Source organism: Myotis lucifugus, unplaced genomic scaffold (genome assembly GCF_000147115.1).
Source record: "Myotis lucifugus unplaced genomic scaffold, Myoluc2.0 scaffold_60, whole genome shotgun sequence".
NCBI classification, from domain to species: Eukaryota; Metazoa; Chordata; class Mammalia; order Chiroptera; family Vespertilionidae; genus Myotis; species Myotis lucifugus.
The window spans coordinates 543,003-613,183 of record NW_005871108.1 but is presented as its reverse complement, the minus strand read 5'-3'; the positions used below and the strand labels follow the sequence as shown (position 1 = coordinate 613,183).

Here is a 70,181-nt window from a genome sequence, read left to right as displayed (position 1 = left end):
CCTCTGACCCCGAGGGCTTCGCTGCGGGATTGAGACCCGCGTTCCCTGTGGCTGAAACTGTGGAGTCCTCTCTGCCTGCGGTCTGCCTTCCCGGGGCCCCTGCGCACCGCCCGCGCGTGGTTTTCCTGCTAAAACCGTTCACGGGCCAGCCCTCCCCCCAGGCCATTAAAGTGTTGGGAGATGGAGTCAAACCCTCTCTCCCTCTGCAGCCTCGAATTCCCGGCCTGTAGAGCCGGATTCCTCCCTGGCCTGGGAGTATAGACACCCCCCTTTCCAGTTGCTCCCACCCCCGCCCCCCACGTCCCACTTAGTAGGTATGAGGCCGGATCAGTGAGGGGGCCCATGAGGATTCCGCAAAGTTGAGGACGTGGAAGGTCCTTGCTAACAGACTGTAGGTATGAAAGAGGAACTCGGGAAAGTGGTAACTGGAGAACAAATAGAGACCATGGAGGAAAGGGGGGAGCTCTAGAGACGTGAAGGGGACCAAAAGGGTGAGGAGCCCTTGGTTAGCAGAGGTGGGGCCCCGAAGAGCGAGGTACCTGAGATGGAGAGAGTCAGGGGGAAAAGTTGGATGAGGCCAGTGCAGGGACTGAAAGGGAGGAAGAGATGACCGAGCCCAGCAAGGATCAGCACTGTGTGGCCCTGGCCGGTTTGGTTCAGTGGATAGAGCGTCGGCCTGCGGACTGAGAGGTGCCAGGTTCGATTCCGGTCAAGGGCATGTACCTTGGTTGCGGGCACATCCCCAGTAGGGGGTGTGCAGGAGGCAGCTGATCAGTGTTTCTCTCTCATCGATGTTTCTCTATCCCTCTCCCTTCCTCTCTGTAAAAAATCAATAAAATATTAAGGGGAAAAAAGAAGAAAAAAAGAATCAGCACTGTGCTCTTAGCCAGGCGGTGGTGCCAGGGAGTCCGGAGAGGTGGAACCTGAAAGACAGAAGGGAAGCAGAAGGGACACAGGGATGGGGGAGAAAGGTGGGGAACAATCAGAGAGATTAGGGAGAAAGGGCTACTGAAGGTGACGGTTCCATTAATTTCACGGAACAGGTATGGGAAAGGAATAGAATAAAGGGGAGACAGGAGCGAAGGGGAAACACAGGAAAGGACAGTGGAGAGAAACAAAGGAAAGAGAGCGACCTAAAGGATTGAGAAACAGAAGTGGAGGAGGAAGGGAACCCAGTTCTGGGTAAGTGGAAAACTGATGGTTGTGGGTGATTAAGTTGTGATGTGTTGACTTGTGGCTTTATGACCTATTTAATTTAATATTTGCATTTCAGTTATACAGATGCAAACGAGAATTGTAAAGGTCCAGTTTATAAGGCTTGCTCATTTTATAAATGATAAAAAGGTTATTGGTGTCAGCAGATAGCTTTCATTTGCAGCCCTTATTCAGCCAGAGGGGAGAGTCTTGTCTCAGTCAGTCCTGGATCTCTTCCATTTCCTGGGATGGGACTAGCGAAGTGAACTGGGACAAGAATGACCAAGTCTATGCCCACATGGTGCTTTTTCAAGGAATATTAAAAGTGTTGGTCTTTTATTTCTTTTACTCTTTCCTTTCTACTGCTGTTATATTTATTTGATTGTTTTTAAAAAACATATTTAGTCCTAGCCACTTTTTCTCAGTGGTTAGAACATTAGCCTGCTGACTGAAGGGGCTTGGGTTCGATTCCAGTCAAGGGCACGTACCTCGGCTGCAGGCTCCTCACAGGCCAGGGCCCTGTTCGGGTCTTGTGCAGGAGGCAACCAGTCAGTGTGTTTCTGTTACATTGATATTCCTCTCCGTCTTTCCATCTCTCTTCCACTCACTCTAAAAATCAATTGAAAAATATCCTCGGGTGAGGACTAAAAAAAAAAAAAAGAATTAAAAAATAAAAAGCATTTGAAATAAATCTTTGTTGAATTTTCCTTTCTTTTGTAAATTTTCATTTACTTCCGAAATAAGCATTGTGACATCTCATAATCAGCTCTTACCATTCTTTTCTAAATACAAGGTAGCTTAGAAAAACACAATAAACCCTGGAAGACATTATATTTTTAAAAATTTGAATGTTTTCCCTTCTGATTATATTGTATCTGCTTTAGATTATATGCTTTGTATTTTTTCTCTCCTGTATAACATGTGGGAACATCCATTGGTGGATATAAATGATATATTAGGCTATTTCAGTGTACACTTGGTAAGGATGGCTATGTTCTTAACAGTCAGAACCTACTTTTAGTGAGTTAGTCTAATAGTCACAGTTTTTAAAATTCCATTTATATGATTTGTTAAATTAGTGAGCTGTAAGCTTGAAGGATATTCCTTTAAATCCTTTTTCTCCATTCTCTGAAAATGATGAAGGATGGACATGAAACTTTGTTCCAAGAGAGCTCATCTGTTTATGGTGAAGGAATTTGATCAGCCTATTTCCATAGCTAACATTTTTTTTCAAAGTTTTCAGCGCCAAAATCTGTGTGCATCATTTTATATATTTTAAATAATTCTCGGTGAATTCCTGGAACTGGTGCAGAAAATGATTGTGTTTCTTTAATAGACCTGGGGACAGACAATTCTGTGATGGAAGGAGTATTATCAGTGTCTTTTGACAGATCAGGAAATTGAGGTAGAAGAGTGAAAGGCTCAGATGCTGGAAGCAAAAGGCTCAGAGTCAAGTCAAATCTATGAATTTTTGCAGATTATTTACCTCCAGGTGCTTTGGGTTCAGCCTCTGAAGTAGGATAATAAAGGCTCCAGCTCTGCAATTAAGTGTGTGAATTTGTAGAAAGCCCAGCACAAGACCTGTGTAACTGAGGTGCTGTGTGTGCAAGTGATCACTACAAAGTGTTTCTTGTTAGAGCTCTCTGTGCTCCTCAAGAACTCACTGAGACTTGCCTACCCGCGCCCCCTTCAATCCACCTGCCTCCTGCCCCAACCCCTGTTCCCAGGTTCTTTCTTCTGACACAGGCATCCATGATGCTGCTGCCCAGAGCAGGAAGTCCCAGCACCTTTGCCTGGTGTTTGAGGTCTTGGTTTTCTTGTGGCATTTTTCAAAGGTTCACCCACACCCAGTGCAGTCTGACGAAAGTTACTGGAACACCCTGAGCATTTTCACTCTTGGAGGGCTTTGCATAGGGTTCCCTTCTCATACTCTCCTGGCTTATAGACTGTTGGACCCAAATATCTCCCTGGTGGCCCTTCACACTCACAGTTCCCACTGAGCTCACTGTCTTTTTCTCATCTTTCTCATTACCCAGCTTCCCCTTTGTCCACTCAGTCACCGGACAAGACCCAGGGTTCTCTGTACCAACAAGTGCCCCACTCCTGATCTCTATCCCTCTTTCTCCTGGTTTCAGACCCCTGAATTGACCCATTCTCTCCTTTCCATCTCCATCGTTTCAGCTGGTTTAGCTTCTATCTTCTGTCCCTCAGTCTTCTTCGAGCCTCCTCTTTGGTCTCAAGTTTCTACCATCAAGTCTGTCCCAATCTCATGACCTTAAAGGGGTTTTTATTTAGAGTTGACCTACCCCTTCCCTGCTTACAGCCCTCTCATTCCACCTGTCCCTTCAACAGTGTCCAGGGTCCTCAGTTTAATGAGGAACTCACCAAGACAAGTTATTGCCCACGAGCTGCAGGAGGTAGGCAGCCATAAGGCAGTACTGGGTTCCTGGGGCCCCTCTACCTCTTCCTTTACCAGTGCAGGCATCAAGCAGGTACTAGCAGCAGGAGCAGAGGGGCCTGAGGGATTGTAAGGGCTGCATTCCCCCAGACCCTGGTTTTTTTGGGGGGGATTGTAGGGAGGAGGATTCCGAGAGGAGAGAGGTAGGTGGTGATTGAGGAGAAGTGCTAGGACAGGGAAGGAAAGAAAGGCCTGCCTGGTGCTGGTTGTGTAACCTCGGGAATACTCCTGGCGCACTGTGGCTTAGGCTTCACATTGGTAAAATGGGCACAATCATTACCACGTAATGTTGTCATAAGAATTAATGACTTTACAGAAAGAGCTTAGAACAGCCTGGCCCTTAGGATGGTTGCATTTTATTTTGTAATTGGAAAAATGTGTTTATATTGCTTTTCTATCAAATTGTTTATTCCTCTTCTTTCTCTAATATTCTGTGAGAGTTACATGGGTGACAAGAATCTTATCTGTCTAATTCATTGCCTGAACCTATTAGAGCTCATTAAAGAATCTTATAATAGTTTTAATAAATGAAATATTTCAGTGAATGAATACATAATAAAACATGCAGTGTATGAAGCTAAGATGGCCCATTGGAGCCCACAGATCAGGCTCCCTTTGCTCCTTCTACACTCCATCTCCTGCTCTCTCCCACTCCCTGCATCAGCTGCAGGCACAGGGGCCTCCTCATTGTTCCTTAAACACATAGGCAGGTTTCTGTCTGAGGGCCTTTGCCGTGGCTGTTCCCTTGTTCCCAACTTTCAGTGAGTTTTCCATGCTGTTTTAACTTGTCTGCATTGGGCTTCTCTGGACTCAGATGCTTTTCTGTTTATTTATTTGTTTGCTTATTTATTATCTGTCTCCTGATTAAGGTGGCTGCCCACATGTGCAAGACCTTGGTCTTGTTCTGGTCTGTGTCTCTAATGCCAGGCACCAAGGAGATGGTTAATCTTGGATGAGTAAATTTATGTACAAGTGATTGACAAAGCTAAAGATGAACGACATAAAGGAATGGGTATGTGGGAACAAATTGAGAAACATATGTTTAGAGTTAGAGTGAGAGTGACAGTCTTTTTAATTCCTCTCTCAGAACCTGACACATCTTTAGACAAATACAACAAGGACAAAAAGACTGAGTAACACCATGATATAAAGTTGGGAGTGTATGTACACACCCACTTGACTCTGATCCTAGAAAAAAAAATATTTTCTTTTCCTAAGACCATGTTTAGTTACAAAGGTGATTATATACATAACCTCAAAGAAAGCATCAAAGAAATGAAAAGGTTGAGTATTACAGGGCACAGTCTGCCCTCATATTGCATAAAATACTTTCATGTTGATACTGTAGTGCTGGCCCATCCAATATGGCAGCCAGTCTCCTCCTGTGGCTGTTGAGCTTGTGAACTGTAGCCAGTCTCAGTTGAGATGTGCTTTCAGTGGAGGATACATATTGATTCTTCAGAACACAGTAGGGGAAAAGGATGTGCAATACCTGGCATAAGTTTCTTTAAATATTGACTATTTGTTGAAATAGAACTATTTATGGTAAATATATATTCAGTTAAATAAAAGATTGGGTTAATTCACATTTGTGATTTCATAATTAATTGTTTGAAAATTATAAAGTTATCAAAATTAAATCCAACCAGATCAGTATAGAGAACAGATTAGTGGTTGTCCTGGGTTAGGGATAGGAGTTGTTAGAAGGCAGCTCCAATTAAGGATCTGGTTTGTGGTTCTGATTTAAACAAAGCTACATGGTTAATAAAATTTCATAGACACACACACTTAGACACCCACCCCCATAAACTTTTCATGTAAGGCTTCAGTTGGGTCTCAATCATATGTTGAAATCTTATCCACTGCCTTGGGATATTACCCTACTTAAAAAATTACCTTAAAAATAGGGATATTACCTTATTTAAAGATTACCTTAAAAAGATAATCCACTTGCCCTGGCTGGTTTGGCTCAGTGGATAGAGCATGGGCCTGAGGACTGAAGGGTTCCGGATTCCATTCCGGTCAAGAGTACATCCCCAGGTTGCTTTCTTGATCCCCAGTAGGGGGCATGCAGGAGGCAGCCTTTCTCCCTCTCCTTTCCTCTTTGAAATCAATAAAACAAAATATAATCAACTTAAAATAAGGGCATTAATAGTGGGCCCTCCTCTAATATGCCTGTTTTCCTTCTTAACAGAGGAAATCTGGACTCAGAGATATGCATAGAGAGATAAGGTAGCAATTTTTTATTCCTGAGAACAATGTTAATAAAATAATAATGTGGGCCTATTGACCTGTTTATCTGCTATTAAAAGCATAAATTTCCCCATGAAGATTTACTAGATGTACCGGTTAATAATGCGGATTTTTTTCAATAGATGGGGTTACACATATGTTGTTATATATGTGATTTGATATGTATGCTATTTTGTTGTATTGACAACAAGCTTAAAAACTTCATATGTCAAATTTTTTGAAGGTGTTAACATCATAGATATTTTTACACTTAAAAATGTCAAATTTCGTGCCAAAAAAAAGAGCATTTGTGGGAAGTTTTAATTCATTATTTTGAAGAAAAGTGCTGCTGAATACTTCGAGAAGCTTATGGTGAACATGCTCCATGTCAAGATACTTGTGAACGCTGGTTTAAACGCTGCTTTAAAAGTGATGATTTCGATGTGAAAGACAAAGAACGCCCAGGTCAACCGGAAAAGTTTGAAGATGAACAATTACAAGCATTATTGGATGAAGATGCATGTCAAACTCAAAAACAACTTGCAGAAAGATTAAACGTTGCCCAGCAAACAATTTCCGATCATTTACAAGCAATGGGAAAGATTTTAAAGGAAGGAAAATGGGTGCCACATCAACTGAATGAAAGACAAATGGAAAACTGAAAAGTCATCAGTAAAATGTTGCTTCAACAGCATGAAAGAAAGTCTTTTTTGCATCGAATTGTGACTGGTGATGAAAAATGGATTTATTTTGAGAATCCCAAATGCACAAAATCATGGGTTGATCCAGGTCAACCATCAACATCCACTGCAAGGCCAAATCGCTTTGGAAAGAAGACAATGCTCTGGGTTTGGTGGGATCAGGAAGGTGTGGTGTATTATGAGTTTCTAAAACCAGGTGAAACCATTAATACTGATCGCTACTGACAACGAATAATCAATTTGAACCACTCTTTGATCGTGAAATGACCAGAATGTGCCAGAAGACAGGGCAAAGTCATTTTGCTTCATGATAACGCAACATCACACACTTCAAAACCAGTGAAAGACACGTTAAAAGATCTTGCCTGGGAAGTATTAACCCACCCACTGTATTCACCAGACTTTGCTCCTTCAGATTACCACTTGTTCCAATAGATGGCACACGCACTTTCTGAGCAGCACTTCAGAACATATGAAGAAGTGGAAAATTGGGTCTCTGAATGGTTTGCCTCAAAACAAGAAAAGTTCTATTGGGACGGTATCCACAAATTACCTGAAAATGGGGCAATGTGTAGCTAGTGATGGACATTACTTTGAATGAAGCACTTTTGATGTTTCTCTTGAAATTATGGTGTTTTCTTTGTTTACAAAATCCGCTATTATTAATAGGTACACCTAGTAGGGCTTGCTCTAAGGTTTTATTATAGTGAATCTGCTATGTTTCAGGAATTTGTTTTCTATTTTTTTTCATAATAATTGTTTGTTAAACTCTATCAAAGTTGGGAGTCATTTGTATTAATTTAATCATATTTTCCTCAAATTTCATAATATGACTATTAAGTTTATAGATTTTAAACTTAGGTGTCATAGTAAGTACTTTTAATATATAACCCTATATAAATCCAGCTTCAGAATTCTCACAATACAGTCAAACTCACAGGAACAAAGATTAGAGGAATGATAAACATTGCCAGAGGCAAAGGAGAGTGGAAATGGGAGTTGCTATTCAGGGATACAGATTTTGATTTATCAATGATAAATAAGTTTCAGAAATCCACGGTATAACATTTTGCCTGCTGTTAACATTATTGTCTTGTGCACTTAAAATTTTATTGATTCTGGTTAGTGTTTCTCAGTGGTGGAGCGTCAACCTATGAGCCAGGATGTCGCTGTGTGATTCATGGTCAGAGCACATGCCCAAGTTGTGGGCTCAATCCCCAGTAGGGGGTGTGCAGGAGGCAGCGGATCAATGATTCTCTCTCATCACTAATGTTTCTATCTCTCTCCACTCTAAAATCAATTAAAATATATTTTCATAAATTTTATTGGAAGATCTCATGTTAAGTATTCTTACTATAATAAAACACTAATAAGAGCAATGATTAAAATGTGTTTGGGGTTCAGTTAGAGAAAGTGAACATGAATGTGGTATAAGGAATCTCATATCTTGCTGGTTTGGCTCAGTTGGATAGAGTGTCAGCCTGTGGACTGAAGAGCACATGCCCAGGTTGTGGGCTCAATCCCCAATAGGGGGTGTGCAGGAGGCAGCTGATCAATGATTCTCTCTCATCACTAATGTTTCTATCTCTCTCCACTCTAAAATCAATTAAAATATATTTTCAAAAATTTTATTGAAAGATCTCATGTTGTGTTCTTACTATAAAAAACATTAATAAGAAACAATGATTAAAATGTGTTTAGGGCCGAAACCGGTTTGGCTCAGTGGATAGAGCGTCGGCCTGCGGACTGAAGGGTCCCGGGTTCGATTCCGGTCAAGGGCATGTACCTGGGTTGCGGGCACATCCCCAGTGGGAGATGTGCAGGAGGCAGCTGATCGATGTTTCTCTCTCATCGATGTTTCTAACTCTCTATCTCTCTCCCTTCCTCTCTGTAAAAAATTAATAAAATACAATGATTAAAATGTGTTTGGGGTTCAGTTAGAGAAAGTGAACATGAATGTGATATAAGGAATCTCATGTCTTGACAGGCTTCTAGAGTATGCTCCTTTAGTTCATTTGCAAATGCAGCTGTGATGGAAGCACTTTTCTGCCCCTTGTCCCTTAGGGATTGAGGCTCCATTCACCTATGGACGGGATGAGGCCTGTTATACCATGTGTCCCATGGGAGGGGTGTGGGCAAAGAACTGGGGACTGAGGGTCATTTTGGTGAATTCTGAGGACAGGATTTTCACAGAATCCTGTTGCCACCAAGTTTTTTTCCCCTCCCCTGTTTGCATCTGTACAGTAGCTACAGACCTAGCTAAACCCATTCCAGGACAACCCCATCTCTAGGGTTCCTCCCTAGGAGCCTGCCCTCTAGAAGTTCCTACCCCAATCCTTCACACTACTCATAGGTCTCAGATATGTTGGGTCTAGTATCTCTAACCCAGTGCTACCTAAAGCAGGTCACCTGCACCAGGGCACTAGGTAAAGATGCTATTTCATGGGCTTCACTGCCGACCTACAGAATCATAACTTTTTAGAGGGACCTGGATCCCCAATGGTTCTGTATGCACATTAAAGCTGTAGAAGAAATGCTTAGCTAGATGGTCCCCTTCCATTAGACCATTTGATGAATTGTAAGAAGTAACATTATTGTGCCCTCCCCCACAGAGTTGAACAACTGGTCTGGGTTGTTGGTTTAGTGTGGTGCTCCAGGAGATTCAAAAGGGAGGCTAGTATTTATCAGAAGTGCTTTCTGCCCCAGTGCATTTGTGAGAGTTGAGAGCTGGCTTTGGTCCAGGGGAGGTAACAGGGTTCTCTTTTGAGTTTTGAGGAACAGAAGTGCAGCCCACATTCTCATTGCTGGGTTGGAAATTGTGCATGTCTGTGGGATAGGAGAGCACAGGATTATAAGAGAGAAAAACTTACACTTTGGTCTTAATGTAGGATCTCACTTTTTCTTAATCTCTCCTGTGACAAAGGGCAGGGGAGTGTGACATTTTTCAGCATTTCAAGTCCTGCCTGTGAGTGTGGTGGAAGCACGGCATATGCTCAAGATGCAGGTGTGATTGGTCAACATAAAGTCACCTGAGAAAACAACCCAGAGCAGGAGGAGGAAGAGGACAATATGGCCGCTTCTCAGGTAAACGCTCTGTCTTGGCTCAGTTCTGTGTCTGCTTTTCCTTCTCAAGTTTATGGATGTAGGTGGTGCAGACCTTTGCTTCTCTATTTCTGATGATCCTGCAACAGGAATTTGTTTTCAACTGCTTACTTTTTTTTCTTGTGATTGTCCAAGTTCCCTCTTTAAAATGTGACTGTCACTTGGGGTTTTTTGGGTTCCCCAAGTTAGAAATCAAGAAGAACCTCCAGAGAAATTTCTTGGGAAATTTTCTTAGGCTTATGCTCGATCATAAGGGAGACAACACAGAAGAAAGGAAGGTCCTCTGAGCTGCTGAGGGGCAGGCGCAGCTTGGCGGCCCTAACAAGCTTGGGACACATAGGAGGGTGGTTTGAAAAAGGCCTGCTGGTGGAGATTTCCATTTGAGGGTGCAGTTACTTCCTTTTCCAACGGGGTTGTCTGGTTGTTAGCGCCTGCGCTGTGGGGGAGAGATGGCAGTGTAGTTCACTAGAGCCACCCCAGGAAGTTCATGTAGCAGTCAAGCCTTCATCAACTGCTCATGTGGGTCAACAGTTTCAACATCTGCAAGGAAGCAGGCCTTTAGGAGGCAGATAAAGTCAGCTACCCCTGCATTTTTGTCCACAGCTTTCTGTCCATTGTGTCCATCCAGGTCCCCTATACGAAATGAAATCTCACCATAAATTAATGGCCATTGTGTGGGAGGAAGATACTTTCTTCTACTTTCAAGGTTCTCTCAGCTGGCCTAATCGGACAGACGTGATATGTATGGGAGCTGCACACACTTGACAGTGTCAGAGACCCCACATGCAAGAGAGGCTCAGAGATTGAAAGGGAAAATTGGTATGAGACATTCTGAACCTGGGATGAGCTACTGCACCTTGGGACTTCAGAATATCGTTGCCAGGAGATCACATGTTCAGGAAATACTAGTTTGCCTACCACCTAGATCAAGCATGTCAAACTCAAAGGCTAACACGTGCAAAATAAACAAGGTTTAAGTTTATGTGGGCCGGAAAAAACCCCAAAAGCTTCAAATGTCATAGAAATGTAGGTTTATTAAGATAAAGACATGCTGAATACAAAGGCCTAAATAAATGAGTAATTGTTAATGAGTATTTGTTGTGGGCCGCATGTATCCCGTGGCCCGCAAGTTTGACATGCTTGACCTAGGTAGTTCAAATGTCATTTTTGGTTTAACACAGATCATGGGCCAAGCTCATCATTTAAATTCTTCTAGGTAGTTCAGGGGGAGAGCAGAAGGTTCTCTAGGTCTTGGTGCCTTCAGTTCAACATAATGCATGTACCGTTGAAGCACATCTTAGGGTGCCTTGTTCTGAAACCCCAACTTCAACTCTTCAGAACATTTTCTTTGTGACAGATCAACATGGGAAGGCATTGATATCCGAGTTCCCTATTGAGATGGTGTTTGCAGAAGGGACATGCAGGTTTTAGATTTCGTATGGCTGCAGCATCTGCTCTGCAGAACAGGATGGAGACAAAGCACCTTTAACCATAGTGGCTGGGATTAGATCAGAATGTGCTGAAAAAGAAAACTCGTTAGCAGAGACTTGCTCTCTACATTGGCACGGAAGCCTTACTCTTTAAATGTACTGTGAGATTTACAGATGTGGAGGTATATGTGGAGTGAATTTTGTATAAAACTGGTGTTAGTGATGATGTGTTCCTCTGTGTCCTTCAGTTACCTGATGTCACTTCCTCTGCACCTGATTTTCACTTGGTGTGGGTGTTCTCTGCCCAGTTTCTGAACCATAGAGTTAATTTTAAAAAATCTTTAATAAGGGTTTCAAAAAAAATTTGTGAGATGTGCATAAACGATCACATTTCATCTGGAAACTTCCATTGCTTTTCAGTTTCTCTTTATGTTCAGGTTGCTTTGAGAAATAAATGCTTCTTCTTGTTGTTCACTGGAGATCCTAGATTTGCAAGTGGAGGGTTATCAGGCAGGCCTCAGACCTGTACATTTTTGTTCTATTCCACTGACATGTCACAGACACACTCTTCTTTATCACTACTTTGTATTTTCAAAAATGTTTACAAGCATCATAGTAATGGATGTTCAAGTGTGTTAAATTTATAAAATACAGATCAGCACCAAACATAACACATCAAACAATAGGCTAAGAACCAATAGCGCTAATATTTTATATTATGGTGTGTTTACCTCCCTTTTGTGTTTATAAAGTACCAAGATGATGATTCACAAAGAGATTTGTGAGATTAACACATTGACATTAATGTTTATTTTATTTCAGGGTAATTTTATTGACATGAAAATATTATTTTATGTCGTATTTTTTGTGTACATAGTTTCCATTTCTATGTCTGCCTTTTTGCAAAAAAATGTTATTATTTGAGCTTTTTCTTCTTACCTTCTTGTTTCTATTCTTTTTACAATATATATATATATTTTTATTGGTTTCAGAGAGGAAGGGAGAGGGAGAGAGAGATAGAAACACCAGTGATGAGAGCGAATCATTGATCGGCTGCCTCCTGCACGCTCCCTACTGGGGATCAAGCCTGCAACTTGGCTGTGTGCCCTTGACCAGAATCGAACCTGGGAACCTTTAGTACACAGGCTGACACTCTATCCACTGAGCGAAACCAGCCAGGGCATTGTTTCGGTTCTTTACAATCACAACAGCTGTGAACATTCATGAGGGTTGTGTCTATGTATTGGTCTGTATTCTTTTTGACAGATTCCAGATAAAGTTTGGAATAACACCCAGGCTCTACCATTTTCTGGATGTTTTACAAAATATTCTCATAAAAAAGGATGAATAGCCCTGGCTCAGTTGGTTGAGCGTTGACCCATGCACTGAGAGGTCACTGATTCAATTCCCAGTGATGGCACATGCCGGGTTGAGAGCTCAATCCTTGGTAGGGGGCGTGCAGGAGTTAGCTTATTGATGTTTCTCTCACCAACGTTTCTGTCTGTCTCTCTCCTTACCCCTTTTTCTCTTTCTAAAGTCAACAAATACATTTAATAAAAGGGAACAATAATGTTACTCTTTGATTACTTTTGAGATTTATCAGTTAATATATAAAACACTGTTAAAACAGTTGTGGTTGCTAGGCTTACTAATCTGTGAGACCTGTAAATTCCTTAAAACTGTTCAAAGTCTTGTATATGAATTTTTTTCCTGTGTTTTCTTCTGTGCTGTCTAAAGGTTTGGCACATGTACCAGCACATTGGCATCCGTAGTTATAAGTGAGCTGGTTAAACATATGGAAATTCAGGCCCCACCCAGAACTCATTAAAAATTTTAAAAGTGCTACACTGCTCACTCAGAATGACTTCTCCAGCTAAGAAATATGTACACTTGATCCTGTGTGATTCAAACAAAGCACTAAAAATGGATATGCCTGTGTTGGTGTCTTTGTTTTTAAAGTTCCTCTTCCAGAAAAGTAAAGCTTCTACAGTGGTTTTGTGGATCATATGCCATCCTTTCTCAAAATACATTAGAGAATATTAGTGTCAAAGTGATGCCATTGGATAGCTCAGGATACTTTCCTAGATCAAAACCAGCTCTATTAAAGAAACACACACACACACACACACACACACACCAAACCAATTCCATTAACTCTGTTTTCATTTTGGGTGACCTTATGACCTCTGCCCATGGTCAATAGAGTAATGCTTTTCCCCCCTTTTAATTTCAGGGACAGTTGACCTTCAGTGATGTGGCCATAGAATTCTCTCAGGAGGAGTGGGCGTGCCTGGACCCAGCTCAGCAGAAACTGTACATGGATGTGATGTTGCAGAACTACAGGAACCTGGTATTCCTGGGTGAGGATCACTTTCAAGATTTTGTACTCCACCCATAGGGTTTTGTTTTCTTCATTAGTACAGTGTCTGCTTAGAGCCTCCGCTTTTTATGATAGAATTTCAGACAGACCCGTGTTCTTAAGGAAAGAAATTGGGGTGCAGAACAGAAAGGCTTTCCTGTTTTACTGGTGCAGAACAGAAAGGCTTCCTGATGTATTTGGTAGTGGAACTCAGGATCAAAAAATTTAAATGTTGTCTCTAGTATAGTAAAGGTGCTGTCAGAAAATACTATTATGGGAAATAATTTTCTAGAATATTCTGATATTCTACAGTGTCCTATTTTCTCATGTGAGCACAGTACTAGATTGTAAATTGGAGAATCTCCATTGAACTCATGTTCCCTTTTCTAATAAACAGGTGTGTCTAAGCCAGACCTGGTCACCTTTTTGGAGCACATGAAGGGGCCCTGGGAGTTGAAGAGGAAAAAGACAGTATCCAGCCAGCCAGGTAGGTGGGAATCAAGGAAGCGGATGACCCAAGTGAGAGGCCAAGGTTATGGAGGAAGTCAGATATTATAATATGTTTTGGAAAGATCTGCTGCAATAGAAATGATTTTGGAGAGGGTCAGGTTTATTTCTGTTTCTGTCTTCAAGGGACAGATTCTCTTCAACACTTACTCTCTGGCATCATGTAAGGGTTCCCTTGTGCTCCTATGATCTTCCTTTGCATTTACAGTGAGAGCCAAAGACCTGCCCTAACAGTGTGAGGGTGGCATGACCTGGCTACTCTTGCATTTCTTGGTGAACCTGGGGAAGTCTGTGCACGTTGCTGAGGAATTTTACGTTAAACTATTTTTAAAGTTCTGTTTTCTGCCTCTGAGTAATTTGGGAGGGAATTGGTTGAGATAGTGGAATTTGGTTCCCACATCCCAGGAACACTGTGGATCAGTGTCCAAGTTGTCTTATTCTTCCTTTTGCTTGATCAAGTCTGTTTCTGATGTTTCTATTGTATATTTCAATTCAGGTACTAACTATATTCTTCAGCTCCCAATATCTGTTTGGTTCTTTTTTTATACTTTTCGTCTGTTTGTATTTTTATTTTTGTCATGCATAGTTTTGATGGTAATATATTTTTTAATTTTTTTCGCTATATTTTCCAATTGAGCCTTTTTAAGATGTGTTTTTTTTCACAGCTTTGTTAGGTAATTAACAGATGTTCATTAACTTAGGGCCAATTTATGGAGATTTATGTTGTTCCTCTGGTTGGATTGTTTTTCTGTTTCTTCCTAAACCTTGTGATCTTTTGTTACTATTCCAGGTCATTAGAAACAGCTGTCATCCCATTCTTTATGAACTTGCTTTGTACAGGAGAAAACAGATAACAATCAGCTGTGATAGATTGTTCATTGCCTGTCAAACCTATTCTGGAAAGTGTAATCAGTGTGTGTGTGTGTGTATAACTCATTTTTTAATATTTCAATTGTAGTTGCCAATATATTATATTCATTTCAGGTGTACACCCCAGTAATTAGACATTACATAGTTTCCATGCTGGGGCTACTTAGCAAGAGGTCTGGGGTACACTGGGGCCAGATCCTGCTTGTTTGAGAAATTGTTGTAAAGACTAAAGCATAAGGCAATTCAGGCTGTTTGTATGGAAAAGCCACTGGAAACAGCTTTGGTGGTCCCAGACGTTGATGGGGTGGATCTCAGGAAATCTTCAGGGTGGGTTGAAAAGTGTGAGCCAGGTTGATGGAGATGTAGCTATGGCTCTTGTGGGTGAAGGGCTCAGAAAAGGAGCAAAGGCTTGTACCAAGACTTATGTCTGGGAGAAAGCTCTTCTGTAGCTGTTGTCTTTATGCCAGAGACTTGAGTTCCAACCTGTATGTCCCTGGTGCCATTCGAGCTGCTACCACAGTGCTGGAGCTCACAGGGCATGAATATGAGTAAGTCAGAGCATGAATCTTTAAGAGGAACTGCCTAGGACTCCATCAGCTCTCTGTTTCACTGAGGCACAATCCCTGCTAGTTTTTACAGCCAGAGTAATGGGGACATCTCTTCTTGGCATTGGAACCCTGGGCTGGCAGGCCTTTTGTGGGTCTGGGACCTTTCACTCCTCACATGTGACTTCTGCAGCTGATAAATTGCTGGTGATTTTTGTTTTTTAAAAATATATTTTTATTTATTTCAGAGAGGAAGGGAGAAGGAGAGAGAGATAGAAACTTATAGCTGGTGATTTTAATCCAGCACATGGGCCCAGTCCATTCCGTGGCATTGCACCTCCTACCAGTCTGGATAAGCCTTCTTCTTTATATCCTTACGTGTAGAACTTCATTCAGCTAGGTTTCAGGCAGTTTTGAATGATGGTTTTCCTGTAGTTTAGTTGTATTTTTTTGTGTGGTTGTGGGAGGTTGCCAATGCCATAATTACTTACACCACCATCTTGACCAGAAGCCTGTGTGGATTTTGTGTAACTTCCCAGTTTAAAACATATTTTGCTTTTATTTAGAGCTCATGATATCTTCCCATTCCTGATGTCCTTCTTCACCATTGCAGTCTTTCTGGTGTTTGAACAATTACTAACTTTTTTACTTAGTAGTCCACCACAATGTATGCTCAGTATATTTCATTTCTATAGAAATCTGTTTTATTCAAAAACGAAAAAAAATCCCTCAGGCATTTACAAAAAATCCAGACAAACAGAAACCCAGTACACTCATTTTTTCTCTTCTGGGAGAAACTGAGAATTGGCAGTTATCCCAGAGATATTTTGTAGTGTGTCAGAAAGCGGGAACAGGTATTGTGGGTAAGTGTAGGTAACTTTTCCCCCTCTTTGTTATGATATTTTTATTTTATGCTTGCGGGTGGATATTGTGGTCTTTGAAGTGGCTTCTGAAGTACTTTAGGAGATAATTGGGTCAGTAATTGCTGGTAAGTTAGCATCTCCATGGAGGAAGAAAGTTTTTGTGCTTCCTATTCTTCAATCTCACTGACGTCTTCTTGCAGGTATTAATTTTGTACATTAAAATATAAAGAATATTTATCTGAGTGTATTTTATAATTAAATTTTTTAAATTAAATCTTTATTGTTCAGATTATTACAGGTGTTCCTCTTTTTCCCCCCATAACTCCCCTCCACCCAGTTCCCACCCCACCCTCGGCCCTCATTCTCCACCCACTGTCCTCATCCATAGGTGTATGATTTTTGTCCAGTCTCTACCCGCATCCCCCACACCCCTTTCCCCCCTAAGAATAGTCAGTCCATTCCCTTTCTATGTCCTTGATTCTATTATAATCACCAGTTCATTCTGTTCATCAGATTATTTATTCACTTGATTGTTAGATTCACTTGTTTAAAGATGTGTATTTGTTGTTCATATTTTGTATCTTTACCTTTTTCTTCTTCTTCCTCTTCTTAAAGGATACCTTTCAGCATTTCATATAATACTGGTTTGGTGGTGATGAACACCTTTAGCTTTTCCTTATCTGTGAAGCTCTTTATCTGACCTTCAATTCTGAATGATAGCTTTGCTGGATAAAGTAATCTTGGTTGTAGGTTCTTGGTATTCATCACTTTGAATATTTCTTGCCACTCCATTCTGGCCTGCAAAGTTTCTGTTGAGAAATCAGCTGACAGTCGTATGGGTACTCCCTTGTAGGTAACTGACTGTCTTTTTCTTGCTGCTTTTAAGGTTCTCTCTTTGTCTTTTGCTCTTGGCATTTTAATTATGATGTGTCTTGGTGTGGTCCTCTTTGGATTCCTTTTGTTTGGGGTTCTCTGCGGTCCTGGACTTGTAAGTCTATTTCTTTCACCAGGTAGGGGACATTTTCTGTCATTTTTTCTTCAAATAGGTTTTCAATATCTTGCTCTCTCTCTTCTTCTGGCACCCCTATAATTCGGATGTTGGTACGCTTGAAGCTGTCCCAGAGGCTCCTTACACTATTTTTGTTTTTTTGGATTCTTTTTTCATTTTGCTTTTCTGGTTGGGTGTTTTTTGCTTCTTTGTATTTCAAATCTTTGACTTGATTATTGCAATCCTCTGGTCTGCTGCTGGGAGACTGTATAATATTCTTTATTTCAGTCATTGTATGCTTAATTTCTAGTTGGCCCTTTATCACAACATCGAGGGTCTCACTAGATTTCTTGAGGGTCTCATTGAGTTTATCGGCGGTTTCTAGAAAATTCTTGAAAAACCTTAAAAGTGTGGTTTTGAACTCTATATCCAGTAGTTTGCTTTCCTCCATTTCTGTCATTTGTGTCCTGTTTCTTTGTTTCGGCATTTTTTATGCTTCGCTGTGTTGATAGAGTGGCTTTCTGTGCTAAGTGTCCTTTAGGGCCCGGTGGCTCAGCCTCCCCAATTACCTGAGGTAGACATCCTTGGTGCACCGCCTTGTGGGCTTTGTGCACAGTCTTGTTGTAGTTAAGCCTTGATTGTTGTAGGTAACACTGGGAGGATTTGACCTCCAGGCCAATTGGCTGTGAGAATCAGCTGTATCTACGGTGGGAGAACTTCTGTGCTGAAGACACCCTTATGGGGCAAGACTTGCTTCAGTGGGGCTTTGGTGCTCACTGAGTTTGCCCCCTGAGTATGTCCCTTATGGATCTGAGTTGTAATTGGATGGTCCCACTCTGACCACTGGGTACACTTACTCTTGGATCTAAGGAGGTGCTAATCTAGTCTCTGCCTGAGGCTACCCAGCAGAAGCCAGCTGTGAAGCAATGCAAGTTGCCCTGGGGCCTTGGGGGCAGCTGCAGTTTGTTAAGTAATTTTCAGATTACAAAGGGCTGGGCCTTTCATATGTAAAAGCCTCCGTGCTCGGCTTGGGCGGGGCCCCAGGGGATCAACAGGGAGGGTGGAGAGAGCAGTATGGCTGCTCTCAGTCCTGCCCTCAGAGGCCCCAGCAATCCCTGTGAGTGCCTCCGAGAGAAAGCTGCCCTCGAGTTCCGACCTATGCCAGACAGTCCCATTTCTCCTGTATGAGTCTGGGTCCCCAGAGACTCGCCCGGAACTGGAGCTCAGAGCCTGAAACTCCCTCCCGATTGAAAAAGACAATCGCGTCCTCAGCCGCCAGCCCTCTCCGCATGCACCTCCGCACTTTTGTATTTTACTTCCGCACCGCACCTCCTCTGAGTCTCGGTATGCTTTTCTCTTTCCTTCTAGTTGTAGAATTTTCCACTCAGCCAGCCTTCCTGTGGTACTGGATGATGTCCGTTCCGTCTTTTAGTTGTATTTTTGAAGTGGTTGTGCGAGGCAGCAATCTCCGGTGTTTACCTATGCCGCCATCTTGGTTTCTCTATATAATTAATTTTTTATATTTCAGCTATGTCTTCTCAGGTTATCCAGGATTTGTTGCCAAAGTCAGGTGTAGAAGTGTCATTCCAGAAAATGCTACAGGTAAGATATCACTGATGTGGCATTGAGAATTTACACTGAATGAAAGTTTTGTAATATGCAGGGGAATATGAAAAGAAAAAAACTTGTTAGTCATGATGGATGTGGCCAAAGTGGGACAATTACCCTTAATAAAATCCTTGTTGCCTAAAGAGATTAAGGATTTAAACATTTTGGAAATTTCTACTTGATGTCAGTTTCATTGGCAGAACAACGTGTTTCTGAACATAAAGACTAAAGAAATGTTTTTAAAAGTACATATCCTCTGCTCTGGCTGCTGTGTCTCAGTTGGTTACAGTGTCACCCTATATTCTGAAATGTTGTGTGTTCTATTCTGGTCAGGACACATGTAGGTTTAGGGTTCAGTCGCTGGTCCAGGTACAGGCAGGAGGCAATCGATCAATGTTTCTCTTTCACATCGATTTTTCTTTCTTTCTCTCTAAAAATCAATAAACATGTCCTCATATGAGAATTAAAATAAATAGATGAATACATATTCTCTGAAGTAAAATTTGTAATAACTGTAATAACAGAGAAGTCACCTAGTCCATTATGCAAATAATTTTTGAATTATTTAATGTAGCATTTGATTAAACAAATATTTCTAAAAATGAGATATTTCAAAAATGAAGATACAAGTTATAAATGAATTTGTAAATCCCTTAAGCAATTTTGCATTATTCTTTCATGTGGAAATATTTATTTTTCCAGAGTCTTTAATTTCCAAACATGTGCAAGGATATATATATAGCTATCATGGTATCAGAATAGGTAATTGGAAAAAACTGTACATGTGCAATGACACTAGAGCCCTAACTAAAACCTTTTCACTCTTAAATCATTATCAGAGTACATATAATGAAGAGAGAAGTCACCAATGCAATGAATCTCAGAAAAACATTAACCAAAGGTTAAATTCTCATAACCGTCAGAGAACTCAGCTTTCACAGAACAATGATAAATGTCCGAAAGTCTTTAAAAAAAGCTCAAATACTTTTATACCTCAGAGTATTCATACTGTAGAGAAGACAGAAAGACTTAGTGAATGTGCCAGGTCTTTCAACCAATCATCAAATCTTACTGAACATAAAAATACCCATATTGAGGAGGAGTCTTTCCAGTGTAATCACTATATGAAAGTGTTTAGTCAGTCCTCTAAGTTAAATATACATAAGGAAATCCATACTGCAGAGAAGCCTTTCAAATGCAAAGAATGTGATAAAGCCTTTAAGTGGCATGCACATATTGTTTTACATCAGAGAATTCATAGTGGAGAGAAGCCTTATAAATGTAGAGAATGTCACAAAGCCTTCAACTCTTATTCAAGCCTTATTCGACATCAGAGAATTCATCATGGAGAGAAACCTTATAAATGTAAAGAATGTGGGAAAGCCTTTAACAGGTGTTCAAGCCTTACAAAACATCAGAGAATTCATTCTGAAGAGAAGTCTTATAAATGCAGAGAATGTGGCAAAACCTTTAGCCAGTGTTCAACTCTTACCCATCATCAGAGAATTCATACTGGAGAGAAGCCTTATGAATGTAGAGATTGTGGGAAAACCTTTAACCAGAGTTCAAATCTTACAAAACATCAGAGAATTCATTCTGGAGAGAAGCCTTATAAATGTAGAGAATGTGGCAAAGCCTTTACCTCAAGCTCAAATCTTATTCAACATAAGAAAATTCATTCTGGAGAGAAGCCTTATAAATGTAAGGAATGTGGCAAAGCCTTTACCCAGGGCTCACATCTTACTCAACATCAGACAATGCATACTGGAGTGAAGCCTTATAAATGTAGAGAATGTGGGAAAGCCTTTAGGTGGTGTTCAACCCTTACCCATCATCAGAGAATTCATACAGAAATGAAGCCTTATAAATGTAGAGAATGTGGGAAAGCCTTTAAAAGTTATTCAGGCTTTACTAGACATAAAAGAATTTATATTGGAGGGAAGACTTGTAAATGTAAAGAATGTGGCAAAGCCTTTAAGAAGTGTTCATGCCTTATGAAACATCATACAATTCATACTGGAGAAAAACCTAATCAATGTAGAGAATGTGGCAAAGTCTATAGCCGGTATTCAACACTTACCCATCATCAGCTCATGCATACAGGAGAGAAGCCTTATAAATGTAGAGAATGTGGCAAAGCTTTTATCCAGAGCTCACGTCTTACTCGACATCAGATCATTCATTCTGGAGAGAAGCCTTATAAATGTAGAGACTGTGGCAAAGCTTTTATCGAGAGGTCACATCTTACTCGACATCAGATCATTCATTCTGGAGAGAAGCCTTATAAATGTAGAGAATGTGGCAAAGCTTTTATCCAGAGTGCACATCTTACTCGACATCAGATCACTCATTCTGGAGAGAAGCCTTATAAATGTAGAGAATGTGGCAAAACTTTTATCCAGAGCTCACATCTTACTCGACATCAGATAATTCATTCTGGAGAGAAGCCTTATAAATGTAGAGAATGTGGCAAAGCTTTTAGTCAGTGTTCAAACCTTACCGATCATCAGAGAATTCATACTGGAGAGAAGCCTTATAAATGTAGAGACTGTGGTAAAGCCTTTATGCGGAACTCAAATCTTACTCAACATCAAAGGATTCATTCTGGAGAGAAGCCTTATTCATGTAGAGAATGTGGTAAAGCCTTTACCCAGGGCTCACAGCTTACTAAACATCAGAAAATTCATTCTGGAGAGAAGCCCTATAAATGTAGAGACTGTGGCAAAGCCTTTACCCAGGGGTCACTTCTTACTCAACATCAGAATATTCATTCTGGAGAGAAGCCTTATAAATGTAGAGAATGTGGCAAAGCCTTTAGCTGGTATTCAGCCCTTTCTAAACATCAGAGAATTCATATAGAACAGAAACCCTGATAAATGTAGAGAATGTGGCAAAGCCTATAAATTATGTTCAAACCTTTCTAGCCATTGGAGGAGTCATACTAGAGAGAAGGCTTACGAACATCAAGAATGTGGCAAGGCCCATATACATTGATTAGACCTTACCAAATATATGAGAATGCATTCCTGAGAGAAGCTTTACAAATGTGAAGAGTGACAAAGCCTGGCAGTGTGGCTTAGTGGTTGAGCATGGACCTACGAACCAAGGAGGTCATGGTTAAATTCCTGGTCAGGGTACATGCTCGGGTTCAGGCTCTATCCCTATTAGGGGGCATGCAGGAGGTAGCCAATCAGTGATCCTCATCATTGATGTTTCTATCTCCCTTCTTCTCCTCTGTCCCTAACATCAATAGGAACATATTTTTAAATAAAGTGTGACAATGCCTTTAACCTCGGTATAGCTTTACTCAATACTAAGGAATTCATAGTGAATAGAAGCAACATAAATATAAATATGGGAAAACCTCCAACCATTGCCCAAACCTCACTAAATATTAAAGAATATGTACCAAAGAGAAGCCTTACAAGTGTAGAGCTTGTGATAATGCCTTTACCCAGTGTTGAAACCTTAGTCAATATCACGTAATTTATTGAAAGAATAAAAATATAAACAATGTGGCAAAACTTTTAATCATTGCTCAAGCCTCAATGTACTTTAGAGATTTCCTAGTGCAGAGAAGCCATGCAAATGTAAAAAGTTCAGCAAAGACTGTTTTTAGCATTTACATCTTAACTGCCATATGAGTGTTCATACTGGAGAAAAACTTAAAATGTTAAAGAATATGCAAACTCTTTACCTGGACTTAAAGCCTTTCTGAATATCAGAGAATGCATACTGGAGAGAAATTCTACCTTTGTGAAAAATGATGAAAAGCCTTTTCCCCAAATCGTATTTCAGAAAATCCCACAGAATTTGTACTTGAAAGTGACTTTAATCAAAATTAAATGTAAAATATCAGAGAATTCATAGTAGAAAGTATTAAGTCAATAACAGTTTTCAAATATGATTTTAAATCAGAATACTTATTTTAGTGAATCCATTAAGGAAAGCTACATGACTTTTTAGTATGAATCTAAATACCAAGGGGATGAATTTTAGGACAAATCCACTGCATCCTTTTTTATTACAATAGTTATTTGTGACTTTTTGAAAGAAAAGTATTACTGTGGTTTATATCTAAATTCATTTCATCATTCTTTGAATGCTTATAATGTGTATTTTGAGCAGTGGCAATACAGTGTGTTTGCGATGCTTTCCCCCCCCCCCCCCCAGTGCTTTGTTTAGAGTATGTGTGCACTTAATATGTTCATTTATAAAGTTACACACTCGAATACTATTCCATATTCTTTTGGATTGTTTTAGGACATATTCTTTTATGTAGCAAAGACTTTGAACTTCTCTACTGTAAGTATTAAGAAAATTTAGATTATATACATATTTGTATAATAAATGAAATTTATTTCACAGGCATTTTCACATTTTTTTTTATTACTGGGGCAAAAGTTCATTGTATCTTGGTCGCAGTACTGAGCTATGATGTGACTGCCTTAACATAGTGCTCAGGTTCGTGAGAGATGTATGAATGTTGTGAAAATCTAGGATTTACATTTTATGATAATTTCAGGGGTATTTTGTATTCTTTCTCTGTGCAAACCTGGGCCTGACAGTTGGGAAACAGCCATGATTATTAGAAGTGTTCACTAATCACCACCTGGGATTATTGAAAACGGCTGAACAAATGTGAAAGACAGAAGAGAGGGTGAAAAAGACACAAAGATACACCAGGAAAAGGATGCTTTGGGTAGTTCTGGTGTGAGGAGGCATCTGAGGGAAACATTAGCCTGATGAGTGTGTTGGACCCACTGATTGTGCCTGTACAACATGAAAACCAAGAAGCTGCAGGCCCAGAGTATGGGCCCTAAAAATAAAATATCAGTAAAAGTCATGTTCTTAGTCACTTGCCTTCTCCTTTCTTTTTACTTCTATTTACATTTTTATTAGTTTAATAAAGGACTGTCTATTTCTTCCTTAAACTAGTTTATATTACAAAGAAGTATAAATGGCTTCACGTGTTTAATTAACTTATCCAAATGAATTTTAGAACATAGCTGGATTTTATTTGTCTGCTTTTTGGACCTGCCTGTGCCTTTAATATCAGTCTGATATGGCTTGGTCTTGTGTCCCTGGAGGTCTGTGAAGAGGCTTGCTGTTATGTCCTGAAAAGTAAAAAAAAATAAAAATAAAGAAAAATAAATTAGGGTCTGATTTTAGTATCAGGGCCAGGTTTCAATTACATTAGGGTTTGTTCCAGCTTCCCCTCACGCTAGCAAGCATGTCCCAAACTTTGAAGCAAATGCTGATTTTGCTGTCTTTAAAGAGATTCTTGGATCCAGATGCCAGCCTACAAGTGGGGAACTTTTACTGAGAAAAGTCTGAGAACGTGTTCAGGCAGCCAGGCCCCTGGAAAAGCTTTCAATGTAATTACTTCACCGTAATGGAAAACGCAGAGGGTGAAAGTTCCTCAATGAGCAAAGGAAGAAAAGGGTCTGTATCACACACAGTCTTGTTCCAGACCCTGTGTACGCTTATAAACTTCTCTCTCTAAAGTCCCACAATTCTTTGGGGTAGCATGATTCCCATTTTACAGAGGAGGAAATTGGCTCAGAGAGTGTTAGTGAGTTGCCCAAGGTCCATAGCTGGTATATGTTTTCTGTTATCTGAACCCATGTCTCTCTGTCTACAAGACCTCAGAGGGGAACTTCTCTGCTTTGACTTCTCTACAGAACTTTGAATACATCCCTACTCATTGTCTGATGGTTTACAAGATTGTGTGGTCTTCAGTGGGTCCTGTGGTCCAGAGATTCCTACACTTAAGGCATTGTAGGTCAACAACTTTTTTTTTTAATATATATTTTATTGATTTTTTACAGAGAGGAAGGGAGAGGGATAGAGAGTTAGAAACATCGATGAGAGAGATCGATCAGCTGCCTCCTACACGCCCCCCAGTGGGGATGTGCTCGCAACCAAGGCACATGCCCTTGACCGGAATCGAACCTGGGACCCCTAAGTCCGCAGGCTGACGCTCTATCCACTGAGCCAAACCGGTACGGCTAAAAAATAATTGTATACTTTATTTTTCTAAGGAAAAATAATTTCAAATAAACTTCCAGATACTGTAAATGTCATTTTACCCAAGAAAGGATATTTTAATTCCAGGAAAATACAAAGAAAAAAATTCATTCTTTCATTCGTTTAAGATATATTAATTGACTCTCTATGTTGAAAAAGCACTTAAAATCTCTAGAAATAGTCCTAAAAGGGGAAACCATGTATTTAAGAAAATCCTATATAATAAAAGGGTAATATGCAAATTGACCCTAATGGTGGAAAAACTGGTTGCTATGATGTGCACTGACCACCAGGGGGAAGACGCTCAATGCAGGAGCTGCCCCCTGGTGGTCAGTGTGCTTCCACAGGGGGAGTGCCACTCAGCCAGAAGCTGGCTCTTGGCTGGCCAGCACAGTGGTGGTGGCAGCGATGGTGGCGGGAGCCTCTCCCGCCTCCACGGCAGTGCTAAGGATGTCTGAGGTGGCCTAAGCCATTAGTTGGACATCCCCCGAGGGCTCCTGGGCTGTCAGAGGGATGTATGACTGCCAGTTTAGGCCCATTCCCCCAGGGAGCGGGCCTAAGCCAGCAGGTGGACATCCCCCGAGGAGTCCCAGACTGTGAGAGGGCACAGGCTGGGCTGAAGAACCCCTCCCTGGGCCTCTAGTATAAGTAAAAAACTAGGGAAGAAAAATATGAATCTGTGGTGCTTGAATCGAGATCCTTTTGCCTCAGCCCCTTCCAACTCAACAAGATCAACTGCACCCCAGACTCATAGAGCCAGAACACAGGGCTGCCTCTTGCCCCAACTCCCAGTGGAAATAATTGAGGAATTCTCAACTTACTTGAAATTGCTGATCCTCAGCTTCATAATATCCTTAAACAGCAACTAAAAAGATTTTTGAAAAGACATATCCATTATCGAGTCAATGCCAAAATCAACATGGCTATCTCACTGCATTAACTTGCACAACTTATAGTATTGCTTTCTCTTCCTCTGGCTCTTAGGTTGATGGTTATCACTAAAGGTCTGATTGCACTTAATGTCACAGTGCATTCTATACCCTCAATTCCCAGAAGCCCATTTCCTCCTCCTTATCACATTCAAGTCATGTGTATGGGATAACAGAGCAGCTGTAATTTGGGATTCTGTGTGTCTTTTTTTATTTATTATTGATTTCAGAGAGGAAGGGAGAGGGAGAGAGAGAGAGAAACATCAATGCTGAGATTAATTGGATCAGCTGCCTCTTGCACTCCCCCTACTGGGGATCGAGCCTACAACCTAGGCATGTGCCATTGACCAGAATTGAACCCGGGACCCTTCAGTCCGCAGGCCGATGCTCTATCCACTGAGCCAAACCAGCTAGGGCCCGCGTGTGTTTCTGAGAGGAGCATGTATGAAGACTCAGCTCTGGTGGCATCAAGAACTGTGAGAAGGAACAGCAGGAGGAGCCTGTGGGGAGCAGATCTAGTTTGGGGAGAGGCGTTTGAAGCAGAGTCTGTGAAAGTTTCTAGTCAACTTTTTTCTTAGGCTGAGTCTCTTATAGAAGGAAGGAGACTGCAGAGATTGAGGGTGGCATGTAGCAGGAGAAGAAGGAATGAGCTGTGGGAAGCGTGTTCATGTTTAACTATCTGCTCATCATTCAGGAAATGTTTACTGTATGTCTCCAATGTCCTGGACTGTCCTCCTCTTGACATTCCTGTCATGAGAGAACATGTAGCACCTGGCATAGGACTCTGCCTCCTCAGCCTTTCTCCCCAGGTCCTGATCCTCCTTCCTCATCCCTTCCACTCTGTCACACAGGATCAGAGCAGCCGATTCAGGAGTTCTCAATAATACACTAAACTGTGGATTCTCTTTGCTGCAAGGAGCATCAGCAATCAAATAATCTGGTGATTGTCTCCAAGGGAACTACCCACTTAGCTGTCCCTCAATCAGTTCCCTCTGCCCAGTTCCTCCACAGAAACTCTAAAGCATTGTGGATATCCTTTAAAATCCTTTATACAGTCCACCTCTTACAGGACCCCACATAATTCCTAGGAGGTAGGAATCTCTTAGAGGGATCCTTAAAACTCCTGAGGTTATTGATGGAGGTGTGTCACCTTCTTCTAACTCTTCTTGGACCCTGACCTTGTGGGATGGCCTCTCTTGTTAACCTTGCCCCTTTTGGGACAGGCATTAGCCTTCCTTCCCTGCCCAACAACTTACTGTCAGGCTCTCCACTTCCTGTGGACATAGATGGCAGAGACACCAATCACCAGCAGCACCTTGAGGCCTAGGAGGACAGCTACGAGGAATTGAGTAGATAGTACTGGGCCTGCAAATCCAGGGACAGGAGGAACCATTAGAGCAGTGGTCTCAACCTCCCTAATGCTGCGACCCTTTAATACAGTTCCTCATGTTGTGGTGACCCCCAACCATAAAATTATTTTCGTTGCTACTTCATAACTCTAATTTTGCTACTGTTATGAATTGTAATGTAAATATCTGATATGCAGGATGTATTTAGGTGACCTCTGTGAAAGGGTCGTTCGACCCCCAAAGGGGTCGCGACCCATGGGTTGAGAACTGCTGCATTAGAGGAAACCATTCCCAGGGTCCTCCACTTTATCTGATGCTACTTGTGCCCATCAATACTCTGAAATAGCTTTTGAATGCTTATCTGGTCTCAGGCTCAAGGCAGAAATCAGAGTAATGGGGTTCATCCTCAATCAAAGTCTACTTAGCTTGCCAGGGTTGTCTTCCTCGAGGGAAGGGATGGATGGAATATGTATTCCAAAGAACAGGTAAGTTCAGCACCTGATGAACGGACTTGGTCTTCACACCCAACGGGGCAGGTAGTATTATCCTCATTCTGATGAGAAAGCTGAGGCTCAGGGAATTTATGGAGAGTCACAGATTAATGGGATTCAAACCTAGAAAAAATACATCACTGTTGTCCCATAGGATGACCCTAAGACCTTGTCTTTTGAATGAGGACAAGTCCAACTTCTCAGTGTTACAGGAACAAATGTCAACAGAGCATTTGAGTAGAGTGAAGACAGATTTCAGTGAGAGTTGTGGTGCTGCTCTGCTTGGCACCATGGACAGGGCTGGGTCACCCCATGTTCTCAGGAATTGAGGGGGAGCTCATGACACCTGCTTTCTGGAAAACACCCTGTGATTCAAGGAAAGGGGTCACATGCTTGGGAGGAGCTCAAAAAACATTCAGCCCACCTTGACCCCAGGGTCAATGTCAGCTGAATCTTTCAATTGAACACAGAAAGTTGGACCTGGGAAAGGACACTTTTGTATTCTTTGCAGATTTACAGTATTTGTTTAAATAAAAAATTAAATGATTTACTATAATGAAAATAATCCTTAAGGTAGGACTGAAGATCTCACCATTTTTCATCATATGATGGAGAATGGCAGTTCTCAGCTGAGATGCTTACTGGGACTTACCCTCAGTTGAAGAGAGCTTAATTGCAAAGTTTGCATCCCTTCCCAGAGGGCACCCTGTGTCAAAAGACTGGCTGGACTGGGAGCATAGAGACACAGCATAGCCTGGCTGGTGTGGCTCAGTGGTTGAGGGTCAACCTATGAACCAGGAGGTCATGGTTCGATTCCCAGTTAGGACACATCCTGGGTTGCGGGCTTAATCCACAGTGTGGGGCATACAGGAGGTAGCCAATCAATGATTCTCTCTCATCATTGATGTTTCTATCTCTCCTTCTCCCTCTCTGAAATCAATAAGAATATGTATATATTTGCCCTGACTGGTTTGGCTCAGTGGATAGAGTGTCGGCCTGCGGACTGAAGGGTCCCAGGTTCGATTCCCAGTCAAGGGCCTTGGTTTTGGCCACATCTCCAGTAGGGGGTGAGCTGGAGGCAGCTGATCGATGTTTCTCTCTCATCAATGTTTCTAACTCTATCCCTCTCCCTTCCTCTCTGTAAAAAATCAATAAAATATATTTTAAAAAAAGAATATGTACATATTTATAAAATAAAATAAAGACAGCCTTCTTCCCTCCATTTGCATAATTCTCAGAAACTGTTATCTGTCCAGTTCTCTGTAGAGTGGCCCAGTTTGGTGCCTGCCTTGTAGTTCAACAGCTCCCTCTGCCAGTCCTGCTCCTTCACTGCCTCAGGCATGTGGGTCCTGACAGCTGCCCACAATAAGCTTCCCACATTCTTATAGCTATTTAGAGTCTGCTCCCCAGGGAAACGGACCTATGGAGTTTGACTGGGAGTCTCCTGGAGAGCAAACTAAAATGCAATTTAGAAATTAGATCACTCATCAGCTGGATGGTCAAAAGGTCCTAGTACTGGCTGGACTTGGAGTAGAAGTCGGCCCTGCTGGCTCTATTGGAGCAATTGTTTAAATGTTCACTGTTGGTGTACTGGGATGCTGTAACCAAAGGAGGGGATACCTGGGCATCAGGCATTTGAAAATGAGTTGGGAAATGGTAATTATAAGGACTATGGTATTGTATGGTTCCTGCTGGGGCATCAGTCCTTTGGAGAAAGACAATGAAAAGCTAAGACTGATTAATTACAAGCTAACGGTTAAGTGTGCGCCACAAGAGATTTTGCTAGCATTGCAGATTTTTTCCCTTCTGGAGTCAGATGGTTAAAAAAGCTGTGATTTGGACCAAGGACACAATTCTCAGAGCAGCAGAGCTACAGAGGAGGTTGAATTCTCCACATCAATGGGCCTGCTCAGCAAGGGTAGGACCCTGATGTGGAGATAGGGGACCCTGGGACTTATGGGCCAAAGAACTCAACAATCTTCAGTCCCCTTCTGGCTGCTGAGACAATGGTAGCAGCACAGCTACTTGTCTCCAAATATGGCCTTTCAGAGCCAAATACAAAATACAAAATGCGAAGTAAACCCTACACAGAACTGGCTCTCAGTATTACTTGAAGAGAAAATGTGAAAACGTCAACATAACTGTGAGTCACTTCAAAATTCTATTTTCTATGGATAGATTTCTAGATTATCCTATATAATAAAAGGCTAATATGAAAATTGTCCCCTTGGGTGGGAGTTCGACCCAACCAGGAGTTCAACCAGGGGGTGGGGCCAGCTGGCCAACAGCACTCGGCCCCTCCCCCAGCCAGCCCCACCCCCACTTGGCCCCCCCCACCCTGATCAGGGGTGGGGATGGCCAGCAAACCTCCGGCATTTCACTCCCCCCACCCCCCCAGCCAGCCCGCCCAATTGGCCCTGATTGGGGCGGGCTGGCCAGACCTCAACCATGCACGAATTAGTGCATCTAGCCTCTAGTGCATGAATTAGTACTTATAACATTAAAATTAAAGATAAAATTTAAATAGAGCTGGATCAGTTGGAGTGCAGGCCTCTCCCTGGACTTTACCTTTGTCCTTGTCCTTCTGGTGAGCAGAGGCCATCAGGGTGAGGTTTGTGGAGACAGCTGGCTGCCCATCGTGCTCCACCTGGCAGGTGAGCATCACATCCTCCCTGTGGGCAGACAGATCCACGAGGATCCAGCTCCTCCAGCTGAAGGTCCCATCCTGGTTCTCTACGAGGGTCAAGGCCGTTTCTGTTCGGGACGTGTTTCCGTTCTCCAGCCAGGTCATCTGTAGGCGCTGAGGGTAGAAGTTCTTCACCAGGCAGGTGATGATGTTCTCCTGGGTCTCTGACACAGTGTGTTGGGTAACCTCCAAGGTGGGCGGAACTGAAATAGCAAAGGGCAGAAGCTCTGACCTCATGGAATAGACAGATCACAGAGGGGGCTCCAGAACTTAGCTCCCCCACTGCCCAGAGGGCGGGCTTAGAAACTGAGGGTTCTTTCATTTGAATGAAAGCACTGAGCACCTCCCCACCCGAATCCCCACCCCTTGTCTCTGGGGAGGGGTAGAGATGGTGTCCTGCTTTTTGCCCTGTTTTTGTGGTTTTCATCTTACTGGTAACTGCCATTAGGGTCTATGATTGAAATCAATCACCACAGCCCCAGGCATGCAGTTAGAACATACTAACTTCAGCAAAATAAATGAAATTACCAAGCACATAAAAGCTTGCTTATCGTAGGCGCTCAGTAAGTGGAGTTGCTATTGGTAAAGCAGATAAAACGATCAAGCACATGGCTTGGCATGTTGTAGATTTTTCACCTGCCAGCTGCCATTAGACAGGGTGAGTGATGGGCAAATCCAGGTGCCTGGTGAAGGGAAGGATTGTCAGGAATTAAATTCCAGGCCTGGAGCAAATTAGGGGGAGAAGCAGTCTGGGAGGACAGGGGCCAGGTGTGGCTTGGGCTGGGTGTGAGGGGCTCTACCTCGGATGGCCTCAGACACGTTGGCAGTCCCACGAAGAGGAGGGTCCCCCTCTAGGGTGTCGTGGGCCACCTGGCAGATGACCTGGGAGCGAACATCCCCCGGGGCCAGCAGCACCCTGGCTGTGCTGGAGACGTTGTAGGGAGGGCTGTCTCCGTCTGGGTCCACAGTGGTCTGGGAGGCTGGGAGCTCATTCCCATCCTTGAACCATTTCAGGATGATGTTTCTAGGGGAGAAGCCGTGGGACTGGCAGGTGAAGCTCACTGTCTGCCCAGGCGGCGACCTGCCTGTGGGGCCCGATACCACAGGGCGAGAGGGTTTGGCTGTAAAAGGAACATAATGAACAATGAACATGACTGTGACTCTCACCACTAACCACAAGCATGTGGCACTGTCAAACCTTCTATATACTGTGTGTTATCCTTCTATTAATGCTGGGGTTGTCATTGTCCTCATCTTACAGAGAAGAACACTCATGTCCCCAGAGGTGACTCTGAGTGAGGGGCAGGGCAGACAAGCAATTCCAGGCCTGCGTTCAAAGTCAACTTTTTTCCCTCCAGATGATTTCCCACAGTCTGGGCCCAGGGACAGAGTTCCTGGTCAGTCTCATTTTTGTGCACTGGCTGTTCATAGCTGGTCCCCAATCCTTACAGACCCATGAATGGGGTGATGATTATCATCTTCATCAAGTGGGGAAACTGAGGACTTGGGGGAGATAGAGACTTGCCCAGAGCACACAGCTGTGGGGTGACAATACCGTGGCTCAGTGAGGGTCTGTCCTCTCAACAGGTTCACCTGGAAACATTCTGTAAAAGCAGATTGGATTATATCATCAATATTTGATTAATCAGTGATTTTTCTTAGTATTATGTTATTCTACACAATTTCTGCCAGTGAGGAGCTGAGGTCCAGCCAAGTTAAGTGGTTCACGACACTGACATAATCCCTTGATTTGGGGGTGCAACTTTGTGCTGGGTGATTCAGACAGAGCACCTCAAATCCTTTCCTCTCTCCTAAAAGGAGTCCATGGTCATCACCATTTTAGAGATGAGAAAACTAAACTGAGAGAATGAAGGGACTGTCCCCTTGGCCACTACTGTCCCCAGAGGCATTTCCTGTGGCCTCCCAGGTATTCACGTCCATCAGCAGAGCCAGTGCCCACCTTCAGGAGCCTGACCCTGACCACCGCCTGCTCCAGGGAGGAGTGCCCTCCAGTGCCCAGGCCGGGGGCCCTGCAGCAATAAATGGGAGAAAGGGCTCCTGACAGTGAGTCTAGACGATGAGCTCCTGCTCACTGGGGGTGCAGGGCCCTCTAGGAAATGGCCCCTCCTCTCCCTCAGTCTGCAGAGACGGGGATGCTGCCCACGGCGGTGCTGGGGCTCAGCGACCCCTCTCTGCTCTGTCCAGGCCACTGTGCCAGGCGGCTCCTGCGGCTGCTCAGTGAGGAAAACACCACAAAGCAGGGAAAGGCCTCCTGGATGCCTCCACAGGCAGAGCCATGTCCTGTAGGAATAGTTATCATGGGACATTTGAGGGTCTGTCTCATCTCAGTTGGAAAGCTAGACCTGCCTCCCCTGAGGACCCTTTTAAAATTTTTTTTTCTGAGCAACATAAAAATGCATGAATCTAAGAAAAGGGTTGGAGCTTTCTCCACACTTTGACAAGCACAGTGTAAGACTGTGGCGAGCAGGGCTGTGAGTTATGCTGCTTGAGGTTTAAATCTTACTTTCTCTTCCTGGTCAGTTCAGGTTTCCTCTCTGAGCATCAGTGTCCTCATAGCTGTAGGAGTAATGCCACCATGAAGACATGAACCCTGACCTCTCCCAGTGCTGCTTGTTCAGCGGGCATTACCTGGGCTAGTAGCTCAGGGAAGGGGCAGGAGCTCTCTACCAGGAGGCAGCAGATCTGAATGGTGATGGAGCCACTGACACCTGTGATGGCCTAGGTAAGGACACACTATTGGGAACTGTTAAAGCCACCCTCCCTACCTGTGTCCAGGAGCTGTGGGGTGACTCCATTGCCACCATGTCTAGGAGGGAATTTGGCAAGACCCACACAAATTAAAATGCACACACCCTGTGACCTAGCAATGCCTCTTCCTGTGAGCACCTCCCTGTTGAGTAGGATGACACATGGACAAGGGTATCCCCAGTGTCACTGTGTGAATAGCCCAAGGCTGGGAACAATTCACATCCATCAACAGAAGACAGTGAATGAACAATGCTGTCTCCACTGGCTGGAGGGAGGCAGCTGTTGAAGGAGGGGCAGCTCTAGGTGCTGATGTGGATGCTCCATTAGAGCAATGTGGCTAAAGGCAGGGAGAGGTTCCCAATCACCTTGGTCCACCAAGTCTGAGTGTGAGGGGCATGTGAAGCTTTGGGTACTATTGAACATAAGAGGTGCTGGCTCCCTGTTCAGTGGTGTGCTGGAATGAGCTTTATTCAGTGCCTGCATTCACCAGGCTTTTGATGGATAGAGTGTCTATCCTTTTTTTTAGAGTGTCTGTCTTTGAAGCAGGAAAAAGACGCGAAAATCAGATGGGGTTCTGGAACAATTTCCTCACTCACTGGCCATGTGACTTTGGACAGAGTCCCTTCACCTTTTGACCTCAGGCACCCCTCTGTGCATGGGGAGTCATGCCCGATGGTATGAAGGTCCCTGCGTGCTCACAGTCCAGGATTCAGGATCCTGGGCCTCTGGAAAACACCCTCAATGAGAACTGTGTTGCCTCAATGGGACAACCCCTAAGGCATCCACATGGGGAGCCTCTTCCATGGGTGAGGGACATTCTGAGACGACCCAACTCTGCTTGGAGGCTTCATCACAGTGACAGGGATTCTGGAATAAAGGGGGTTTCCAGACGGACCCACAGTGAGCGCCCACTTCTGGGCATCTCCTCCCAGCGGGGCTGCCAGAGTGAACAGTGAGTCTGGGTCTCTCAGCATTTCCTTCTCCTGTGATGTTTCTGAGGCTGAGATAAAGCAGCATCTTCTCCACTCCCTGCCCTCAGTGAGTTTCTCCCACTGGAGGGAAGAGAATGAAGCTTCGAGGGGAAGAGCCGTTGCCTGCTTTGTTCTGCAGCTGCCTCAGCACCCAGCGCAGAGCCTGGCTCACAGTAGGTGCCCAGTGGGTGTCACTAAGGAGGAGCCTCAGCCACATTGAGGGGAGCACTCCCTGGAGGTGGGTGAGGTCTGGCCTTGTGATGGGCAAGTCACTCAGCCCTTCAGTTCCTCATCCCTGCAACCAAGGGGCTGACAGGATTGAAAGGCCAGGGTTGGGGAGCCAGACAAACGGGGGTTCCAGACTTTTCCCACCACTGACCAGCCGTGGTGGCTGAGCAAATAGCATGACATCTCCAGGCCTCAGCTTCCCTGATCTGCAGACGGAGTGAAATCAGACCATGAATCAGAGCAGGACTATAAGCACCCACCTCCGCACCTGACTCTTAGTTGTTGCTTAAAGATGGAAGTCGTTCTCACTCACTTGTCAAGCATGAGGGACAAAGGATCCCCCTGTACTCACCACTCACGGTGAGCTGAGTGCCTGCTCCAGACTTGAACTCCATGTCATCACCAACTCCTCTCCGGAACTTCACACAGTAGTAGGTCCCTGTGTCTGCTGGGGTGATGTTACTGATGCGGATAGAAAAGTCCATGTTGTGTCTCCTGGTGGTGTCTGCAACACTTGTTACTCGGGGGAAGTGGCCTCCTTTGAAACTGTAGATCAACTCCCGGCCTGGCCCTGTCCCTCTGAACCACTGTGTGGGCCCCACCGGGGTCAGGGAGGTCACAGTGCAGCTCAGAGTGGCCGGCTCTCCAGCTGCGACAGACACTGACTTCTGAGGCTGAATCACCTGCAGCTCCTCACCTGCCCCTCCTGGAGGGAAACACAGAGCAGTTATTTATTCAGCATATGGGAGCCTGTGGGCTCGGTCAGTATTTATCAACAACAGCTTTCATCGACCGAGTGCACACCCTGAGTGGGCCTTGAGCCCAGCAGTTTGCATGTGTCATACATGTAACCCTCACAACCAACCTGTAATGTGAGAGCCTATAACAAATGAGGAAACTGTGGCACAGAGAGGTAGCAGAGAGTGGGTGTATGTTTTCCCCCCACCATGTGGTTCTGCTCGGTGCCAGCATTGGAGGGGGTGCACTGGGCCTTTTCCTGCAAAGGTTGGCTGCCCAACTGAGCTGACTGGCCGCTGGCGGTATCATCTAGCCAGCCCGAGGAGTTCATCTTTGCCAGGGACGCTAAGGCAGCAATGGCTGGTCGTCTGATGATGAGGAAGTTAGTTGCAGAGAAACCAAATATCCCTTGGAATAATATTCATTTGCAAAGCACTGCATAAGGAAAACTATCTCTTGCAAAAGACTCACCGAATCCTTACCCAGTTTCATCCTTAACGTCTCTCATTAAAGTGGCTGTGCGGTAGTTGCTGCTGAACCTGAGCTACAAGTTGGAATTGAACCAGGTCCTGCTTCAACTTCAGAATGCCTTCTGAGTATGAAAGAAAAGTTTACCAACAAAGAATGGGAAGTAACCAGAAGCTTTAAGGATGAATGGACTCGCCTGCATATGTTCTATGGGCATCGGACCCTGAAAGAAAGCTTCATAGAAGCCATAGTTGCTGGACTAGGGTTTGAATCACAATGGCTTGAATGTGATATGTCCCCATTAAATTTGGAAATGGCCAGGTTTATAAAGAAACATGTTTGTTTCTGGATGGAGAAGACGGAAAAGAATGGGCGTTCGAGGAGAGCCAAACAGATGAGCACTATTTGTGGCAGTAGCTCCTGGGAAACCCGATGCATCTAGACATCAGATGCTTCATCTCAAGATGATCCTACACCCCCAGAGGCAGGTCCTGTCCTTCCCTACAGGACTTAGTGTCACCTGCTGTTCCTATGAGCCCTGCACAGCCTTCATGTTGGGACTGTTTTTCTTCCCAGAAGAAGTTCTGATGGGAAATGCTACAAAGTCATGAAAGGTAAGAAAGGGAAATGAAACTAATATTCTGTGCTCACTAAAAAATAAAATGCCTATTACTATCCAATTTCATTTCATAAAACAGCTTGAAAAAGAAAAACACAAGTTTCCCTAGTAAGAGAGCGTACTCCCAGTTCAAGAAAGCTCAGTAAAATGCATGTTTACCTTTCTTCCTCACCAGAATCACATTGAATTGACAGAGAAATAGAAAAGGGTGGCAGAATCTTAGCTGATCCAGGCATTGCTCATTTTATTTCCATTTGCTTTATTGCGCTTCACTTTATTTCTGCTTTCACAGGTGTTGGCGGTTTTACAAATGGAAAACAAGAAGACCCTTCCCCACCAGGGAAAGCAGTGGGTGGAGGATGGGAGGGCATTGATTCGCCAGGGAATCTGTATGCATTGTGCATAACCATGTATACAGGCAATAGAGTGGTGAGGGCCTGGGAGGGGTGGGCATGGGGTGAAGGAGGTCATTGGGGAAAAACACACATACACACTCACACACACAAAGGGGACATCTGTAATACTTTCAACAATAAAGGTAATTCTTTTTAAAAGACCTTCCACCAGCAAAAAGATTATGACTCATCACAGAAGACTGGAACTGAGCCCGCAATATCTCTGAGGCAGGACTTACATTCTTGTTGTAGAAAAAATCCACAGAAAATGAAAAGATGCCATAAGGAGGCATTAACTTGTTGTCTTTCAGACACAACTACATCAGAGATAACGATTTCTAAAACATTTTCCTTGGAAAATGAATGCACTTTTTAATAAAATGGGAACATACCATTCTGTAATTCTTTTCTCTGAGCTGCACAGCCGGTGTTAATGAATAATTTGTGGCATAACTTTCACTGGCTCTAAAGTGCTCTGTTGCGTGGCTAATGTCAGGATGCTTGGAGCAGAGGTAAGTGTGCAAACAGCTGAGGGAGGTAACCAAGGGCATTAATGGTCTCACCCAGCACCCAGCTCAGAGGTGTCATTGAGGACACGTTCTCACCTCAGCCTCAGTTTGTTTTGCCTCAGGCCTGTCTCAGGGTCAGGAAGCTGCTGCTGTAACTGTCAGCTTCCCATCTTCCCAGAATTGCATCCAAGAGTCAGGACAGGCCATTTCTCCTCTCACATCTCAGATTTGTCAGGGAGGAGTGCATTTCTCGCAGCCAGGGCCAATCGCTGCCCAGCCCAGGGGAGGAGCCCGCAGCCAGGGCCATTCGTTGCCCAGCCCAGGGTAAAGCCCGCAGACAGAGCCATTCGCTGCCCAGCCCAGGGGAAGAGCCTTTTATTCCTCCCCCGAAACCCCCCACCCCATCTTCCCAGCGCTCTCGGGCCAGTTGGGCAGAGGCTTACCAGGTCCTTTCTCCTGCGGGCTCCCTGGCTGATCGCCTGCAACCCACGCAGCGCCCTGGTGCTGGGGCGCCTGGAGGGCTGGGGAACCCCGCGCTGTCACAGCGGGTCGTGGCGAGGCACACTCGCGTGCACACGCTGTCTGCCTCCGCGCACAGTCATGGGCACTGAGTGTGTTGATCTCACACACCGGCCCGCGAGTGTTTTTCCGGAGACGGACCTAGAAGCAGTTGGCTTCAGGGGACCCCATGTTAGTAATTTACAGGGAAAATGAGGAATTTTTCATAGAAATCCCGCTTGCTCTGCCCTTGTTAAGGAGGGGCTGGCAGTGGCCTTTGTCCTCTGGTCATGCAGGGCTCTCTTGTCCTATCCGGGCCACAAAGATCTTTCTGGATGCCCCCTAACCCTCCCTTTTTTCTTTAAAGATGGAAGGTCGGTTAATACCTTAGAGAGTCAGATGTGAGTGGCTTAAAGGGCAAACAAGAGAATTCTATAAGTACGCATTTCAAATTAAACATGTGAGGTGCCTTATTTGCAATTCTGTTGAATATTGTATATTTTTATCTGACATGGATGATTTCCAGGGGAGGCGAATTTTGGTTAGCTTACCGACTGACTCTGCCTCCTGACTTTGAAATATATCAAACTCTCCCACTAGTCGTTCAAAGACTATCTTCCCTACTAGGTTCTTGGGTTCAAAGGCATTTTAAGAATTACCTCCTATTCAGCATTTAAGACTCCAAGTATTATCTGTTTTGTTGCCTTTGGTAACCAGGTGCAGGCGATGGTACCACGCAGAAAACACTCAGATCCATGACTTCATGCGCTCAGGTAAAGCCCTGTCCTTGGCCTTGTGTGCAGCCCTGGGTGACACACCCATGTTTCCCTGGATGCCCTGAAACTTCAGGGTCAAAAAGAAATCCAGGGGCAGGGAGGGAAAATTCTACCCCAAGGAGTGCTCACCTGGGAGGCCCAGCAGTAGAGACAGCAGCAGGCAAGGAGGAGGGCAGGGCCAGGAGGCAGGGATGGGCATCCTGGAGGCCTGAGTGGCCTGCTGTGTCCAAGTGTGTGCCCGGAGGACCCGGACTCTCTGCTCTGTGAGAGGAGTGAGGCCCCAGCTGTGTGGTATAAGAGGAAGCGCCTAGGAAGGGGTGCAAGGCTGTGACACAGTAGCCAGCCTCTATATTCTAAATAGTTCCTGCCTCTATATTCTAAATAGTTCCTGATTGTGAAATAATCAGTCAGGGAAGCAACCACAGGGTGAGCAGTTACTCAACTTAGTTTTCAGAGGGACTTGGACATGCCTCCAGGGAGTAGTCCTCCCCCCACCCCCATTCCTGGGGCCTCTGCTTTCCTTTGGCCCCTCAGCCCATCTGAGGTCTTCATGGTGATGCCCCCTTGGGGGGCCCAGGACAAGAAGGGTGTGTGGTGTGGACTGTGTGCCAAACTCCCAAGCCCAGGATCCTACTCAGCTGGAGGATGGAAGAGGGTTCACCAGAGCCTGGTCAGCGTTGGGATGGAACCAGGTCCTAAATGACCTTCTATTCCAACCACTTACTGATGGGACTGGTAAAACTCTATGCAAAAGCACAGTGTGGTGTGTGCCTCCTTGCAACAAAAGACATAATTTCCTCACATCTTTCCGGAAAGCACATGTATTATATGACCACATTTATACATCCAGGCATGTATCTCAGAGAAATGCAATTTATGTCCACTCCAAATGCTGTGAGCAAAATAAATCCTACTTTAGAATTTTCTCTTTTAGCAACTTTCAAATATACAACTCAGTATTGCTAACTGTAGTCACCATGTTGGATATTATATCCTCAAAAAGTATTTATCTTATAACTAGAAGCTTGTTCATTTGACCACCTTGACCTATTCCCCACCGAATGTGCAGCCTCTCACATCCACCAATCTTTTCTCTGTGTCTATTAGTTTCCCCCCACCCCCCAGGTTCCACAAATAACTGAAATCATACAGTATTTCTTTCTCTGCCTGATTTATCACATTGCATCATGTGCTGAAATTCCATTTATGTTGTTGCAAATGGCAGCATTTCCTTGTTTCTCTGGGTGAATAATATTCCATTACGTATATACATTTTCTTATGCATTCACCCACTGATGGACACTTACATTACTTGCTTGGCTTGTATATTGTAAATAATGGGGCGATGAACATGGGGTTGCAGATTCCTCTTCATGGTAGTGATTTCATTTTCTTTGGATGTAGACCTGGGGGTGGAAGGGCTGGGTCATATGAAGGTTCTATTAATTTTTTGAGGCCCCTTTATACTGTTTTCCATGGTGGCTGCACCAAACCTCTAATTGAATGAATCTCATGTCTTTTTTTTTTAGTTTCTGGACCCTCTTTTCTGCTTCATCTAATCTGCTGTTGAACCCTTCTATTGAATTCTCCAGTTCAGTGATAGATTTCTGTTTGGTACATTCTCATATTTTTAAAAAACATATATTTTATTATTGATAGCATTACAGATAGCTCCCAATTCCCCTCCTTTACCCCCCTCCCCACCTCCACCCCCCCAGCGCTTACCCACCCACCCCAGGTCTTTATTACCCTACTGCCTGTGTCCATGGGCCATGCATGTAAGTATATAAGATCTTTAGTTCTCACATTTTGTATCTCTTTGTTGAAATTCTCGCATTGTGCAGCCTTGTTCTCTTAGAGAGGTGAGCATCGTTATGAGCATTTATAAAACTACCAGGTAAATATTAAGGTGTATTTCGGGAGTTTTATTTAATTCTTTGGGGTGGTGTTTGGTTCACGTTCCTCCATGTCCTCATGGTCCTTGACTCTCCGTGTTGGTTTCTGTGTGTGAGATAAAAGAGCGCCTCTTCCCATCTTGGTGGCCTGCTCTGTTGCAGAAGACGAGCCTTGTCATTCAGCCCTGTTCTAGCACTTGGCTGTCTCTCCAAACTTCGTGATTATCCAAACTGCCTTCTTTGTTCTCTGTTGCTCCGAATACCTGAGGCGCCATTTCAGTGTCCGGAGGGGAGGAATTCAGTCTGCACCTAGTTGCAGGCTGATGGGAAGCTGGATCCTCAGGCAGCAGCGGTTAAGTATGAATGTAGACCTCTATCAGGAAAGGCTGGGAGGTGGGAGCTAAGGCTCTTGGGAAGAGCCAGGGAAGAACTGGCTTTTTGTTTTCTACGATCCCGTGGGCCCCACTAACACAAGCCCCACTGGCCGCCAGAGCCAGGAGCTCAAGGGGAGCGTCCCCTGAGCAGCAGCCGCAAGTCAGGGCTCTCACCCTGTGCACAAGCTGCTCTCAGGGAGGCACCAGCCACCTGGGGCCACAGAGGGAGCATGTGGACCTGACGCCCTCTCAGCTCCCTGGCTCTGGAGAGGATGGTGGGCCCCTGACGTGTGTTAGATGAGAAGCTGACCCTCAGCTGCAGCCTTTATGAGAAGCAAATAGGCCTCTTTCAGGGAAAGACTGGGCGCTGGGCATTTCTCTCTGCTGCCTCCTGGTGAGACCTGGGGGTTAGCGACAGGGAATCCTCACAGGCCACTGAGAACTGCTGCTTTTCTGTCATCCTTGGACCTTGTGGACTCAAGTCCTGTTGGCTCTCAGACATACTTTATTTGGAGGCTCATCCCACACGGGGAAGTTTAAAATTGGGGGTGCTCAATGTTGGGTCTGAATCCCACTCCTCAAGGAGAAGCTGGGAGTTGTGCGTCACCCCCGATTGTATGTCACTGTGCCAGGTGTGGGGTTTATGGAGAGATTGTGTCAGGTAACAGCCTGAGGTTGTCTCATCTTTTTTATTTGCTTAAGATGTGATTTTGGTGTGTGTGTCCAAGGTCTGGGAGTTGCTCAGCTAGTTTCTGGGTTTCTTTCTCAGGGATTGTGCATTTAGTAGCTGCAGTTTCAGTAATTCTGTGGGCAAAGGTGAGGTCAGGTGTCTCCTAAGTCAGTATATTGAACCAGATTGGTTTTGCTTTAAAGAAAAAGGACCTTATTTTTCTCAGGTCATGATGTAGCAACACAGTCAATGAGTTCGATGCCCAGCTCACAGAGAAGCCTAGTATGAGGCAAGAGCGTTTCATAGAGAAAAGATGTATTCGTCCAGCTGCCAAACCAGGAGACAGAGACAGGACTCAGATCCATCTCCTCCCATGCCCTAGACTACAGACTCAGAGCAAATTTAATGAGAGGGAGAAATTTGCATATGTGTTCATTATAATCAGGGGTTTTGATTGGACCATGTTGAAACTAAGTCACCTAAGGGAAGGAATGGGAAAGGTGATAGAAGGTATGAAGGCGTTCCTAGAGGGTGGGGTCAGATTGGTTGAGATCTAGGTCCCCAGCGAAGTGAAAATTCCTGAGCCCCCTGCATCTGCACACAGTTTCTGGCAAAGGGCAAATGTTGGTTTCGGCCATCCATCGGGGTTGGTGGAGTCATTAATTGGCTTTCTGCACCTTTGCATGGCTCTGGGACCAGTCTGACCCGGTGGTCCATAGGCACTGTGGGGGGTCTTGCTGTTCTCTTCTGAAAACAACAACAACAACTGTTAGGTGTGGTTTAGTATTAGGGATTGGTTTTCATTACATTAGGGTTTGTTCCAGTTTCTGCCCATGCTAGCAAGCGTGTGCCCAACTCTGAAGCAAATGTGGATCTTGCTTCTTCCAATAGATTAGTGGATGCAGGTGCCAGACTAAAAGTCGGGTAACTTTCCCCAGAAAAGTCTGAGAACGTGTTCAGGCAGCCAGGCCCCTGGAAAAGCTTTCGGTGTGATTACTTCACCGAGCTGGAAAACACGGAGGGTGAAAGTTCGTCAATGAGCAAAGGAAGAAAGCGTCTGTATCACACACAGTCTTGTTCCAGACCCTGTGTGCGCTCATAGACTGCTCTCTCCTCTCTAGCCCCACAATTCTTTGGGGTAGCATGATTCCCATTTTACAGGGGAGGAATTTGGCTCAGAGAGTGTTAGTGAGTTGCTCAAACTCACGTAGCTGGTATGTGTTTTCCAGTATCTGAACCCACGTTTTTATGCCTATAAGACCTCAGAGGGAACTTCTCCACTGCGATTTGTCTAAAGGACTTTGAGCACATCTCACTCAGTGTCTGGTCTTAATGAGTTGTCTCGTCCAGAGATTCTACACTTAGTCATTCCAGGTAAAAACTTTTTTGTAAAGCAATTATATACTATATTTATCAAGAAAAATAATTTTCAGCCCTGGCCAGTATTTCTCAGTGGTTAGAGTGTCGGCCTGAGCACCGAAGGGTCTTGGGTTCTATTTCTGGTCAAATACATGTACCTGGACTTCAGATTTAATCCCTGGCCCTGAGTGGGGCTTGAGGCAACCAATTGGTGTGTCTCTCTCACATTGATCTCTTTCTCTCTCTCTCCCTCTCTTTCTATTCTTCCCTCCTTTTTTTTCTTTCACTCTCTCTAAAAAAAATCAATGGAAAAAAATATCCTCTGGTGAGGATTAACAAAAAAAAAGAAAATAAAAAGAAAGAAAAATAATTTTCATATCAGCTACCAGTTAATGTAAAGGCCATTCCACAGAAGAAAGGGTATTTTAATACCAAGAAAACAGAAAGAAAATACTTAATTTCTTTATTTATTCAAGCTATATTGAGTACCTATTATGAAAAATTACTTAATATCTCTATACATAATCCTAAACAGTGATAATTTGGAATTGTGTGTGTGTGTGTGTGTGTGAGTGTGTGTACGTGTGTGTGTTTTGAGAGGAACTTTTTTTTTACAATACATGAAAAAAAACCTGAGAAAATCTACTGAGACAGGCATGAAGAGTGAGAGTGTGTGACATTTGAATGAAGATCCTCTTGCCTCTTCTTCCTTCAGCTCAACAAGAACAACCTCAGACTGGCACAGCCAGGACACGGGGCTGCCCCCTGCCCCAGCTCTCAGTTGAAATATTTCAGGAATCCTCAACTTACCTGAAAGCACTGTACCTTAGCTACATAACATCCTTAAAGGGCAACCACAAAGAGTTCTTAAAGGCACACCCATTATTTAACCAATGGCAAAGTTAATGTGAGTAGGAAACTATCAAATTGCAGAACTTGGTCATAGTATTGCTTTCTCTTCCTCCAGCTTCCAGGTCAGTGGTGACTCCTGAAGGTGTGATTGCACTTGAGGTCACCGTCTCTTCACTGCCCTCAATTCCTAGCATCCCGTCTCCCACTCCATCCCATCTGAGTCATGTGTACGGGATCACGGAGCTGCGATAATTTGGGTTCTGTCTGTGTGTCTGAGAGGAGCCTGTGTGAAGACCCAGCTCTGGGGCATCAGGGGCCACGAGAAGGAGCAGGAGCCTGTGGGCAGCAGTTCTGGGTGGGGAGGCATTTGGAGCAGGGTCCACAGAAGCTTTTAGTCAACTTTTTTCTTGGGCTGGGCCCTTCGTGGAAAGAAGGAGGAAGAAAAACTGAGAGTGGCGTGTAACAGGGGAGAAAGGAAGGAGCTGTGGGAAATGTGTCCGCCTGTAATTACCTGTTCAACATTCAAGAAAAGCTCCCTGCGTGTCTCCTATGTCCTGGGCTGTCTTCCTCCAGGAATGCCAGTCATGAGAGGACACACGGCCTCTGGCATCGGACTGTGCCCCTAGACCTCCTCTCAGGTCCTGGTCCTCCTTCCCCATCCCTCCCCTCTGTCACACAGAGCGTCAGTCTGGGAATAGCCATCAGAGCAGCTGACTGGCACTTGTCAACATTACTGTGAATGTGGGTTCCTTCTGCCCAAGGATCCCCGGCCATCAAGTCAACTAGATGTGGTCTCCAAGGGAACCGCCCACCTAGTTGGTCTTGTTCGGTTTCCTCTGCCCACTTCTTCTGCAGGTGCCCTGAGACTCTGTGAACACCTTTCAAAAACCACCGAGTCAGCCTCCTACAGGACGCCAGACATTTCCTGGGAGGTAGGAATCTCTTAAAGGCACCTGCAAGTCTCCTGCCAGTATTAATAGAGGGGTGTCACCTTGTCTAAATTCCACCTGGGCCCTCACCGTGTGTACCCTGTGGGCTGACCGCTCCTGTTGACCTGCTCCTCTGGGACAGACGTTAGCCTGCCCTCCCTGTCCCACAACTTACAGTCGGGCTCTCCGCTGCCTGTGGACATAGATGGCAGAGACACCAACCATCAGCAGCATCTTGCAGCCTAGGAGGCCGAGGAGGACAGCCAAGAAGACCTGAGCAGACAGTGCTGGGCCTGCAATTCAAGGGACAGGGGAAGCCATTAGAGGAGACCATTCCAGAGTCTTCTACTCACTGCATCTGAGGCTACCTGCACCCATGACCACTCTGAACCCATGGGCTCCCGCTTGAGGCAGCAATCAGGTAAAGGGTTCTTTATCCTCAGTGACCCCGTGAGTAGGCTGCCGGAGTCGTCCTCCTTGAGGGAGGTGGTGGGCAGAATGTGTACTCAGTGACCCATAGTGTGGCGCCTGATGTACTGACTTGGTCCTCACACCCTATGGGGCAGGTAGTATTACTCTCATTCTGATGAGGAAACTGAGGCTCAGAGAGTTAACAAGGGCTCAGATTAGTGCAGATTCAAAGCTAGAAAAATACATCCTTTTTTCCATCAAATGACACTGAGCCTTTTCCTTATTGATGAGGACAAGTCCAACCCCATGGAGACATAGTAATGAAAGTGAACAGGGAATCAGAGGAGTAGAGACAGGCTTCTCAGTGAGAGGGTCGCACGGCAGACCTGGATGGCGCCCCAGACAAGGCTGGGTGACCCCATGTTCTCAGGAGCTGAGGGAGAACCCACAGTGGCCTGGCCTCACGAGACCAGCTGCCTCAAAAGCTCCTGGTGGCTCAAGGAAATGGGGTCACAAGCTTGGGAGAGACTCCACCGCCACCCAGCCCACCCTGAACCAGTCCCCATGTCAGCAGATATCCTTCTCTTGGACACAGAAATGCGGATCTGCAGGTTTACAACAAGAAGTTTTTGTTTTTAAAATTAAAAAAATAAGGAAATTACAATGGTTTCTCATAAATAAATAATCCTTGTAAGGGCACTGGAGGCCGCGCCATATTTCCTGTGGGCGTTGGAGAACGGCAATCCTCAACTGAGAAGCTCCCTGGGACACCCCCTCAGTGGACGAGTGTTCAATGGCACGTTTGCACCGCCCCCTAGTGGGCAGACCGTGGCAGAGGTCTGGCTGGACTGGGAGCCTAAAGGCTCAGCACCCTCCCCTCCATTTGCACAGCTCTCACAGCTATTCTTCTGGCCAGGTCTCTGTAGAGGTAATACATAGGGCTTAAGAATTTTAAAAGGAGTCGGCAAATGGTCATCATAACAACTGTAAGATTGGATCGCTGTTGCTGGAACATCAGTAATTTGGAGAAAAACAGTGAAAAGCTAAGCGTGATTAATTACAAGGTAAAAGTTAAGTGTGAGCCACCAGATGGCATTGCAGATTCTTTTCTTCAAGAGGCAGAGGGCAGAAAAAGCTGAGATGTGGGCCAAGGACATCATTCTAGGCATAGCAGAGCTAGAGAGGAGGTTGAGTTCTCCAGGTCAATGGGCCTGCTCAGCAAGGGTAGCGCCTGATGAAGAAAGAAGGGACCCTGAGAGAGGGACCTATGGGCTATTGCGCTCACAATCTTCTGTCCCCTTCTGGCTGCTGAGGACAATGGCAGCAGCACAGCTACTGGTCTCCAAATAGGGCCTCTCCAAACCCAAGGAAAAACACAAAAGGGAAGTTAAATTCTACACACAACTGGCTCTCCCTGTTACTAGAAAAGAAAAATGAGAAAACATCAAAACAGTTAAGAGTCAAAACAGAAAAACCAGCAAATCCTAGTGCACACTCTGCCAGGAGGCTGCCATCCCACCCTCACTCAGCCACCAGGAGGAGGGCAGCTGGCAAAGGCGCCTGAGGGCTATTTGGGAACATCACCACCACCAACACTCAATGCACCCTGCATCTGACACATTGAGAAGTGTCCGCAGGTCAGAGCACAGGTCACTGGAAAAGGTTAAAGTGTGCCTGTTCGAGAGGTTGGCTCCGAATCCCCATAGTCTGTGAATATGTTACCTTTCCTGGAAGAAGGAACTAGTCTACTGATTAAGTTAAGAATTGAAATGACATTGTCTTGGATTTTCCAAGCAGAGCCATTTTCACACACAAAGATCTGACTCAGTGCAATCGGCAGTGAGGAGAGTCAGAGAAGGAGCTGTGATGACAGAAGCAGAGCTCAGAGTGAGGTGGCCCTCAGCCCAGGAGTGTGGGCAATCTCTGGGGGCTGGAAAAGGTGAGGAAATGGATTCTCTGCTAAAGCCAGAAGGAATCCAGTCCTGCCAACCCATATTAGACTTCTGATCTCTGGAGATGTAAGACAATAAACTTGTGTTGTTTTAAGGCACTGAATGTGTGCTAATGTATTTCAGTGGTCAGAGGAACCTCATACAAGGAGGCAGGGTCGTTTTGTTTTATATATACACTAGAGGCCCGGTGCACAAAAATTTGTGCACTCGGGGGGGGGGGGTCCCCTCAGCCCGGCCTGTGCCCTCTTGCAGTCTGGGACCCCTCTGGAGATAACGACCTGCTGGCTTAGGCCTGCTCCCGGGTGGCAGAGGGCAGGCCCAATTCCTAGGTGCAGCCCCTGGTCAGGCTCAGAGCAAGGCTGATTGGGGAGTTGGGGCGCCGCCCCATCATGCACAGAGCAGGGCGGATCGGGAGGTTGTGATGCCACCCTCAGTCACGCTCAGGGTAGGGCCAATTGGGGGGTTGTGGCGCCACCCCCTGTCACTCACAGAGCAGGGCCCATCAGGGAGGTTGGGGCTCCGTACCCTGTCACGCACAGAGCAGGGTTGATCAGGGGGTTGGGGAGCTCCCCCCTGTCATGCACAGAGCAGGGCCCATCAGGGGTTTGGGGAGCTCCTCCCTGTCACGCACAGAGCAGGGCCGATCAGGGGGTTGGGTGCCGCACTCTGTCACACTCAGGGCAGGGCCGATGGGGAGGTTATGGCTCTACCCCGTCACACACAGAGCAGGGCCCGTGGGGGGGGGGGTGGTTGGGGCGCCACCCTCTATCACCCACAGAGCAGGGCCGATCAGGGGGTTGGAGCACCTTCCCCTGTCACGAACAGAGCAGGGCGGATAGGGAGGTTGTGGCCCTGCCCCCTGTCACAGAGCCGCAGGGTGATCAGGGTGTTTGGTCGCTGCCCCATGTCACTCGGATCCCGGTGCCGGGAGGCCTCGCGGCTCCGCTGATCCCAGTGCTGGGAGGCATATTACCCTTTTACTATATAGGATAAAGGCCTGGTGCACGGGTGGGGGCCGGCTGGTTTGCCCTGAAGGGTGTCCTGGATCAGGGTGGGGGTCCCGCTTGGGTGCCTGGCCAGCCTGGGTGAAAGGCTGATGGCTGTTTGCAGCTGGTCACACCCCCTTCAGGGTGGGGGTCCCCACTGAGGCCTCGGCTGCTGAAAGCAGGTATCTGGTTTGTTTGAGTTCTATAATCAAAACACTGTTTCAACACCAGCTCTGAGATTCCTGCTGGCTGAAAGCAGGTTTTTGGGGTTTTGTTTAGCTTCTATATTTGTAACAATGTTTCTTAAACTGCAAGCTCAGAGGCTGGCAGCGGCAGGCGGGGAATGTTGGCTTCCTCCGTCACTGAAGCAAGCAAGCCTTATGTTCGCTTCAAGCTGTCTGGCTGCCGGCCGCCATCTTGGCTGGCAGTTAATTTGCATATCACCCTGATCAGCCAATGGGAAGGGTAGCGGAGGTGCGGCTAATTACCATGTTTCTCTTTTATTAGATAGGACTAGAGGCCTAGCGCATGAAATTTGTGCACTGGTAGGGGCCCTAGCGGCTTCTGGCGGGGTACTCCCTCCCTTCCCCCAGTAGCCCTACCCCCTTGTCAAACTTCTGGGCGTACTTTGGGTCGAGGGGAAAATTTGCATACTATGCTTTTACTATATAAGATTTCAATATGTTTTTATGTATTTTAGAGAGGAAGGGAGAGCAAGATAGAGAGAGAGAGATAGAAACATCTATAATGAGAGAGAATCATTGATTGGCTACCTCCTGTACACCCCCTATTGGGGATCGAGCCTGCAAACCAGTCATGTACCCTGACCAGGAATCCAACCATGACCTCTGGTTTATTGGTTGATGCTCAACCACTGAGCCACCGAGGCTGGGCAAGACAGGGACATTTTAAAAGAACAAATGAGCCCTGATTGGTTTGGCTCAGTGGATAGAGCGTCGGTCTGTGGACTGAAGGGTCCCAGGTTCAATTCCGGTTAAGGACATGTACCTTGGTTGTGGGCACATCCCCAGTAGGGGGTGTTCAGGAGGCAGCTGATCGATGTTTCTCTCTCATCGATGTTTTTAACTCTCTACCCCTCTCCCTTCCTCTCGGTAAAAAAACCAATAAAATATATTTTAAAAAAATAAAAGGACAAATGAGATGGAAAGAACAGGCACAATTTAAAGTGCACTCCTTCTGTGGGAAAGGGAAAAAAAGGAAAAAAAGTGCCTTGTGGCAAAGAAGTGTTGAAAAGAAAAGGAAATGGTGGGGAGGGAATTTAGAGTTCTAAAAGATTAAAAGAACTGAAAAATCTGAGAACTCTGAATATTTTTCCCACTATTGAAACCAAGCATACAGCATAAATCTGCATTAACATATGTGGATAATGCTATCCTGATGGAAGGGAGGTTCATTCACCTAGAAATATTGTAAAACAGCCCAGACCATGAAAATGATCAAAATGCTGTACATCCTCAAGCCAAGCCCATTGGCCAGGTCTGCAGTGGCTTGAACCACCAGACGCTGGGATAGGCTGTGGCATCCCAATGCAGAGGGTCACATGGGCATCTTGCACTTTGCTCCCGCTCATCAACCTAGACAAGACAAAAATCCATTTCCAGCCTCAGTGCTTAGCAGGTGTGCTGGGTCAGGCACGCTGAGAGCTGCAGGAAGTAATTAACAGCCATGGTCTGAGCCTCAGAAATGGACAGAAACTAAAATGCAAACCCAAGGTGGTCCAGACAAGATGCCAGAGACTCCCCTCTCCTGTTCTTCCTGTTCACGACAACTCTGACCCCTAGAGATAGCAGCTGGGACAAGCATAGGAGGGCTGTGAGAGGTGGAAGGAAAGGCTCTGGCTCAGGACCTGAGGACTGGAGGAGGAACCCTGGCATTAGGCATCATAGGTTGCACTGTCCTAACTCCCAAGGTCAAGGAGGCAACTCAGGTGTGGCATTAGAAGACACAAAATGTTTGAAATCAGTAATCTAACTTTCTACCCCAGGAAACCAGAAAAGGAAGAATGAAACCAACACACAGCAAATAGAATAAAAACATTATAGAGAAAGAATAAGTAAAATCAATGAAATGGAAGACAGAGAACTAATGGAGAAAATCAATAAAAGAAAAAGTAAGTTCTTTGAAAAGATCAACACAATGCAAAACTTCCAGCAAGCTTGATAAAGAATAAGAAAGACATAACACATTTCCAGTATCAGGAATGAAACATGATATCGCTACACATCGTATAGACATCAAAAGGATAATGAGGGAGTGTGATCACCAACTCTACAGGCAGACATTTGACAACTTCCTCAAAAAGCACAACGTACCACAATTCGCTTAATATGAAACGAATAATGTGTATAGCTCTAAAGCAGTGGTCAGCAAACTGCGGCTCGCGGGCCACATGCGGCTCTTTGGCCCCTTGAGTGTGGCCCTTCCACAAAATACCACGTGCACGTGCGCACGTACGGTGCGATTGAAACTTCTGTGGCCCAGAAGTCGGTTTTCGGCCTGGGCGAATCTATTTTGAGGAAGTACTGTTGATATTTGGCTCTGATGACTAATGAGTTTGCTGACCACTGAGATAGACGAAACAAGTATACAAGACGAGTGTGGATGAGAGAGTTGGAAGGGGTCGACCTCAGCGAACGTACCTCAATCAGATTGAGGACGTTTTTAGCAAAGGCCAGCATAGGAGTGCCCTAATTAAGTTAATAACAATGTACCTACCTATATAGTTTAAGTTTTAAAAATTTGGCTCTCAAAAGAAATTTCAATCGTTGTACTGTTGATATTTGGCTCTGTTGACTAATGAGTTTGCTGACCACTGCTCTAAAGTATTAAGGAAGTTGAATTACAATGGAAAATTCTCCCAAAGAATTTTGAAGGCCTGCATAGTTTCACAAGAAGATTTTACCAAGTGTTTATATTTGAATTGAAGCCAATTTTGGAACACAAAGAAACAGCTAAAGAAATTTGGGAGTTTCAGTATGTGCAATACTTTACATGATATTAGGGAATTAATCTTAATTTTATTGTGTGTGAAGGTATTGGTTTTGTAGAAAAACCAATGTCTTTAATCCTATGACAGCACAATTATGGACTTCACGTGTAACCAGATATGCACACACAACTAAGTTATGAGTGGACACATTTATGCAACTTCTATATATCTCTTCTTTTAAGGGAAATTGTCCTTTCCTTCTGTGTTTACTTGCCAGCAGGCAGGGACATGGACACTGGGTGGCCCAGCATGGACCCAGCAGATGAGGACAACAGCATAGGACCTGTTGGGAGGAATGCGGGCATTTGAAAGGTCTTCTAGAGTAAAGACTCTTAGAAAGCTGACCCAACCCCCTCCTGATGTTACATGAGGGAGAAATAAGACATGTTTTGTTCACAGAAAAGGGGACTCTCTAGGCCCATGGGAATGCCCAACTGAGCAGGAACATGTCCCTATCCTATACGTGTTCTATAGGCTGGTAGGCCCTGTCCTCTGGGACTCAGATTACCCCAATTAGTTTAGCCCAATTACTTGGTGTTATGACAAGCGGTCTTCACAACACCCCTCCATTGCTCCCGGAGTCCCTTCTGCAAAACTCCAAACTCCTAACGTGGGTGACGGAACAAAGATCTTAAAAGACTGGAATTTGCAACAAAGATCTTAAAGGACTGAAATGTGCATGTAGGAATTGTTCAGTGAGCAGTAGTAATGATTGCTGTTTCACTGTCATAAATAGGAGACTACGGAGGCCCATGCTGTGACCATTCAATGCCACCTGGGTGCCTGGTCCAGTTGAGAACAACAAGGATGGAATGGAGATGAGAATGGGGTTAGAAAGAACCGGAGGAGGCAGGGGCTGACATGGCCAATGAACGGGGTGACTGTCAGGTGAAGAAAGCAAGAGGCAGGACACTGTGACCAGGATGGTCTCCCGCCCTCCTTCTTTCTTTAATGTTTATTGATGTGAAAAGATCTATAAAGCATGTACCAAACTCTTACCAGTTTGACTATGGAGTGTGGGGTTTCCGGAGAGAGGCTCACATCAAAATGTCACTTTCTATCTATAGACTTCTAGGTTGTTCTGTAATAAGCATGAATTACTCCTTATAACAGTAAAAGTATAAAATTTATTCAGAGGTGGGTCAGTTAAAGTGGGGGACTCACCAGAGGGTTCATCTGGGTCCTTCTGGTGAGCCGAGGCCTCCACGATGACGATTTTGGTGACGGCCGGCTGCCCATCGTGCTCCACCTGGCAGGTGAGCACCGCATCCTCCCTGTGGGCAGACAGGTCCACGAGGAGCCAGCTGCTCCCACTGAAGGTCCCATCCTTGTTCTCTATGAGGGTCGGGGCCGTTTCTGTTCGGGATGTGTTCCCATTCTCCAGCCAGGTCAGCTGTAGGCGCTGGGGATAGAAGTTCTTCACCAGGCAGGTGACGTTCTGTTTCTCTGACACATTGTGCTGGGTAACCTCCAAGGTGGGCGGAACTGAAACAGCACAGGGCACAGCTCTGACCTCATGGGACACAGATCACCCACCACAGTAAGGGGATCTCAAAGGGCAGGTGCTCAGACACCGATGGTGCTCCTTCATATGAATGAAATCACTAAGCACAGGAGCCTGCACACAGTAGGTGCTCAGGGACTCGCAGCTCCTGTGAGAGTAATATGACTAAAGTAAACAAGCACAGCCTGCCATGAAGTTGAAATATAACTAGAAAAATAAATAAAATTGCCAAGCACATAGGAGCTTGGCTTCTAGTAGGTGCTCAGTTATTGGAGTTGCTATTGGTAAAGTAGATAAAACACCAAGTACAGTGGTGGGTGTTCACCTGCCAGCTGCCATTAAACATGGTGAGTGATGGGCACATCTAGGTGCCTGGTGAAGGGAAGGATTGTCAGAAATTAGATTCCAGGAAAAAAACTCTGGAGCAAAGAGCAGGGGGAGGAGCAGGCTGGGAGGACAGGGGCCAGGTGTGGCTTGGGCTGGGTGTGAGGGACATCTACCTCGGATGGCCTCAGACAAGTAGGCAGTCCCACGAAGAGGAGGGTCCCCCTGTAGGGTGTCGTGGGCCACCTGGCAGATGACCTTGGAGCGAACATCCCCCGGGGCCAGCCGTACCCTGGCTGTGCTGGAGACGCTGTAGGGAGGGCTGTCTCCCTCTGGGTCCACGGTGGTCTGGGAGGCTGGGAGCTCATTCCCATCCTTGAACCATTTCAGGACGATGTTTCTGGGGGAGAAGCCGTGGGACTTGCAGGTGAACCTCACTGTCTGCCCAGGAGGCGACCTGCCTGTGGGGCCCGATACCACAGGGCGAGAGGGTTTGGCTGTAAAAGGAACATAATGAACAATGAACATGACTGTGATTCTCACCACTAACCACAAGCATGTGGCACTGTCAAACCTTCTCGTATACTGTGTGTTATCCTTCTATTAATGCTGGGGGTGTCATTGTCCTCATCTTACATAGGAGGACACTCATGTTCCAGAGGTGAACTCTGAGTGAGGGGCAGGGCCAATGAGCAATTCCAGGCCTGCGTTCAAAGTCCACCTTTTTTCCCTCCAGATGATTTCCCACAGTCTGGGCCCAGGGACAGAGTTCCTGGCCAGTCTCATTTTTGTGCACTGGCTGTTCATAGCTGGTCTCTAATCCTTACAGACCCATGAATGGAGCGAAGATTATCTTCTTCATCAAGTGGGGAAACAGGACTTGGGGGAGACAGAGACTTGCCCAGAGCACACAGCTGTCGGGTGACAATACCGTGGCTCAGTGAGGGTCTGTCCTCTCAACAGGCTCATCTGAAACATTCTATAAAGGCAGATTGGATTATATCATCAATATTTGATTAATCAGTGATTTTATTGGTATTATATTATCCTACACAATTTCTCAGGTGAGGAGCTGCGGCCCAGCCAAGTTAACTGGGTCATGACTCTGACATAACTCCTTGATTTGGGGGTGCAACTCTGTGCTGGGTGATTCAGACAGAACACCTCAAATCCTTTCTACTCTCCTAAAAGGAGTCCATGATCATCACCATTTTAGAGATGGGAAAACTGAAACTGAGAGAAAGGAAGGGACTGTCCCTTCAGCCACTCCTGTGCCCCAGAGGTATTTCCTGTGGCCTCCCAGGTATTCACGTCCATCAGCAGAGCCAGTGCCCACCTTCAGGAGCCTGACCCTGACCACCACCTGCTCCAGGGAGGAGTGACCTCCAGTGCCCAGGCCGGGGCCCTGCAGCAACAAATGGGAGAAAGGGCTCCTGACAGTGAGTCCAGAGGATGAGCTCCTGCTCACTGGGGCCGCAGGGCCCTCTGGGAAATGCCCCCTCCTCACCCTCAGTCTGCAGAGACAGGGATGCTGCCCACGGCGGTGCTGGGGCTCAGCGACCCCTCTCTGCTCTGTCCAGGCCACTGAGCCAGGCGGCTCCTGCGGCTGCTCAGTGAGGAAAACACCACAAAGCAGGGAAAGGCCTCCTGGATGCCTCCACAGGCAGAGCAATGTCCTGTAGGAATAGTTTCAGGCCATATCATGGGGCATTTGAGGGTCTGTCTCATCTCAGTTGGAAACCTAGACCTGCCTCCACTGAGGATTCTTTTAAAAAAAATTTTTTTTCAGAGGAACATAAAAATGCACGATTCTAAGAAAAGGGTTGGAGCTTTCTCTACACTTTGACAAGCACAGTGTAGGTTGCAGCGAGCAGGGGCTTTGAGTTATTGCTGCTTGAGGTGTAAGTCTTAGTTCCCCTTCGTGCTTATTTGGGTTCCCTCTTTGAGCATCAGTGTCCTCATCTAATTAAGGGGCATCACATGGCCCTCCCTCTCAGCACTGGCTGTGGGAGTAAATGCCACCATGAAGACATGACCCCTAACTTCTCCCAGCTCCTGCTTTCTCAGCCAGGGCATCACCTGGGCAAGTAGCTCAGGAAGGGGAACGAGCTCTCTACCAGGAGGCAGCAGTTCTGAGTGGTGACCGAGCCACTGACACCTGTGATGGCCTTGGCAAGGGACACAGTCTGGTAACTTAGTAATACATGTAATTCAGGATAAGCCACCTTCCCTGTCTGTGTCCAGGAGTTGTGTGGAGACTTCGTTGCCACCATGTCTAGGAGGGGAATGTGGTAATACCCACACAAATTAAAATGCACGCACCCTGTGACCTAGCAATGCCACTTCCAGTGAGCGCCTCCCTCTGAGTAGGGTGACCCATGGACAAGGGTATCCTGTGTCACTGTGTGAATAGCCCAAGGCTGGGAACAACTCACATCCATCAACAGAAGACAGTGAATGAACGATGCTGTCTCCACAGGCTGGAGGGGAGGCAGCTGTTGAAGGAGGGGCAGCTCTAGGTGCTGATGTGGATGCTGGATTTGGGGCGATATGGCTGGAGGTAGGGAGAGGTTCCCCATCACCTGGGCCTCAAAGGGTGAGAGTGAGGGGCATGTGAAGCTCTGGGTATCAGTGAAAATAAGAGGTGCTGGTGTGCTGTACTGAACTTTAATTCATTGCCTGCATTCACCAGGCTTTTTGATGGATATAGTATCTATATCTGAAGCAGGAAAATGTTGGTAAAATCAGATGGGGTTCTGGAATAATCTCACTCACTGGCCGTGTGACTTTGGGCAAAGCCCTGTCACCTTTTGACCTCAGGTGCCCCTCTGTACTTGGGGAGTCAGGCTGGATGGTGTAAAGGTCCCTGCGTGCTCACAGTCCAGCATTCAGGATCCTGGGCCTCTGGTAAAACACCCTCAATGAGAACGGTGTTGCCTCAATGGGACGACCCCTAAGTCTCCCACATGGAGAGCCTCTTCCATGGGGGAGGAACATTCTGAGACCGCCCAACTCTGCTTGGAGGCTTCTTTACAGTGACTGGGATTCTGGAATAAAGGGGGGTCCCAGGCAGACCCACAGTGATTGCGCACTTCTGGGCATCTCCTCCCAGCGGGGCTGTCAGAGTGAACAGTGAGGCTGGGCCTCCCAGGATTTCCTTCTCCTGTGATGTTTCTGAGGCTGAGATAGAGCAGCACCTTCTCCACTCCCTGCCCTCAGTGAGTTTCTCCCACTGGAGGGAAGCGAACGAAGCTTCGAGGGGAAGAGCTGTTGCCTGCCTTGTTCTGCAGCTGCCTCAGCACCCAGCACAGAGTCTGGCTCAGAGCAGGTGCCCAGTGGGTGTCACTAAGGAGGAGCCTCAGCCACATTGAGGGGAGCACTCTCTGGAGGCTGGTGAGGTCTGGCCTTGTGATGGGCAAGTCTCTCAGCCCTTCAGTTCCCTCATCCCTGCAACCAAGGGGCTGACTGGATTGAAAGGCCAGGGCTGGGAGCCAGACAAGCAGGGGTTCCAGACTTTTCCCACCACTGACCAGCCGTGGTGGCTGAGCAAATAGCATGACATCTCCAGGCCTCAGCTTCCCTGATCTGCAGACGGTGAAATCAGACCATGAATCAGAGCAGGACTATAAGCACCCACCTCCGCACCTGACTCTTAGTTGTTCACAGAACAACAGGCATCTTTATTGACTGTGTCACAGGCCAGGGACAAAGGATCCCCCTGTACTCACCATTCACGCTGAGCCGAGTGCCTGCTCCAGACTTGAGCTCCATGTCATCACCAACTCCAATCCGGAACTTCACACAGTAGTAGGTTCCTGTGTCTGCTGGGGTGAGGTTACTGATGCGGATGGAAAAGTCCATGTTGTCTCTCCTGGTGACGTCTGCAACACTTGTTACTCGGGGCGAGTGGCCTCCTCTGAAACTGTAGATTAACTCCCGGCCTGGCCCTGTCCCTCTGAACCACAGGATGGGCCCCACGGGGGTCAGGGAGGTCACAGTGCAGCTCAGAGTGGCCGTCTCTCCAGCCCTGATGGACACTGACGTCTTAGACTGAATCACCTGCAGCTCCTCACCTGCCCCTCCTGGAGGGAAGCACAGAGCAGTTATTTATTCTCCATGTGGGAGCCTGTGGGTTCGGTCAGTATTTATCAACAACAGCTTTCATGGACTGAGTGCACACGCTGAGCAGTTCTTGAGCCCAGCACTTTGCATGTGTCATACCTGTAACCTCACAACCAACCTGTAATGTGAGCCTATTGCAAATGAGGACACTGAGGCCCAGAGAGGTTCAGTGATGTGGCAAAGAGTGGGTTTGAGCCCTGAGTCCTCTCTGGAAGTGTCATGGTTCCCCTAGTTTCCTGGCTGTCCACTTTCTGGCCTCATGAGGAGTCACTTCTGCAGTTCACCATTGGGTGGGACCCTGGCACAGCTTCAGATCACTAATTTGTGAGCAGAGATAGTGGCTGTGGTTTGTGGGATATGCACTTAACTGCAGGAAGCTGTATGGATCAACTTCAGCTTTCACGGAGACACACATGTCATGATGGGGTCAACTTCATCAGCCTGGGTACATGACATGATGTGCAGAGCCCCCAAGGCACAAGAACATGTCATTCAAATAAGAAGTAAAAGTGTTTTTTCCCTTATGCATAACTACATTCTATTAGTTTACTAATGCTGCTTTACAAATTACAAAAATGTATGTGTCTTAAAACAACAGAAATTGATTATGTTATAGCTCTGGAAGTCAGAAGTTCCATATTAATGTAATTGGGCCAATTTGTGGGTTTTAACTGAGCTGCATGTCATCTGGAAGCCCTGTCCTATGCTTTTCCAAAGTGTAGAGTTGCCCACATTCCTTTTCTCATGGTTCTCGTCTTCTTGTCATTCCGAGTTCTTGCTTCTGTTGTCACTTGTCCTTCTCTAACTTAGACTTTCCGCCATCTTTTATATAAGGACTCCTGTGGTTATACTGGGCCCACCTGGAATATCCTGTATAATAAAAGGCTACTATGCAAATAGACCAAATGGCGGAACAAATGAACAACTGAACAACCAGTTGCTATCACATGTGATGAGCACCAGGGGGTGCGTGTAGAACATGGCAGGTGTCAGCAGAAGGCAGCAGAATGCTGAACATGGCAGGCATTGGCCTTGGCGGGATGGTGGAGTAGGTGAGCAGGGCCACCAGACTAAGGCAGGACGCCGATCGCTGTCATTGGGGTGAGCCTCTGGTGGTTACTGAATATTCTTTGCTCCTGTGTGCTGCAGTTCTGCCCAGCACCACACCTGCTGCTGGCGCTGGCCCTGCTTGCACCCTCTGCTGGTGCTGGATCTGCCACTCACCACTCGCACTGGCTGCTGGTGCCTGGATTGCTCAGCACCGTCAGCAGATGCAAGCGGTGGATGCCGGCTCCTATTGCTTCTGAGGGCTTTTCCACCTCCCCCTGCTCCTGAGGGGTGATCAGGGCAGCAGCCATTGCACACATCTGCTGCTGGTGCTGGCCCAAATAGGTCCTCCAAATCGCTCTGTGCCGTCAGTGGGTGTGAGTGGGGCCGGCGCTGTCAGCGTGTGGGAGTGGCGGCGGTGGGAGTGGGGCTGCAGAGAGACAGGGAACTGGTGGCCACTGTGGAAGGGGCTGGGCAGGAGCGCAGAGAATGGGCTGAGACCTGCCCCTGTGCCCACTGCAGCTTTGCAGCCCACAGTTCCTTTCAAGGTGCACGAATTCATTCATTGGGCCCTTAGTCTAGGATAATCTTTCAAGATCAAGAGTCTTAAGTTCATCACTTCTCCTAGATCTCTTTTGTCATATAAAGTAATATATTCACAGGATCTGGGTATTACCCATAGACCTTTTTGGGGAGCCATTGTTCTGTGTGACACACACATGTTTCTTGACTATTAGAGAAGTCATTGCCATGACAGAAGCCTATGTCTGTGGCTTTGTCGCAAGGGTGAAGGACAGCACAGGTTACTGAATGTGGAAGAAGGACTATTCTAGCAGTGCACTGGGAAACGAGGTTGCAAATGAAACTAGAAATCAGTAACAAGAAGGAGAAATGAAATGATCACAAATACAAAGAAACCAAACAACACTTTCAGAATCAATAGTTCAAAGCAGAAATCACAAGGGAAAGTAGAGAAAATACTAAAGCAAATGAAAATGTAATCACAACATAACAAAGTGTATGAGATGCAGTGAAAGTGCTGGAGGGAAATTTAGAGTGTTAAGAGCATATATTTAAAAAGAGAAGAGTTCATGAATTAACTCTTAACTATTCACATTAATTTAATGATAGAAAAAGTAGGGGCCAATTAACCCAAATCTGGCAGAGGGAAAGAAAGAGAAAAGATTAGTTCACAGATATATCAAATGGAATTAGAAAAACAACTGAAAATGGACAAAACCCAGAGTGGTTCTTCAAAAGATTTAAAAAAAAAAGACAAATGTTTAACTGGATGGACAAGAAATACAGAGAGAAGATCAAATAACTAAAATCAGGAATAAACATAGGACATTATTGATTATTTCACAGAAATAAAATGGATGACAAAAGTGTACTATGAACTATTGTACATCAATATATTGGATACCCCAGATAAAATGGACAATTTCTAGAAGCACAAAACTTATTAAGAAGAAATTACAAATAAATAAATAATATGAATAGGCCTGTAACTGGCAAGGAGATTGAATTAACAATAAAAAATCAACCAATAAGGAAAAGCCCAGACTGTTTGGCTTCGCTGGTGAATTCCATTAAACATTTAAGAACTAACATTAATCCTCCTCAAACCCCACAAAAAAATTAAAATGGGAGAAAGGCTTTTTAACTTATTCAGAGTCATTCTGAGACTAACTATAAGTCACCCTTATCTGGATATCAAAGCCAGATGAAGGCTCTATAAGAAAACTACAGACCAATATCTTCCATAAATATCGATCCCATAATCTTCAACTAAACATAGCCAAACGAAATTCAACAGCAAAATAACAGAATGATATATTATGACCAACTGAGATTTATTTAAGAAATGTAAGGATGGTTCAGCATATGAAAGTCAAACAGTGTAATATATCACATTAACAGAATGAAGAAGAAAAAACCACATAAGCTTCTCATTTGATGCAGAAAAAGCATTTGACAAAAGTCAACATTTTTCATGATAAATACAACCAACAAATTAAAACATATGGAAACGTCCACAAAAGCTTTTCTTTTTCACATGAAAAATTCTTCACGATGCATAAATATTTTGTCACACAGGGTACAAAAATACTTTCACTTTTTGGTTGATTTCCAAGTTTAGAAAAAATGAGGAGCAAGGGCAGGGATGGGGTGCGTTGGGGCGAGTAAGCAAAATGGGCAGAGAAAGGATGCTCTGAACAGTTGTTGGCCCATCTAATGAGGAAGCGGAGGACCCTGGTTTGAAATGCAAAAGGAAACACTCTGTCTTTGTGGGTGGTCATTGGAGGTCAGTCTGGAAGTGTGTGGGGCGGTGGAACGGGCTGCAGGGTGCAGGGCTCAGGCCTCAGGGAAACAGGGCAGGTGTAGGGGAGGGGAACGGAAGAAGGACCAGGAATGATAAACCATTAAAGACCAGGACCTGTTGCCATGGTGACACAATGTGAGAACAAGCTGTACACTCACATATATACAAGTTTAAGTGTCTTAATTCATGCCAGAAAAGATGTAAAACCAAGTGCTTTGTTTCTCCGAGGTGAAGCTACAAAAGCAAGTCTGGACCGGGGATCAGGCCTTGCTGGGTCCCAGTGAGGCCTCAGAGGGGGCCTGGGTGACCAAGTGAGAAGGGCCGTGAAACCTCCCCTGAGGCTGTGGGCCAGACAGGGCTGAGGAAGAGAAGAGAAAGGAAACAGGAAGCAGGCCACTGAGTGAGGCTGAGAATCCACAGTCTTTGGAGGACCCAGGATCTCTGCACAGGCCGCCTGGAGGCAGTGGAGCTGGGGCAGCTCCCTCCCCAGTGTGGGGGCAGGAGCTTCCAGCTGTGGGAACAAGACTGAAGCACTAACATAACTGACGGAATTGCCATCCTTGCTGGGTAGAATCAGAGGAAGGGTCTCAGCGACCCTGAGCATGTGGGGAGGCTGGGTAGGTGAGTGCAGCAGGTGAGATAGCCCTCTGGGGACATGGGGACAGAGCTTCCCCATCAGGTCCTATGGGCCCCCTCCAATGAAGTGTGCTCTTTGGGAGAGGTGACGCTGCTGGGACTTGGTGTAGCCATGAGCTTGTTCTTGGCCATCTAGGTTTTGGCTTTGGCAAACTCAGGGTCTGCGGGTTCTCAGGATCAAAGGGAATTCCTTTCCATGCATCCTTGCTGCTTCTGCTCCTGCCTGGCTGACAGGGATCGCAAAACCAACAGGGTCTCGACGATCAGGGACCCTTCATACCCCTGCAATGCCTAACGAGTAGGCAGAGTTCTCTTTGTTTAATGTCCACAGGGAGACAGAACTGTATCCGGATCTCCTCCTCCAGGGAGCCTTCGGAGCCTGGTTCTGAGCCCGTGCAGGTGGTGGTAAGGGGCTCATTGTCTGGCTTCAGGCTGCTCACGGTGCTGTGTGTGGGGTGGGGTGGTGGTGAGGAGAGGAAGGGAATGTGGGGGGTGTGTGGGGTGCTGGCCCAGTGAGGAGGTGGCAGGGGGCCTGGTGAGGAGTGTGCTCTGCTGATGCCAGGCGGGTGTTAGGGGGGTGAGTGAGTGCCCATGAGAGGGGCAGCTGCCGTGTGGGGCTCAAATTTGGCAGTTGCAAGAGGCGGGGAGGGGGTGTGGTGAGGGAGGCACTGGGAACCCGAGCCCATCCAAAGTGGCCTCTGCCTCTGCCTTTTCCCTGCAGCCGCCCTTCCACAAGATCTTACATGAAAAACCCACAGCTAATATCTCATGTGATGTTGAGCGTGTGAAAGCTTCCCCCCTAATATCAGAACAAGACACAGGTATGCACTTTTGCCACAAATATTCAACACAATACTGGACGTTTCAGAAAAAGCAATTAGACAAGAAAAGTAAATAAAAGGCATTGGAAATGTAAAGGAAGAAGTAAATTTATCTGTGTTTCCACATGATATGAGTTTATATGTAGCAACTCTAAAGGTTTCACATACCCCCAAACTCTATTAGAGCTCATAAAGGATTCAGCAAATTTGTGGCATAAAAAACCAACACACGAAACTCAAGTGCATGTCTATACACTAGTGATGAACAATCCAAAAAAGAAATTCCATTTTCAATAGCAACAAGAGGCATAATATATGCAGGGGTAAATTTAAATATGGAGGTAAAAGGCTTGTACATTGAAAAGTACTAAACATTGCTGGGAGAAAGTAAAGACAAAAATAAATGGGAAAACATTTCTTGCTCATGGATTGAAAGACTTAATATTGTTGAGATCTCAGTACTACCTATGGCACTCTACAGATTCAAGGCAATTCCCATCAACATCTGCCCTTCCACACCCACCCACATCTGATCATAACCCTCTATCTCTATTTGCTGCTGTCCTGTTGCAATACACTTGTTTGTATGAATGCAATGACCTGTTATGTGCTCTAGTTGCTTCCTTCTATATCCTGTTGTAGACTATTCTCACCAAATGCTGGAATAATTTGAAACTAATGCCAGGTCATGTCCTTTCTTTCTTCAAAACCCGACAATGGCAACATTTCCCTCAAAGTAATAGCCTTAATCTTTGAACACAGCAAGAAGCTTCTAGTCTCAGGGCCTTTGCATGTGCTGTTTCCCATCAGGAGGTTCTGTATGATAAGCACATGGCTCACTCCCAACTTCTTTTAATGTTTGTTCAAACTTCCCCTTCTCAGTGAGGCCCACCCAGACAACACTTTTAAAAATACATCTCAACTCACAGACTCCCTGAAAGCTCCTATTCAACAATACTTTAACTTTCCCCTTAACACTTACCACTTTCTAATATTCTATATTATTTTCATATTTATTATGTCCATTGTTTACTGTCATTTCCCTACTGAAATAGAAGCTCCATGGGGGCAGCTTCTTTGTCTCATTTATTCTTATAATGGTTCCTGCACATAGTAGGTATCCAGTAAGTATATCGGTGACGTATGAACTGTTGAGTGCAACACCACCCTGGAATCCTGAAGTCTGTGTTAGGTGGGTAATTCTGTGGAAATTATGTCAGACCTGAGTTTCCCATGCGGATGACTCAGGGAGAAAAAGCAAATTGAGCATATGCAGAAAGCAGAAGAGCCCAGGAGACGAAAACCACAAACTACTTGCCCCTCCCAACCTCTTCCACACCCAGTGACAGAAGCAGCAGGAATCTCATGGGTTGGATGTGGGGCCACAGGCATTTGAGGAGAGTCATGGTTAAATCCATGGGTCAGATGCCACAGGCATGTGAGAAGAGTGAGTGTTCAGAAAATTAGAAAGTTATAACTCAGTAGAGTTTCCAAGGCCTTGAGTTTTCAACTGATGTCAGAGAATACAGATATGGATATAGGTATATTTATACGTATGGAGCACCCAGCCGCATTCTCTGTATCTTTCATTCTGTTGTTTCCTCCTCATCCTGATCCAGCATGGAAGAGGCACTCCAAGACAGTAATGAACAGAATTCTACTTATTTTCCCCAGCCTTCCCCCCATACTTCCCCTTTGACAACTCAGCTCTTCTCTATACATGTTTTTGCTTCTCTTTTGTTTTTTGAGATTCCACAATGCAATCACATGGCATTTGTCTTTCTTTCTGACTCATTTCACTTAGGGTAATAGCATCTATGTCCATCTGTGTTGTTGCAAGTTGCAAGATTTTATTCTTTTTTATCACTAAACTAGTGGCTTGGTGCATGAAATTCATGCATGGGGGGGGGGGTCCCGAAGCTCGGCCTGCACCCTCTCCAATCTGGGACCCCTTGGAGGATGTCCCACTGCCGGTTTAGGACAGACATCCCCCTCACAATCCGGGACCACTGGCTCCTAACCGCCAGCCTGAACGCCCCTAACTGCTCCCCTGCTGGCTTGATCGCCCCTAATCATCTCTGCCTTGTCCCCACACCCAGGACCCAGGATTCCCTCCTCCAGCCGGCTGCAGGCCCCCAGGACCAGGGCTTCCCTCCCTCTGGCTGGCCACAGGCACCCGGGACCCAGGCCAGCTTCTCTTGGGCCGTTGCAGCCACAGGAGACGGTGGGCAGGTGGCTTCACCCCGGCTACAGCTGCAGGGTGCCGAGGCCTGCGAGGCAGGTGGCTTCTCTGGCTGGCTACACCCCAGGACTGCAGGGTGGGTGGCTTCTCCATCTCCCAGGCTGCAGCCAGCTGCAGGCACTGGCACCTGGGACCTTGGGGCAGGCAGCTTCTCTATTTCCCAGGCTGTAGCCAGCCTCAGGCGCTGGCTCCTGGGCTGAAGGCGGGTGGCTTCTCCGTCTCCTCCGGGGATGCAGTGCGGGCGGCTTCTCTGGCTGGCTGTGGCTGGCCCAGGACCACAGGGCAGGCAGCTTCTTTATCTCCTGGGCCTCAGCCAGCCTCAGGTGCTGGTGCCCAGACCTCAGGCGGGCGGCTTCTCCGTCTCCCCCAGGACCATGGGGCGGGTGGCTTCTCTGGCTGGCTGCGGCCCGGGACTGTGGGGCGGACAGCTTCTCCATCTCCTGGGCTGCAGCCAGCCGCAGGCGTTGGCACCGGGGACCACTGGACGGCAGCTTCACCCTGCTGGCTTTGTCAGGAAGGTTGTCCGGATGGTCTTCCAGAATACCTCTGGTCTAATTAGCATATTACTCTTTTATTAGTACAGATGATATTTCATTGTATATCTGCACCACATCTTTTTAATCCATTGACTTATTGATGGAAAGTTTTACTCATTTTACCAAGAGAGAAGCTTGCTTATCTTAAGAGTTTGGTGGAGGGTATGGGGTGAGTTTGGAGAAGTAGAAAGGACCGAGGGTGTCTGAAGAAAGAGAGAACTAAACATCTGTACATGTGCATTTCATGTGAACTTAAAAGGATTGAAGAGAACAAAAGGGAAAGGGTTTTCTAAAATTTTGTGTTTCTGTGTGGGGTGTGTGTGTGTGTGTGTGTGTGTGTATGCAGTCCCTCACACCAACTACATGCACACACCCCACACACATAGAAACATGCATCACAAGTATATATAGAAGTGTGGCCTTGCATGACAGGACACAGATTGTTTTGAGGATTGATGAAATTAGACACATATTAAAAGCTCAGTAAAATATTTGGTACATTAGAAACATGCAACGTATAATTATCAAACATTTGCAAGTACAAATAGCGGAAACTGAATAGCTGAGTGTCTCAATAGTAGATGACTATTTTTCAGTTTACTTCTCTGGACTTTTTTATTTTTCTGCTAACAGGCTTTGCTGCCAAGCCAAGCAGCATAATATGGTGAAAAGAATGAACTCTGGCCCTAGCTGGTTTGGTTTAGTGGATAGAGTGTCAGCCTACAGACTGAAGGGTCCCTGGTTTGATTCTGATCAAGGGCACATGCCCGGGTTTCGTGCTCAATCCCCAGTAGGGGTCCTTCAAGAGGCAGAAGATCAATAATTCTCTCTCAACATTGATATTTCTCTCTCTCTCTCCCTATCCCTTCCTCTCTGAAATCAATAAAACTATATTTGAAAATAAAAGAGAAAGAGCTCCGGAAGTGGGTGGCCCAGACTTGAACCTTGGCTGTATTAGATGATGATACAGGCAAGTTACTCTCTCTGTCTCGGATCCCCATCTGCACGTCCAGGGTAACAGTCACAGCTCTCACAGAGGGACGTCTGAGTGTGACACGAGTAAAAACACACAAAGTTGTCTCTATTGCGGTTTGAAGCATCATCTTTTTAAAAAATATATATATTTGTATTGATTTCAGAGAGACAGGGAGAGATAGAAACATCAATGATGAGAGAGAATCATTGATCAGCTGCCTTCTGCACGCCCCACACTGGGGATCGAGGCCGCAACCGGGTATGTGCCCTGACTGGGAATTGAACTATGACCTCCTGGTTCATAGATCGATGCTCAACCACTGAGAAATGCTGGCCAGGCAAGCATCATCTGTTTTGTTGCCTCAGGTAACCAGCTGCTGGTGATGGACCCACAGAGAAACCATTCAGATCCCTAAATTCATGGGCTCAGATAAAGCCCTGTCCTTGGCCTTCTGTGCAGCCCAGGGTGACACACCCATGTTTCCCTGCAGGCCCTGAAATTTCAGGGGCAAAAAGAAGTCCAGGGGCAGGGAGGGAAAATTCTACCCCAAGGAGTGCTCACCTGGGAGGCCCAGCAGTAGAGTCAGCAGCAGGGAGAGAGGAGGGCGGGGCCAGGAGGCAGGGATGGGCATCCTGGAGGCCTGAGGGGCTTGCTGTGTCCAAGTGTGTGCCCGGAGGACCCGGACTCTCTGCTCTGTGAGAGGAGTGAGGCCCCAGCTGTGTGATACAAGAGGAAGCGCCTAGGAAGGGGTGACAAGGCTGTGACACAGTAGCCAGTTTCTGTATTCTAAATAGTTCCTGCTTCTAGATTGTGAAATAACCACTGTCAGGAAAGCAACCTCAGGGTGAGCAGTTACTCATCTTAGTTTTCAGAGGGACTTGGACATGCCTCCAGGGAGTAGTTCTCAGGGCATCTGCTCTCCACTGGTCTCTCAGCCTATCTGAGGTCTTCATGGTGATGACCCTCTTGGGGGCCCAGGACAATACTGGTCTGCGGTGTGGGCTGTGTGCCAAACTCCCAAGCCCAGGATCCTAGGATGTTGCCGGCTTATGGCCTCATCTTCTTCAGCCTCAGCAAGAGCTACTCATTGGAGGAAGGAAGAGGGTTCACCAGAGCCTGGTCAGCGTTGGGATGGAACCAGGTCCTTTTCTGAAAGACCTTCTATTCCAACCATTTACTGATGGGACTGGAAAAACTCCACCCAAACACACAGTGTGGGGTGGACCTCAGAACTGGTATGTGCCTCCTTGCAACAAAGGACGTAATTTCCTCACAACTTTCCGGAAAGCATGTGTATTTTATGACCACATCTATACACCCAGGGGTTTATCTCAGAGAAATGCAACTTATGTCCACACCAAACGCTGTGAGCAAAATAAATCCTAAGAGTCAGAAATCAAGAAGAGCTGCAGGAGCAGTCATGTGAGGTCTGGCAGTAAAATGTAAAATAATCTGTTAGCAGAGCTGAAATGGTTGCCTCTGGGAGGAGGAAAATAGTGGGAGGTGAGGTTTACTCCAGTTTTCATCTGTCGAACTTGTATGACTATTTTCCTCTGAAAACACCTGTATATGTAACCCTGATGAAGGTAAGATCTAATTCTAGATCATTAATGCTGTCCGTGTTGCAAATAAGAAGGCTGCCCACACTGTTAGCAGTAGTAAGTGTTTCATAGGCCTGGGGGATAGGAGTGATGATCACAGTCAATTACCAGGCTACACAGTAGCCACAAGCCCCTGGAAATAGTCATGGTAACTTTTAACGATTTCATGAACGAGGAAATGGTGTGTGATTCAGGGTCCAAATGCATTATAGAATGACAAAAAGTGTTGGGAAGATTTGCCCAAAAGTTGTATAAACTCTGATGATAAAGCTGTCCTAACCAAGACAGGCTAGTTCTGACAGAGATAGGCAAGAAGCTCAAAGCAACAGAGACCTCATGAATAGAACCAGGGTAATATGCAAATTGACCCTAACAGCAGAAAGACTGGGAATGACTGGTCACTATGACACACACTGACCACCAGGGGGCAGACACTCAATGCAGGAGCTGCCCTCTGGCGGTCAGGGTGCTCTCACATGGGAGGAGCTTTGCTCAGCCACAAGCCAGGCTGTTGGCTGCCAGTACAGCGGTGGTGGTGGGAGCCTCTCCTGCCTGCTCAGCAGTGCTAAGGATGTCCGACTGCAGCTTAGGTCTGCTCCCCGCTGGCAAGTGAACATCCCCCGAGGCTGCCGGGCTGCCAGAGGGATGTCTGATTGCCATCTTAGGGCTAATCCCCGGGGGAGCAGGCCTAAGCCAGCAGGTGGTCATCCCCTGAGGGGTCCCAGACTGCGAGAGGGCACAGGCCGGGCTGAGGGACCACCTCCTCCCCCCCAAGTGCACAAATTTTTGTGCACCAGGCCTCTTAGTATGTATGTATATGTGTGTGTGTGTATATATATATGTGTGTGTATATATATATATATATATCTCCAATGCAATAAAATAATAATTCCAATATGTTTTTTTGTGAAACATGACAAAGTCATTCTATATTGGATTTGGACCCTGAATCGCACACCATTTTGAACAACAAAAAGTGTTGGGAAGATTTGCTCAAAAGATGTATAAACACTGATGACAAAGCTGTTCTAACCAAGACAGGCTGTTTCTGACAGAGATAGGCAAGTAGCTCAAAGCAACAGAGAGCTCATGAATAGAACCAGGTATTTATGGAAAGTGGACATATGTCAAAGGTGGCAGTGCAATCACTGAGTGCTGGGTAATTTATCCTTGTGGAGGAAAAAGTCCTCACCACCTACAACACACACACACACACACACATGCACGGGCAATATACCCAGATCAAAGGCAAACTTCGAAAGAGCAAAACTGGATCAAAAGCGGAAAACAGCTTGTGGTAGAACAAAAGCTTCCAGAGGAAACCAGCGCTGCTGATTGTGGACCACAGAGAGGAACAAAAGGGGGCTCCGGTATGTTTCAAGGAAGTAAATGCTGTATAAGAATGCTTGTTGCAAAGTTGCACTAGCTAAACATGAGATAGAGCTTTACTACCATCTTGAGAAGAATCTGTAAATCATAGCATATCTTACAATAGAAAACTGTAGAGCATGGAAAATTAATAAAATTGAGTTACATATGTCAACATTATTAAAACACACAGAACTGTGTTAAGCATACAAATAAAGTTCCAGAATGTTTTATACAGAAAAATAGCATTTCAATAAAATCTAAAAGAGGCGGAGTAATATTAAATAGTGCTTACGGATTTACACACATGTTGTAAAAATGTAAAACCATGAATCAAAATACTGAATTTCAAAGTTTTTTCAAAAGAAACAGAGAACATAATAACTATATCTTAATGTTTTACAAAGAGAGAAGGTAGGTCCATGGATATCATTAATATTCTTTATAAATTTCAAAATAGAAATTGTTTATTCAACTTAGTGATTTCAAATATCTGTTTGTTAAAATAAATTTATACTGGCAGAGCTCTGGGTAAAAGTGAAATCTGCTCCGAATATTAAAAGTTGTTTATGATGAGGGGAGGTGAAATTTGTTCTCATCGTGCTCCTGGTTCTGGTTTGGGTGGAGGCAGGGCCAGTGTGACGCTCGATGCATCAAGGTCCAGACATCCCTGAGTCTCTGTGACCGAAGGCCATCCTGGCCTCAGCTTTATTACCAGAGAGAGGCAACATCAGGAGGGTGTGGGAAGGAGCATGTTCGTGATGGAGGTGGGTTTGACAGAGTGAAGGGCAGGGGCCTTGGATAATCTGCAGGTTTGTGCAGCTTCTTCTTCCTACTTAAGCCCCTCGGAGAGGGCAGGAGGCAATATATCCCATGGCAGGAAAGAGCTGTAGGGAAAGTCATTTATTCATTCATGGAAGCAAAAGGATCATTCATTCCTTCCTGTTTTAATTCCAAAAATATTTTTCTGAGCACATGCCAAGTGGCAGGCACTCTGTTTGGCCTGGGTTCATGCACAGATAAGAAAGGAAGCCCCTACTCACCACACCCCCACACCTCCTTCTGGAATCTGAACTTTCTTCCATTCCCACATTCATCTTCACCACTAGCCTCTCAGATGGGTTCTAGTAGCTGCCTTTGGCAATACTTTCTTATTCATTCCAAAGATGTATCATATGAAAACTGAAATATATAACAGTTTATGGGGGACTCTTTGCAGATTTGGTCTTGAAGCTTTGACCTTCATCCCACCTTGGACCACCATCCTCAGGGTCCCACATAATTTAATTTGAAAACCTTCAAACTCCAGGCACCACACAGTGTGTAAGAGCTGGAAGCTTCTGAGAAAAAAGAGCATTCGGAACCTTCTCTTGAGGCTAAGTCAGGCTGTGGTGACCACGTGACCATGTGGGCACACCCTGGACTCCTCTTGCCAGCCCAGGAGGTTGGCCCTGACATTCCTCCCTAAAAACTGCCTCCAACTCACCTGCTACAGGTCCCGCCACCTGTGGATGTAGGTGACGGTGACACTCATCACCAGCAGCACCTTGAAGCCCAGGAGGAAAGTCACAAAGATAACGGCAGACGTCCCTGGACCTAAGTGGACAGAAGGAGACATCAGCTGGGGCTCTGTGAGTTTAAATACCTTTGTCCTCCCAGGAGCAGAGGTAACCCAGCTGCTCCCAGGAGTGGATGGAGGCGACTTGCGTGCACCCCCAATGAGCTTGTATATGGCGGGGGATGCTGGGGACAGGATGAGGTTGGCCAGATGGGAGGATGTGCTTCCTGCCGCACCAAATAGGCGAGCAGCTGCTCAGACCCCTGCAGTGACACATTCACCAACTGCAAGCTCTCCAGGCTCATGGCTCAGCTCCCTGAAACATGGCAGTGCTCCAGCCAGGTGGATGCACACTTGATGGCTAGAATC

The 70,181-nt window shown here is 45.7% G+C and overlaps 4 protein-coding genes and 2 pseudogenes across 5 annotated transcripts in view; 2 read left to right on the top strand and 4 right to left on the bottom strand.

The window, feature by feature from the left end:
* Window positions 1-23,703, top strand: part of LOC102436454 (zinc finger protein 724-like) — a 23,871-nt gene extending 168 nt beyond the window's left edge. Inside the window, exons 2-6 of one of the 2 annotated variants that reach the window (XM_023754323.1) lie at window positions 9,509-9,669; window positions 13,351-13,477; window positions 13,874-13,963; window positions 18,778-18,851; window positions 23,426-23,703. In XM_023754323.1, coding sequence (XP_023610091.1) covers window positions 9,655-9,669; window positions 13,351-13,477; window positions 13,874-13,963; window positions 18,778-18,851; window positions 23,426-23,449 — 330 coding nt within the window. In that variant the 5' untranslated portion in view covers window positions 9,509-9,654 and the 3' untranslated portion in view covers window positions 23,450-23,703. Of the gene's footprint in view, window positions 1-9,508; window positions 9,670-13,350; window positions 13,478-13,873; window positions 13,964-18,777; window positions 18,852-19,696; window positions 21,827-23,425 lie in introns of those variants that run through there. The other variant, XM_023754322.1, reaches the window with a different exon arrangement.
* Window positions 23,704-29,165: 5,462 nt separating this feature from the next.
* On the bottom strand, window positions 29,166-38,597 carry LOC111822992 (signal-regulatory protein beta-1-like). Its single transcript, XM_023754480.1, has 5 exons — window positions 38,443-38,597; window positions 34,663-35,016; window positions 31,143-31,463; window positions 30,225-30,545; window positions 29,166-29,254 (listed from the first exon to the last, which is right to left on the bottom strand). Exons 1-5 carry the CDS (start codon window positions 38,510-38,512, stop codon window positions 29,166-29,168), a joined length of 1,155 nt encoding a protein of 384 aa, XP_023610248.1. The 5' UTR covers window positions 38,513-38,597.
* On the top strand, window positions 35,000-36,127 carry LOC102432412 (annotated as a pseudogene).
* Window positions 38,598-41,671: 3,074 nt separating the features above from the next.
* LOC102432210 (signal-regulatory protein beta-1) lies at window positions 41,672-65,981 on the bottom strand. Its single transcript, XM_014456407.2, has 6 exons — window positions 65,847-65,981; window positions 56,308-56,661; window positions 52,756-53,076; window positions 51,916-52,236; window positions 44,568-44,685; window positions 41,672-41,999 (listed from the first exon to the last, which is right to left on the bottom strand). Exons 1-6 carry the CDS (start codon window positions 65,914-65,916, stop codon window positions 41,912-41,914), a joined length of 1,272 nt encoding a protein of 423 aa, XP_014311893.1. The 5' UTR covers window positions 65,917-65,981; the 3' UTR covers window positions 41,672-41,911.
* Window positions 60,608-64,210, bottom strand: LOC111826190 (annotated as a pseudogene).
* Window positions 65,982-69,743: 3,762 nt separating the features above from the next.
* Window positions 69,744-70,181, bottom strand: part of LOC111826193 (signal-regulatory protein beta-1-like) — a 10,979-nt gene continuing 10,541 nt past the window's right edge. Inside the window, exons 5-6 of the mRNA XM_023754479.1 lie at window positions 69,962-70,039; window positions 69,744-69,850 (exon numbers count right to left, since the gene is read on the bottom strand). Coding sequence (XP_023610247.1) covers window positions 69,744-69,850; window positions 69,962-70,039 — 185 coding nt within the window. The remainder of the gene's footprint in view (window positions 69,851-69,961; window positions 70,040-70,181) is intronic.

Bases quoted from the DNA above. Each gene is read 5' to 3' on its own strand.
- LOC111822992 (XM_023754480.1), bottom strand. From the start codon at position 38,512: ATGCCCATCCCTGCCTCCTGGCCCTGCCCTCCTCCTTGCCTGCTGCTG. The intron at 30,546-31,142 runs GTAGAGCCCCTC...TTGCTATTTCAG, and splicing joins CGTGTCTGAGGCCATCCGAG to TTCCGCCCACCTTGGAGGTT. The intron at 29,255-30,224 runs GTAAAGTCCAGG...CTTTGGTTACAG, and splicing joins CCAGAAGGACAAGGACAAAG to CATCCCAGTACACCAACAGT.
- LOC102432210 (XM_014456407.2), bottom strand. From the start codon at position 65,916: ATGCCCATCCCTGCCTCCTGGCCCCGCCCTCCTCTCTCCCTGCTGCTG. The intron at 53,077-56,307 runs GTGAGTACAGGG...TTCCTTTTACAG, and splicing joins CACTCGGCTCAGCGTGAATG to CCAAACCCTCTCGCCCTGTG. The intron at 42,000-44,567 runs GTAAGTTGTGGG...TGTTGTTTTCAG, and splicing joins AGGCAGCGGAGAGCCCGACT to AAGAGAACAGCAAGACCCCC.